The following is a 72,089-nucleotide window of genomic DNA, read 5'->3' on the forward strand; positions in this document are numbered from 1 at the left end:
TTAGACACTTCCTGGCAGACATTGGCCCCACTAATAACCAGGTAAACAAATAAACAGAACTACAAACTATGATGACAACAATTCATCTGTCCACAGATATTCACTGAATGCCCACTGTGTGCCTGGCACTGTTCCAAGTGCTGAAGAAAAATGAAGAAAACAAAAATCCGTGCCCTTGTAGAGGAGACATTGTAATGTGGCAAGATGACATAATGAAAGAGAATGAAGAACAAAACAGAGAAGTAAAATGGATTGCAGGTCCACAGTACTGATCCTTCTCTGCCACCCTTCTCCAAGACCACCTTGGTGGGAGTAAGGGGCTCTAAGGGGACAACAGACACAGGAACCAGACACAAGACACAAGACACTTTTGACTCCCAGGAGAACCTAGTGTGGGCATCCATACGCCCTTCCTGATGGTGACTTTTTACACGGACATGCAGAGTACAGTTAACCAGCTGCTCCTGCACACGTCTGGGTCTCTACTCACACATCTGTGCACATGCGTGAGTGTGTGCGTGCGCGCACACACACACACACACACACACACAGCCTCCTGGAGCACTGTGGATTCTGGGTGGCTAACTCAGCTACAGCCTCTGGTTGTACTGATCTGAGCACCCATTGCCTGCTGGGGTGGGGAGAGGGCAGGCACTTTCCCTGCGTGACCCCGTTTAACCCTCTCAGTGCCCCACTGAGGTGGTCCCTGTTGTCCCCAATGGACAGAGGAAGAACCTGAGTCAGGAACCCAGAGCGGTGTCTCCACTAAGTAGAAGCCTCTGTTTCTCTCCCAGCCTCTCCCAGAGGAGCTATTCTGAAGTGTGTGGATTTGATCAGGATAATCAAGGTAAATGATCCTTATCTTGATACATCACAAATGTTAGGGTTCAAGGCTCTGAGGGTGGAGCGTGGGTGGAGTCTCTGCTGCCTGGTATCCTAAGCTGGGTGATTGCAAGCGGACACAATGTGACCGCCTCTCGGGCCACGCAGGGGGAATGAATGTAACGAGGCCTGGCTTACAGGGTTGTTGAAGGCTCAGGGGAGACCAGGCAAAAAAAAAAAAAAAAGCTATGACCTGCGACCTCCCTATAGCAGTGTTTCTCAAACTCTGATTAACGTTACTTGAGGAACTTGTTAAAAATACGTATTCCTGGCCCTGATCAGATAAATCAGGACAAGTCAGAATATTTGACGCAGAGTCTTTAAGCTCCCCCTTGGGATTCAAATGCACACAGATTTTTGGTGCTTTGCCACCTACAGTACAAGAAAGGGCAGGACTGTCCTGTTCAGTGCACTATGACCTGGGCGCTCAGGCCCCAATAACTCCCCTACTCCCCCAGCTCCCTGCGGTGCCACCCACCTAGCTTTCATGCCTGAGGGTGGTCCTCAGACTCCTCCTAGAACAGGCCCAGAGGCTCTTAGTTATGTAAGTATCCATTCCTCCAATCACTGCAGAGCACTCACCAGGTAACAAGCACACATGCCCAGGCGAGCTCCCCATGCTCATCCCCACGTTGACGTCTCAGACTCTACAAGTCTTCAGCTGCTGCCTAGGACTCTGTAAGTCCTTGAGCCTGGGACCCCCTACCACACACAAGAGCTGGCATGCCCTACAGGCGGGGAAGTGCTGACCATATACACCCAGGAAGTCGGAATTCCAGATAATGAGTTAACTTTTTAACGGAATTCCAGATAATGAGTAACTTTTTAGCACAAGTACCCATGCCCTATGAATTGTGAGGTGTTTTTGTTTGTGAAATCGGACAATTCTACCTGTAGGGAACAGGGATGATTGAGAAGCAGCTGCTCTGATGGCCAGAAGCCAACAGCCTTCCCTGCAGAGATGCGGGAAATCCCGGGGAGAGCGGGAAAGGTCAGGCACTGCACTGGCAGTGGGAGTGGAGCTTGGGTCAGAGGAGGGTCAGTGCCATGAGGAAAGACCCTGGGAGGCTTCCTGCTACATAATGTGAGGGCCGAGAGCATAACAAAAGATTGACTTATCCATGATTGCATCAAACTGAAGCCTGAGACAGAACATTCTGTGAGGTAGCCTTGTTCACTGCAGAGGAGCTGACTCACACGGTTTTGTCCAGGAAGTTGCAAGCTGTGCCAGGAGTAGCCAACCTGGGAGTAGCAAAGAGGCTTTTCTAATGCAGGTTTTCCCAGAGCTCCTCTCCCTCCCTCCCCTGGCCAAAGATGAGCTCTGCAGGGAGAGCCGGCTCTAGGGGACTTTGCTCCTAGGCATCCCAGCTGCAGAGATTGGTGGTGCCAGTCCAGAAAGGGGGGTCTTCTGGACCAGGGGATGATGGGGTTGGGCCTCAGGGCACTGGGAGGCCAGTAGGGGTGCTTCAAACTGGCCAGTGACCTGAAGGACTCATATTCTTAAGGATATCCTGGTGGCCACGTAGAAAACAGTCTGGTGGGATGAGGGTGGAAGTGAGGACCAGCTCAGAGGTCACTAAGGGTGCAGCCAGATAGGCTGGGACCCACATGGGCAGCAGAGGTGGGGAATAGGGATGTGGAGGGGGAGACCCAGCCCCACGCTGGGGGCCTCAAGGGAAGGTGGAGGCTGAGCCAGGAGAAGAGGCACCACCCACTGACGTCCTGCTTGCTGAATAACTGTGAGGAGCAGGATGAGGAGCAAAAGAGCAAGCGAGGAAGTCAAGGGGGTTATTTGGGTGCTATGCTCCATGTGAGGGTAGCTAAGTACAGGTGCCAAGGAGGCACCTTTGTCAAAATCCCAGCTCAAAATGTTAGTTACCAGAGGCCTCTGATAAAGACAGAGCCACAGGTAAAACGCAGCATGCACAACCCCTCAACCCTAAAATCAGAAGGCTATCTGTGTCCTGGCGAGGAGAGAAGCACAATTGATCATCCACACCACCAGGATGCAAGCCCATTATTTCTGATGCAAAACCCAGGCTCCTTCCAGGGCTGGCACAGAGAACAGCCAGAGGTGTCACGAGGCCTCCACCTTCCCCAGTTGGGCAATCTCAGAGGGTATCTCCTTATCTCTGAGATCACTGTGTCTTCATGTCCAGGCTGGGCCCAGGTCACCTGGGAGTGGAGCTGTGTTTGCAGAGAAGGAACTAGGGTGGACGTCGAAGCCAACCTGCCTGGTTCAGAATCCTGGCTCAGCTTGGCACTTACCAACAGTGGCAGTGAGGGCTTGGGAATGAGCTTCACCTCTCTGCACTTCTGTTTCCTCATATCTAGAGTTGAGGGAGTGATAGGACCCGCCTCAGTGGGTGTTCATGTGGATTCCATGGGCTCTTAAGCATAAAGAACAGAGCAGCTATGATGACCATCATCTATGTCACTGGGCCACCGGGGATGAGGGAAGAAGAGGCAGATCTACTTAAGTACAAGGAAGGTGGAGGAAGGTAGTAAGGCATCAGCCATGTGGCACAGATTGTATTATGAGATTGACTGGTTTTCTTACGTCACCCTCAAATTTCCCTCCTTACCCGCTTCCCATGATTCCTGAGAGTCAAGAGGATGGGAGCTGTGGAATGTGTTAGTCATCCACTGCTGCAGAGCCAGTCGCCCATGATTATCTCACGGAGTTCCTGAGGGTCAGGAATCCAGGAGGGGCTAAGCTGGGTGGTTCCAGCTCGAGGTCTCTCTTGAGCTTGCTGTCAAGCTGTTGGCCAGGGCAATCCCAGAAGGCTCACTCATGAGGCTGTTGGTAGAAGGTCTCAGTTCCTCACCATGTGGGCTACTCACAGGGCTGCTCAAATGTGACTTAGAAAGAGAGAGAGAGAGAGGAAGAGAGAGAGAGAGAGAGAAAGAGAGAGAAAGAGACAGAGGTTTATTTGTTTGGTGTCCAGGACTGAGAGAGAGGGTATAGAGAGAAAGCACAAAAGAGAGAGAGAAAAAAAGAGAAAGGCAGAGAGAGAGATAGAGACAGAGAGACAGAGACAGAGACACAGATGATTGTTTAATGTCCAGGACCAAGAGAGAGAAAAAAGAGAGAAAGCACAAAAGAGAGGGGAAAAGAGAAAGACAGACAGAGTGAGAGACAGAGAGAGAGAACCCACAGCAGAAGCAGCAGTCTTTTTATAACCCAGTCTCAGAAATGATACCCCACCCCTTCTGCCTTAGAAGGAAGTCACTAAGTCCAGTCCAATGCAAGGGGAGGTAATTAAGCTCTATCTCTTCAAGGAAGTGGTATCAGACATTTGTGGACACATTTGTAAAATGACCAGAGCATTAGAACCTCAGAATCCAGCAGAGTAATTGCCCTAATAGGAGATGATTAATGTTTTTAAAAATGGATGGACTAGCTGAAGGAATAAATGAACGACAGAGTGAGCAGGATATTTCTGTCTCATTTCACACACAGGAAAGGCACCGAGGCTCAGAGCAATTAGGACATGTGTGAGGTTGTCTAGGCAGTAAGGGATGGGGGCTGGGCTGGTTTGCCAGAAATCTGAGATGCAGCATGCAGCGTGCAGCAGTTCTGAAATGGAAGCCAGGGATGGCAAGCTATAGCAGCCACTCTTTCCCGGAGGGAGAACAGACTCAACACCACTCAACACCGGGGAGGAAGGGATGACTCAGCAGCACTCAAAACAGAGTCAGGAGTTCTCCCTGCTCTTGCCAAACCCTCTGCAGGCGCCTCTTATCCACACAGGGACACCACCAAAGGTCTGGTTGTGCTGAAGGAAATTTTCAACTCCTGCTTCAAATCTGCAGCCAGTATCTCCCCCAGCAGCCACCAAACCAGGCCAGCACAAACCCAGCCAGAGAGCAACATGGGTGTCAGGCAAAAACAGGCTATTGACTCCATCTTTTTCTAATAGAGATCAGAGTCCTCCGGCCTTCCACAGAGAAGGTGGGGCCTTCTCAGGGTTCTCTGGATCTGCTGGTGTCAGTCAGTGTCTATTTCTTCTTCCTAAGAATTTTTTTTTTTTTTTGAGATGGAGTTTTTGCTCTGTTGCCCAGGCTGGAGTGCAATCATGCAATCTCAGCTCACTCCAACCTCTGCCTCCTGGGTTCAAGCAATTCTCCTGCCTCAGCCTCCCGAGTTGCTGGGATTATAGGCACCCACCACCACACTGGGCTAATTTTTGTATTTTTAGTAGAGACAAGCTTTCACCATGTTGGCCAGGCTGGTCTCAAACTCTTGACCTCAGGTGATCCACCTACCTCAGCCTCCCAAAGTGCTAGAATTATAGGCGTAAGCCACTGAGCCCAGCCTCCTAAGAATTCTTAAAGGAGCTATGGTTGACAAAAGAGGTTCAGAGAGGTAAAGTAATGGCCCTAAAGTCATCCAGCAAGTAGATGTGGCAAAGCCATGGTGCAAAAGAAGCCCTGGTGGGTGACACTCTTTGGATGGCCCCTGCCTCTCTGGAAGGAACCAGCATTGGTTTCTCTCTGCTTCACCTTCCCATGCAGGTGGGCATTCTTGTGCTTGGGCTCCTGCTGGTCCCTCTGGTTATGCCCCAGAAGCGCACTCTTCCCTATCTGCAGTCCCAGCCCATGTGTGGACACAACCCATTTCCTAGGGTGCTCCTTAGCCCACCGCACCAAGTCAGCATTTAGGAATCAACTGTGGCACCACAAAGGCAACAGTTGTGAAAACCACAAACAGCATCACAATGATTACGCTTGCAGAATTCCAGTGTCTGATTGACTCTGTAGACTCTGTATGTACCAAGGTGACTCCAATCTAGGGACAACGAGAGTCACTGTTCCTTGGACTGATCATCTGCTTATCCCAGGTCCCAGGCGCCTTTGATGTGAATCTTCAGTCTCTTCACTTTTGAGACAGGCACTACAGCCACACTCACATAGGTCCCAAAGGCCAGTGCCATCCACTACCTCTGCCATCTCCACTCCTGCATTCCACCAGATTCCCTGACCTTTAGAAATAGTCTCCTGGAGGCCAGGCCTGCTGGCTCAAGCCTGTAATTCCAGCTCTTTGAGAGGCTGAGGTGCGTGGATCACCTGAGGTCAAAAGTTTGAGATCAGCCTGGCCAATATGGTGAAACTCCGTCTCTACCAAAAATACAAAAATTAGCCGGGTGTGGTGACAGTCGCCTGTAATCCCAGCTACTCAGGAGGCTGAGGCAGGAGAATTGCTTGAATCAGGGAGGTAGAGATTGCAGTGAACTGAGATCATGCCAATGCACTCCAGCCTGGGCAACAGAATGAGACTCCATCTAAAAAAAAAAAAAAAAAAAAAAAAAAAAAAAAAAAAAAAAAGGAAAAGAAATAGAGCCCTGGAGCCCCTGGCCCTGACCTCCCAAAAGCCAGAGTGAACTTTCAAGCTCACCATGGGCTGACTCCCTGGGTCCATTTTAAGTCAGAGGATCGTGCCCATCCACAGTCAAAAGGAGAGAGTGGTGACCGATGTGGACAAAGTTCCCATTCAGCTGAGACCCCAATCAGTAAAGAAAATCTTTCCCTACACAGATCCACAGACAACCAAAGCCTTAAAAAGGCATCAACCCTAAAGCCTGTGAAATTGTCATTTTCTCTCCTGTGTTCAAGAATGGAAATGCCTTCCTTCATTTTTTTTTTTTTTTTTTTTTTTTTTTTGAGGCGGAGTCTCGCTCTGTCGCCCAGGCTGGAGTGCAGTGGCGCGATCTCGGCTCACTGCAAGCTCCGCCTCCCGGGTTCCCGCCATTCTCCTGCCTCAGCCTCCCGAGTAGCTGGGACTACAGGCGCCGCCACCACGCCCGGCTAATTTTTTTGTATTTTTAGTGGAGACGGGGTTTCATTGTGTTAGCCAGGATGGTCTCGATCCTTCCTTCATTTTTAAAGAAGGAGCAGGGGATAGTAGTGAGAGTCTGGATTTGGCATTGGATTGGTTTTCCAAAGCTCCAACAGCTCCAGCATTTAACAGTCTGGATTTGGCATCGGATTGGTCTTTCCTAACCTCCAACAGCTCCCGCATTTAACAGCTGGAGGTACATGGGCAAATCACATGATTAGACGTTGGAAACTTTTTTCCTCCTTCCTAACTCCGCGTCCTGGAGGTTGACACAGACCAAAACTTGGTAAGAAAACTAAGGATAAAAGAAGGGGCAGAGGCCAGGCAAGGTGGCCTATGCCTGTAGTCCCAGCACTTTGAGAGGCCAAGGTGGGTGAATCAATTGAGCCCAGGTGTTTGAGACCAGCCTGGGCAACATGGTGAAACCATGTCTCTGCAAAAAATTACAAAAATTAGCTGGGCACGGTGGTGTGCACCTGTAATCCCAACTACTTGGGAGGCTGAGGTGGGAGGATCACTTGAGCCCAGGATGTTGAAGCTGCAAATGAGGTGAGATTGCACCACTGCACTCCAGCTTGGGCTACAGAGTAAGACCTTGTCTCAAAAAAAAAAAAAAAAAAAAAAAAAGGGACAGAGATTTTTTTCCAACATCATCAGAGATGGAAGCTATACAAAGAGAAGAGACAGTCAGCCATGGCAATGTCAAGATATTCATCAGCCAGCACATGTTCTGCCTAGGGAATTTCCCATACCTACTGAGAGTTATGGGGAAAGGAGGCAGGATTTAGCAGGATCAAGAGGCCATGGGGGATGCAGAGTACAGGACAGCAATCCCCAGATGGCCTCGGCCAGCCCCACTCTCCTTCCTCCCACTCTTAGCTCTTAGAGTAACTGTACAATGTGCTAAGAATGCAGTGCCCTGAGACAAGGAGGAAATATCAGGAACAACCTGAGCTTTGTCTTCATTCCTCCTAAAACTTGTTTTCGGTCATCCAAGTGACTTCTGGGATATAAAAGCCAGGGAAGGGTGTTTTTGAGGCCCCTTTTGATGTGACACAATACTATGCAAGCCACGCAAACCAGCTTCATTACAGATATAGGCAGCGAGAATCAACAGAAGCCTAGGATCCATGATGAACCAGTCCCCCAGGCTCAGGAAAGCTGCCCCGGCAGATGGAGTCTTGTTTGCATATGCCTCACTTTGCACCTGTCGAGATGGGGTCTTGCTCTGTTACCCACCCTGGAGTACAGTGGTAGGATCTCAGTCGACTGCAACCTCTGCCTCCTGAGTTCAGGTGATTATCCTGCCTCAGCCTCCTGAGTAGCTGGGACTACAGGCATGTACCATCATGCCTGGCTAATTTTTTTGTATTTTTATTAGAGATGGGGTTTCGCCATATTGTCTAGGCTGGTCTTGAACCCCTCAACTCAGGTGATCCACCTGCCTTGACCTCCCAAAGTGCTGGGATTACAGGCATGAGCCACTGGGCCCGGCCTACGTACTATTTTAAAATCCACGGCACCTGTTCTTATTCTGGAGGAGATGCTGAACTCTGCCCTTGGACAAAGGCCCTCAGTGTGTCCTGGGAGAGCCTGACTTGAAGCCACATTATGCAGAGGCAGGGTGGATCTCAACCCAGGGAACTGGAGACAGAGGAAATCTAAAGGCAGAAACCTCCTACAGAGGTTGCTCTTCCGCTTAGCCTAAGAGGCAGTGCTTCTCAGGCTTTCTGGTGCACACTAATCACCTTGGGTTATTATTAGTATCCAAATTCTAAATTAGTATGCCTGGGCTGTGCCCCAAGAATTAGCATTTCTAACAAGTTCCTCTGTGTTGCTGCAGCTGCTGGTCCCTGAATCACACTTGCAGTACAGCAAGGATGTCAAAGCTCTCTTCCTCAAAGGGGGGAGCATCTCCTCAGACCCTAGTATCCTCCTCATTTCCTCTTTGCTTCCTTTTGTGGGGCTCCAAAATGTAGTAGGAGTGCCCTGGGTTCTGATGAGAGAATATTCTCAAAGGATTGCTGACTCAGGAGGAAAACGGGCTCCAGCGATCCTGCAGCCCACGGGCTGGTGGGGAGATGACCCACAGGACGCCCTTCCAAAAAGGAACAGCAGTGGACCTGGAAGAGTATGATTTGGCCTTAGTGTTGCTTCACTTTTCTGTTTTAATTGCCCTGTGGTTTCACCCGGCCATGGGACTCCACGATGACATGTGCCATCCTTGTATGAATGGTGCTTGCAGAACCGAAAGAAGGGCCTGTACCAATGCCTGGGGCAAAGCAGACCAATGAAGACTTGTAAGAGTCCAGAAAAGAGGCTGAGAGAAGGTCAGGAATGGGGTACATGTGGCCTTGGAGCATCCGCCTGGAGCTCCAGGTGACCAGCAGCACCCAGAGCAATTCTTTACCCTCTGCAGGTCCTCCAAAGCATCCTCAGCAGGACCTGCAGAAGGTCAAACATTTTCTGCTTTCACATGGGATGGAGGTTAAGACTAAGTCAGCTCAGCTATAAACAAAATAATGCTCTTCCCTTTGAAAAGTAGCACAAGACAAGGATGCCCTCTCTCACCACTCCTATTCAACATAGTATTGGAAGTTCTGGCCAGGGCAATGAGACAAGAGAAAGAAATAAAGGGTATTCAATGAGGAAATAAGGAAGTCAAGTCTCTATTTGCAGATGACATGATGTATATTTAGAAAACCCCATTGTCTAAGCCCCAAATCTCCTTAAGCCAATGAGCAACGTGAGCAAAGTCTCAGGATACAAAATCAATGTGCAAAAATCACAAGCATTCCTATACACCCATAACAGACAAACAGAGAGCCAAATCATGAGTGAGCTCCCATTCACAATTGCTACAAAAAGAATAAAATACCTAGGAATCCAACTTACAAGGGATGTGAAGGACCTCTTCAAGGAGAACTACAAACCACTCCTCAATGAAATAAAAGAGGACATAGACAAATGGAAGAACATTCCATGCTCATGAATAAGAAGAATCAATATCATGAAAATGGCCATACTGCCCAAAGCAGTTTATACATTCAATGCTATCTCCATCAAGCTACCAATGACTTTCTTCACAGAATTGGAAAAAACTACTTTAAATTTCATATGGAACCATAAAAGAGCCTGCATAGCCAAGACAATCCTAGGGAAAAAGAACAAAGCTGGAGGCATCACGCTACCTGACTTCAACTATACTACAAGGCTACAGTAACCAAAACAGCATGGTACTGGTACCAAAACTGTTATATAGACCAATGGAACAGAACAGAGGCCTCAGAAATAGCACCACACATCTGCAACCATCTGATCTTTGACAAACCTGACAAAAACAAGCAATGAGAAAAGGATTCCCTATTTAATAAATGGTGCTGGAACAACTGGCTAGCCATGTGCAGAAAGCTGAAGCTGGATCCCTTCCTTACATCTTTTACAAAAATTAACTCAAGATGGATTAAAGACTTAAATGTAAGACCTAAAACCATAAAAACCCTAGAAGAAAACTTAGGCAATACCATTCAGGACATAGGCATGGGCAAAGACTTCATGACTAAGGCACCAAAAGCAATGGTAACAAAAGCCAAAATAGACAAATTGGATCTAATTAAACTAAAGAGCTTCTGCACAGCAAAATAAACTATCATCAGAGTGAACATGTAACCTACAGAATGGGAGAAAATTTTTGCAATCTATCCATCTGACAAAGGGCTAATATCCAGAATCTACAAAGACCCTAAACAAGTTTACAAGAAAAAAAAACAAACAATCCCATCAAAAATTGGGCAAAGGATATGAACAGACACTTCTCAAAAGAAGACATTTATGCAGCCAACAGACATATGAAAAAAATGCTCATCATCACTGGTCTGTAGAGAAATGCAAAGCAAAACCACAATGAGATACCATCTCATGCCAGTTAGAATGGGGATCATTAAAAAGTCAGGAAACAACAGATGCCAGTGAGGATGTGGATAAATAGAAATGCTTTTACACTGTTGGTGGGAGTGTAAATTAGTTCAACCATTGTGGAAGACAGTGTGGTGATTCCTCAAGGATCTAGAACTAGAAATACAACTTGACCCAGCAATCCCATTACTGGGTATATACCCGAAGGATTATAAATCATGCTACTATAAAGACATATGTACACGTATGTTTATTGTGGCACCATTCACACTAGCAAAGACTTGGAACCAACCCAAATGTCCATCAATAATAGACTGGATAAAGAAAATATGGCACATATACACCATGGAATACTATACAGCCATAAAAAAGGATGAGTTCGTGTCATTTTCAGGGACATGGATGAAGCTGGAAACCATCATTCTCAGCAAACTATCACAAGGACAGAAAACCAAACACCACATGTTCTCACTCATAAGTGGGAGCTGAACAATGAGAACATATGGACATAGGGAGGGGAACATCACACACTGGAGCCTGTTGGGGGATTAGGGGCTGGCAGAGGGATAGCATTAGGAGAAATAATATAATGACGTTATATAACTACGTCATTACAAATGTAAATGATGAGTTGATGGGTGCAGCAAACCAACATGGCACATGTATACCTATGTAACAAACCTGCACATTGTGCATATGTACCCCAGAACTTAAAGTATAATTTAAAAAAAGAAAGAAAGAAAGAAAATGATGCTCTTCTGAGGCTGGAGAACTTGAGAATGCTCAGTTAATGCTCTGAGGAAAGACGACTAGTCATCCCTAATGTCCACTCTCTTTGCCTCTCTCATGGTAATGGAACTCTCAATTTTTAGCTGAGAGGTGACTACCTAGAATCTTGACTGCACTGCACAGCCTCCTTTGTAACTAGGTGTGGCCATGGGACACAACTCCGGCCAATGGAACACAAGTGGAAATAACAGCAATGTTTAAAGCATTCCTTTCAAAAGAAAGGTTGTGCCCTTCCCTTCCCCTGTGGCCCTTTCTATGGGCTGGAGGGTGGACATAGCAGTAAGCCATCTTAGCCCAGACAAACAGACATGGAGGGGTGGCTGAGCAACCAGACAGGAGGACGTGGTTTCTGACAACGTGGAGCCACCCTATCAACCCACTGCCTCCAACTGGACCTGCATGAGAGGGAAATGAACTTCAGTCTCACTTTAGCCACTATTTCTTTAAGATTCTGTGTAACTTAAACATATGTGTTGGCCAGGTACAGTGGTTCACACCCATAACTCCAGCACTTTGAGAGGCTGAGGTGGGAGGATCCCTGGAGGCCAGGATTTCAAGACTAGCCTGGGCAACACCATGAAACCCTGCCTCTACAAAAAATAAAAACTTAAAAATTAGCCTGGCATGGTGTTGTGCACCTGTGGTCCCAGCTGCTCAGGAGACTGAGGCGGCAGGATATCTTGAGTCCAGGAGTCAGAATCTTCAGTGAGCAACGAGCAATGATTGAACCACTACACTCCAGTCTGGGTGACAAAGCGAGACTCTCTCTCTCTCTCTCTCTATATATATATATACACACACACACACACACACACATATATATAATATATATAAAATATATAATATATACACAATATATATAAATATATATTATATATGTGTGTATATGTATATATAGATACACACACATATATATAGACAGAGATATATAAAGATACAAACACATACACACACATATAATATATAAAAAAATATATAAAATATATAATATATACATAATATATATAAATATATATTATATATGTGTGTATATGTATATATAGATACACACACACACATATATATATAGACAGAGATATATAAAGATACACACACATACACACACACACATATATCCAATTCTGAAACTGGGAGCCTGAAAGTCATTTAAGGAAGATGGACCCAGACAGTTATTGGTCATCTTAGTGCCCTACAGTCAACAAATATGTAAGTACTCTAAAGATGCAGAACTATCACAACAGACAAACAAAAAATGCTGTCCTCGTAGAGTGTACATTTAATATAATTTCATTTCATCTTGATTACCACTTTGTCAGGGAATATTACCTTGCATCTTAGACACCAGGAAATTAAGCTGTAGAGATTTCCCATGATTAGTTTGAAGTGAGTCAGTTGGTGAGTCAGACATCAGAGATTCAAGCCAGGTTGGCTGGTGCCAGAGCTAGAACCTCCCCACTGGTCCAGTGGCCTCCAAAGCATGCCCTCTAGAGAGGCCTGTCACAGCCATCGTGGATGGGGACTGTGACCATGAGGAATCAAGAGGAAGGATTTTTTTTTTTGAAACAGAGTCTCGCTGTTCACCCAGGCTGGAGTGTAGTGGCGTGATCTCAGCTCACTGCAACCTCTGCCTTCTGGGTTCAAGAGACTCTCTTGCCTCAGCCTCCCAAGTAGCTGGGATTACACGCATGCGCCATGATGCCCGGTTAATTTTTTTTTTTTTTTTTTTTGTATTTTTAGTAAAGACGGGGTTTCGCCATGTTGGCCAAGCTGGTCACGGAGTCCTGACCTCAGGTGGTCTGCCTACCTCAGTCTCCGCTGGGATTACCAGCATGAGCCACCACTCCCGGCCAAGATTTTTTTTTTTTTCTTTTTGATGAGCCAAAGAAAGACCCCAGACTAGCTAAGAGAGAGGCCCAAGGATACCTGAAGGCTGGGGAGGAGGGACAACCACTTGTTGGGGTGAACCAATAGCAGAGGCTCAGCAGGGCAGAGGCCAAGGCTGAGGACGCCCCCACAGACAGACACAGAGAGAGCCTGAGGACAAGCGGTTCCTCACAACACCTGTGCTCCCCGAAAGCTCCCCTCCTCACCCCTCTCTAGGTGCCCTACTCTCTGGGGTTGGTGAAGGGGTGCCCAAAATGCAATTGATCTACAGAAAAATAGAGTCCTGTATTTTAAAAATTTATCTAGGTTTGTATATGGACATTCACATCACACAGACAGACACACACGCAGCCACTAACACACACACACACACACACACACAGAGACACCAAAGAAAAGTGCCTTAGAAATACACCAAAATGTGACTGGGCACAGTGGCTCATGCCTGTAATTCCAGCACTTTGGGAGGCTGAGGAGGGCGGATCACGAGGTCAGGAGTTCGAGACCAGCCTGACCAACATGGTGAAACCCCGTCTCTACTAAAAATACAAAAATTAGCAGGACATGGTGATGTGTGCCTGTAGTCCCAGCTACTCAGGAGACTGAGACAGAAGAATTGCTTAAACCCGGGAGGCAGAGGTTACAGTGAGCTGAGATCACACCACTGTATTCCAGCCTGGGTGACACAGCAAGACTCCATCTCAAAATAAAAATAAAAAATAAAAAGAAGTAAAAAAGAAATACACCAAAATGTTAGTTGGGGTCCTCTCCAGGTAGCAAAGTGCTGGGGGATATTTTCCAAAGTCCTTCTTTATATTCTCTGAGTTTTTCCATGTTCTTTAATGAGTATTTAAAAAGTAGAAAAAAAATAATATGACAAAGGACTTTTTGTGTGTGTGTTTGACGTTTTAAGGAAGAGATTAGAGCTATTCCCATAACCAGGTTATTTGAGTGGGTCTAACAAGCCTGTGTTACCAGAAATTATCATCTGGTCATTTCCAGTCTGAGAACAGAACACTTGGTTGTCCTGGCATTTCTCAAGCAGGGGGAGGAGTTCGCTGCAGGAATAAATAAGCCTCAGCATTCATGAAAATCCATCACTCCAGACAGACGGCTTTGGTATCCACCAGCTACATCCAGCTCCCTGAGGCAGGTAATCCTTGGTGTTTGACATCCTGGGAGCGGAGGAATCTGTTTTTCCAGGAAAGTTTTAGGGGGCAGCCTGGAGCGTGCGGCGTGTGAGGGGTGAGCTGAGGCCAGGAGGAGGTGTGCTCAGGTGTTAGGGGCCAGGGGACTGCTCTGGGCTGCCGCTGATTCCCGTGCCTTTTTTAGAGGCATCCTCTGTGTCTGGGTTTTCACACCTGCAAAGGGCGGAGGTGCCCTGGGGCCTCTACGGTCATTTCTGTCTTGATACGTACAGATTCTGGCTCGAGTCCGCTGTGCATCTGGCCCTCAGGGAGGAGGTGCTGTCCTCTTGCCTGGAGCAGGGTGCAGCTCTCAGAACATGTGGCAGATGTGATTATTGCACTGGGTCTCTCTGAGCAGAGGCCACAGGCCTCACGGTGATTTCAGGGTCTCCATGGGGCTGCCTCGGGGGCTCCACTTCCCCAGCAGGACCCCTGGCCAAGTCGACAGATGGGCTGTGTCTCTGGCCAGCAACAGAAAAGACAAACTGCTGGGAAACAGCCAGCTCTCCAACCTGCCCAAACAGAAAAGACAAGCCTTTACCCCTGAAATAGTTCTGGAGAAAAATATTGTCTAACATTAATCCAGAGAAATGGTTGCATCAGCCTGAGAGTAAACAGTTGAAGCAAACAAGCTACCTCTGTCCCTGGGCTTGGCCAAAGGCATTTCCACTGGCCTCCCCTCCTTCCCCTCCTTCCCCTCTCTCTTGCCCTCTTCTTTTTCTCCTCCTCTCTCTACCTCTCTCCCCTCCCCTCCCTTCCACTTCCCTCTCTTCCCTGCTCTTCTCCCCAGCACCCAAGCCGCTGCTTTTCTCTTCTGAATTCTAGGACTGAGTGGGCAGAGGCTGAAGGTGAATAATCTTGTTTGCTGCAGTCACCAGCTTGGAACTCAGCCCTTCCAGGGTATCTTGTGTAGTAGCTCATGGCTCTTCTCTGGCTTGTAGTTTCAGGCATGGGGTAGTATGGGAGGTTGTGACTCCCGGTACATCTAGTACGAACCAGGTGCCTTCATCATTTATCTCACCTGAGCCACTTAACATGTTGTGCAGAGATGGAAACAGGTTCAGAGAGGTTCAGTCACCTGCTTGCCACTACGCAGCAATCAAAATTGGCCAAAATGAAATGCCAGTCCAAGTCTGGGAGAATCCAAAGCCCTCTCTGCCTTCTCCCCACTAGGAGGCCCTTCCAGGCTTATGGTGGACACAGATGCCACGTGGCAACCTGGCAGGGGCAGAAAAGAACGTTAGCCTTTCTTTGGTCTTGATGCCGACCATTATCAGGGCCATCTAGGCTCCAGACATTACACCGGGCACTTTCATTTCCCTCTCTCAGTCAACTCTCACTGCAACCCAGCATCACACCGTGGAGGCCTGCGGAGGCCACACCACGTGTCATCTAGAGGCTGGGAGAGTCACTGTGGCCTCTGACTCTGTCCAGGGCTCCTTCATCCCTGGGTTGTACTTTGGTGGCAGTTAGGGGACTCGGGGAAGGGACCCCTGCTTTCTAATCCCCTAGGATGAGGTCTGCTCACTAAGCAGGAGGAGAGGAGCAGGCATTCTGGTTGGACTGAACCTCGGACCCCCCATCAGCTTCCAGACCGAGGAGCCAGGAAAATCTGGCTGCCCACTGGACTCCTTTACCTGTTTGCTGTATGGCCTTGGGCAAGCCCCCTCACTGCTCTGTGCCCAGTTTTTCCACTGGAAAAAAATGGCAACAATTATGGCAGTTACCTCAAAGGATGAAAGGAAGCACAGTGATGTATGTCGGGGGCCCCAGAGAGCACCCACCTGAGGGAGGTTCCAAAGCTAGCAAGAGGCAGCAGAACAGGGACCAGGACGCAGGCCGGGTGGGAGTCAGTGGGAGGTGGTCAGGGCTCCATCTAGCCCTCTGAGACTTAAAGGATCTTTGCTTTGCAGAGTTGAAAATGGAGAGAATGTTACCTCTCCTGGCTCTGGGGCTCTTGGTGGCTGGGTTCTGCCCTGCTGTCCTCTGCTACCCTAACTGCCCACTTGACAAGGAGAATCCGACCCAGGAGGATCAAGACCGGGGGACGCATGTGGACCTCGGATTAGCCTCCGCCAACGTGGACTTCGCTTTCAGCCTGTACAAGCAGTTGGTCCTGAAGGCCCCTGATAAGAATGTCATCTTCTCCCCGCTGAGCATCTCCACCGCCTTGGCCTTCCTGTCTCTGGGGGCCCATAATACCACCCTGATGGAGATTCTCAGAGGCCTCAAGTTCAACCTCACGGAGACTTCTGAGGCAGAAATTCACCAGAGCTTCCAGCACCTCCTGCGCACCCTCAACCAGTCCAGCGACGGGCTACAGCTGAGTATGGGAAATGCTATGTTCATCGAAGAGCAGCTCAGTCTGCTGGACAGGTTCATGGAGGATGCCAAGAGGCTGTATGGCTCCGAAGCCTTTGCCACTGACTTTCAGGACTCAGCTGTGGCTAAGAAGTTCATCAACGACTATGTGAAGAACAGAACCAGGGGGAAAATCACAGATCTGATCGAGGACCTTGACTCGCAGACAGTGATGGTCCTGGTGAATTACATCTTCTTTAAAGGTGAGTGCCTGGCTTGGGGTTCAGAAGAGGTGGATGTTTAGTTTCGAGCCTCAGGGCTATTTCTGTTCTGACTCAACAACAGTGTTATTAGGCAAACCACTGTAGAGGAGAGTGCCCACGGCGTGGGGGCAGCATAGGCATCAAGGCCCCGCCCTGCCCATAGGCATCGCCATCTCCTGTGGGTTTTTTCCAAATTACGGTTTGTCCTTCCAAGACATAACTCAGTGGGGACCATTAACCCTTGGTCTGAGTCAGTGTGGTGCTTTTCACTCTGATTTATACTTGTCCAGCAAACAGAAAGAAGGAGCTCTCCTTTCAAACCACTCCAGGGCGCGCAGGAGCTACAGCTCCCTCCTTGCAGGGGCGCTGCTAGACTGGGCCAAGAAGCCCCTCTGTCTGGATGCACCTGGGGCTTCTACCCTGCACATGCGGGAGGCGATGGTCCAGCCAGGGGACTTGGTGTCTGGAGGCAGGCAGGTGGGGCTAGGGCCAGCTTCACAGGGGAAGATAATCATCAAGGAGCCTGGCCACTTCCAAGGTTCTACGATTCTGCTCTGCTATCATCTTTAACTATTTTTAAAAATGTGTCATTGACACATAACAAATGAGGGCAGACATGGCATTGTTCCCATCTGGGGAAGAGCCTGAAGGGTGGGCAGTATCCAAGACATGACCCTTTGCCAGACTCTAACTGGTCCAGAGCCCAATCCCATTGATAGAAACTTAACCAATGCAAACCTCAGCCTGCAAGCTCCAAAGGGGCAGAGCGCAAGCAGGTAGCTTCTGCCTCCTGGAACCCGCAGTCCAGATGGGGACAAAAAAAAAGAGATAGGGACACAAAGAGTGATCACTGAGCCAGAGGGTGGAAAGGTGCTTAGGAGACATGAGCTGCTTGGAGGCAGAGTCCTGCTTGGGGGCTGTGGGTTGATTCCTGGGCAAGCTGCTTCCTCTCCCGGGGCCTGGGTTTTCATCTGTAAATGAATGCGTGGCTCCAGATCTCCCTCTAAGACTGCTCCATGCCTCACATGACATTTGTTCTTTGAGTTTCCCGTGTTCTCCCCTCCTACCACCTAGCCCTGCGCTAGGACTCTCCCCTCCAGGACACAGTAGCCAGCCCAGCTTTCCCTCCCCACCTGCCTCTGCCAATGGGAAACAGGCAGATGGTAAACAGGTGGGCAGTGGAGCTGGCCCCATGTCTCTACCCTCCCCTGGAAGCTCCCACTCCCCTCATTGTTCAGGCTCTGGTCCTCCTGGAGTGGAGACCTGCAGGGCCCCTCCCCTTCCTCTGTTGACCTCTCCTCACTCTCCAGGTGCCAGTTTTGCTCCCTGCCTCAGCCTGGTTTACATACAGTGTATGTGATGGGGCTTGGTCACTGCTGGGGCCGCCCTGTGGAAGGTGGAGGGGGCTGAGCATGCATGAGCTTCAGGCTGAGACCGTCCCAGCTCAGAACACTGGAGTGCTTGTTCCCTCCCTTTCTGCTCTTCCTCTTCCGCTGCACCCACTGGACCCGCGAGCATGCGAGGATTGACTCACCCAATGATGCTAGAACTATGTATTCAACTGAAAGTAAGGGAGAGGGGGCATCCAACCAGGGGCAGAAGATGGGAATTCAAGAAAGGAAGGTTTCTGCTAGAAAACTGTTTTCTTCTTTTCTCTTAAATCCAGATAGAAAAAGAAGGGAAGGCCATTACAGAAGAGATAAGTCGAGTCAAGCAGAGATCGGATACTAAAGACATTAGTCTAACCAGACATTCGGGCCCTCAGTTGAATAGTTGAGGATGTCAGAAGATGTTAAGGAGGCAGAATCAGAAAACTTGGTGACTGGCAGACAGAAATGGGGGGAGATGGGGCCAGATGTGAGAAGATTTAAAGGCTTGTAGAGCCTGGGTGGTGATTTCATCCAGCAAACCTATCCCTCTCCCCATTCTGGCATACAAGGCAGCAGTCAGGGTCCCCACAGGGAGCCCATTTTCCTGGCAGGGACCCATGCTGGCGATCTGGCCAGCTGAAAGGCTCCAGAGGAGCTCGGTGCCCTGGGTAATATGAGAAGGTGCTCCATGGTATTGCCCTCACATGGAGGCCACAGAAGCACCTGAATGGCTGCTGCAATTGGTGACGGGGACACCTGTTCAACTGAAATATCTCCTACTCTGAGATGGGTCCTTGCTCCAAGGGGTCTTTACAATTAGATTTGTCCCCAGTCATTCCATGTTGGGAGGTTGCAGGGACCAGAGAAGCTGAGATGGTCTTTGGGGAGGGGGAAGGAAAGATGGACTGTTATTTTGGTCCTAAAAGTCCAAAGGTGGGGAAGTGTCAAGAAGGAAGATGAGGGCACAAGAGAATGTAAGGCCACCCAGAAGCTAGCTCTCATTGCAATTACGGAAAGGAAAACCAAAATAAAGAAAGAAAGGGAAGAAGCTCCCATTTATTGAGCACCTACTCTCACCAGCCATACACATGCAATACCTCATTTAATCCTTGCAGCAGCCCTGAAAGGTGGATGGTGGTGTTGCCATTTGTTAGGTAGGAGACATGAAGTCCAGAAAAACAAATAATTAAACATTCAAAATTGACCTGGGCCTATTTGAAAATTCCTTTTTCTGCCTCATTTTAGCCCCTAATGTAAAGCCATTTGTGACTTTATCAGCTTTTACCAAGCACCTCCCAAAACCAAGAATGGAGGTGACAGATTGTGGAGCCCACAACCTAGAGAAAGAATTGACAATTTTTTTCTATAAAGGAAAAGTAGTAAGTATTTTAGTAGCAGTAGTAGTAAGTATTTTAGTAAGTAACTATTTTAGGCTGTATGGTCCACATGAGGTCCCTTTTGCAGATTCTTCTTTTCATCTTCCTCCTCTGCTTCTTCTTCATCTTCTCTTTCCTCTTCATTTTTTTTTACAACCTTTAAAAAATATAAGCACCATTCTTAGCTTTAGGTACACACAGAAATAAGCCAAGGCTGTATTGGCTTACAGGCTATAGTTTCCTGACCCCTGTTCTAAAGGAGGAAAATAATTGTACCCAACTAAATTCATGCAAATCATGGGCCTATGTCGTAATTCCCAAAGAATGAGTTTCATGGAATTTTCAACATTTTAAATATATTACTCCATTCTTCCCTTGCTTGCATAGTTTCTGATGAGAAGTCTGCTGTCATTTTCATCCTTATTCCTTTTTAGATAAGGTGGAGTTTTCCTCCCTCTGCCCCTACCTCTACCTCTTTCAAGATTTTCTCTTTCTCTTTACTGTGGTAAATAGGCCTTTAGTGAGAGGAATTATATCAGTCTGGCTAGAAGTCAGACTGCATTTCATGTTTGTGATAGCTAGAGGTGCCAGAGGCAGTTTCATGGAATTTTACCTTTGCAACACTGAAAACCTAGGCAGCGTCAGAGTCAGAATACCCACAATTGAATCCTCGGCCAGACAGACACCAAATCCAGGGCAAGTCTTAGCTGGATGTTCATGGTCTGTAGAGGTGGACATGAGCACATGAGCTAGATATGAGCTGAGGACCATAGCCAGCTCATGGCTTTTTTGATGTCCAAAACCCCCACCCCCTAAGATGTCACAAATGTCCCTAGGCTTTTATTCCCATGGTCTCTCCTGGCTCTGAGTTCTATCTTCCACTAAGGTTCTCCCTGTTCCTCCCCTCATTCACACTGATCGGCGTCTCTTCTGTCTGCCCTCACCAACTCATATACAGAACCCAGTCTCTTTCCTCCTATTTCCGCCCAAAGCCCTCCCACAAACCACTGTTATATGTTCACATCCCTGTAATGCCAGTGAGTAACAATTGCTAATGAAACATTTTTCCTATTAAGAAACCAAGGCTGTCCCATTTCTCCTCAGGCACCAGCCTCCCAAGTGTTGTCATGCCTCTTTCCCTCACTTTCCCTAAACCTCTCTCTCTCTTGCACTCCTTATTCCCAGATTCCTATTGATTTCTCATTTAGCACAAGAAACTAGGTCTTTCTTTCATGGCTCTTTTCCGAATCCAAGCCTGCTGGGCTCTCCCTCACCCCCAATAACTTTTACTATTGCCAAGCTACTTCTCTAAACCAAAGCAGGGTCACTTCTGTGAGGAACTCTGGGCACTTCCACTGCTGGGGAAGCAGAGTCAAGGCAGGGTGACCCTTGCACTCATACGTTCTCCAACTGCTTGCTCCACCTTCAGCCAAATGGAAGATGCCCTTTGACCCCCATGATACTCATGATTCAAGGTTCTACTGGAGCAAGAGAAGGTGGGTAAAGGTGCCCATGATGAGTTTGCAGCACGTGACTACACCTTACTTCCGGGACGAGGAGCTGTCCTGCACCGTAGTGGAGCTGAAGTACATAGGCAATGCTAGTGCACTCTTCATCCTCCCTGATCAAGACAAGATGGAGGAAGTGGAAGCCATGCTGCTCCCAGAGACCCTGAAGCGGTGGAAAGACTCACTGGAGTTCAGGTGATTCTTCCTGGCCCCCCAAGACCCTACATCTCTCCAACTCAAGGTCTCACCAATGTCCAGGGACAAGGGCATGGTGGTGGGAGAACTCGTACAGGGACAGATGGAATTTACACTTACTTTGCCCTGTGCTGCCTGAGTGGCTTTGGGCTTGATTTTTTATTTTTTCTTCTTTAAGATGATGACATCAGACAGGACAAGGGGCTACGGCTTCCTCTGACTCCAGCATGTTCTAGGTCATGAGAAATCTTTTGCACAGTCCCAAACACTCATGCATGGTCTCTCCTGGTCTCAATCTCTTGAAGGGAGAGAGAAACAGAAGGAATTGTGATCAGTTGAGGGCTGTGGTGAGATGGACACTGAGAATCAGCTCTGCACTGGTGAACCACTATATTTATTCATTTGCTCAGCATTTGCTGCATGATTAATTGAGCACCTACTATGTGTCAGACACTAATTTGCACCCTGAGAGTAAATCAGTAAATAAAACACAAGATTTCCTGCCCTCTTGGAACTTACTTTGTAGTAGGAGAGGAGAGAGGCAATAAATAAATATAACAAATAAGTTGTGTGATATGTCAGAAGGTGAGAAATTGAGTAGGGGGATAGAAACTGAGTAGAGGAGGATGAAAGGATCAGGAAAACTGGAACTTGTGTTAGCTTGTGATTTTAAATAGAGTGGCCATTAGGTGATGTCTGAGCATCCATATAACAGAGGGGAGGGGTGGAGTTGTGTTGGTATATCAGGGAAAAGCATTCCTGGCAGAGGGAACAGTCAGTGCAAAGCCTCTGAGGTGAAAGTGAGCTTGATATGTTCAAGAAAGAGCGAGGCCAGAGTGGCTGGAGCAAAGCGAGTGAGAAGAGAGTTGAGAGAGGTCAGGAATCCCCAAAGGGGTGGAGCAGCTTATGTAGGGCCACGTAGACCCCTAGAAAACCTTGTCCTTCCTCTTGTCTGTGAAATGGAGAGCCATCAGGAGATTTGGAGGAGTGCGGCGAGCCGAGTGTTGTTTTAAAAGACGAATCCTGGCTGCTGAGAGGAGAATAACTATAGAGCAGGTGTGGAGTCGTTGACACCTGCAGGAACCAGACACAGACATGAGGTGGGAACTCACTGTGGCTGGGACGCAGGAGGGAGCCATGTATGTGAGAAGTGGTTGCATTCCAGATAAACCTGAGGGTGGAAGAACAGGCTGGGGCACATGGAATTGAGCTGACCGATTTCATGGGGACACAGTGAGGTGGAGCAGTAGTTCCGGGCCCAGACCCTGCAGTGGGCCCAGGGAGTGCATGTGGGCAACTGTGCGGGGTAGGGAGGGAGGAGCACCAGCCTTGGGTTCAGACCGTGGTGGCTGGTGTGACCTGAAGCAGGTCATTGCTCTTCTCTGGAGCTCAGCTCTCTCCTGAATAGAGAGAAGTGTCCTTTCCCCACCACCCTGTTTTCACTAGGTGATTATGAGAATCCAGTGAGATATTGTATGTGGAAACCGTAATAAACCACCAAGGGCGAGGAAGCTGCTTCAACACAAACTGAGGCTGCAGCCCCTGCCCCAACCACTGTCCAGAGGGCTGGAAACCTCTCGGGATTGCCTGACCCTTAGCCCCTCCTCACTCTAGATCCCAGGAGACCCCAGAACATGGGAGTCCTACCCAACCCATCCATTTACTCCCAGACTCCTTCCTCCTTTAGCACCAAATAGCCACCAGGGAGCGGGGCTCAGCAAATAGTTTTGAATGGCAAGAGTTCTCCAAACACTTTAGATTTACAAAATGCTTAGATTTACAAAATGCTCCACACACTCCTGGCCCACAGAGAATGCTCACTAGATATTTGCTGCATGAAGGATGGAATGAAGGTACAAACACATGAATGAATGAATAAAAATAGAAATAGGACACCTTCCTCCTTCGTGGGACTCAGAGTCCAATGGAAGACACAGCCTCCTGTATAATTGTAAGACCAGGCAGTCAGTGACAGGCGTCTTAAGAGGGCTATAAGCTAAGGGAGGGGGAGCTCGCAGGTGAGAGGTATGACTTGGGCCTCTAACAGCTTGTTGCCTGCTCTATGCCAGTCCACACCTGGCTTGAGGGACAGTGCCCACCGGCGAAGCAAGATGGGAACCTCCAACTGATTGTTTCAGGGTCCCCAAAGCTCTTCCAATACAATCAGACTCCTCAGAGGCCCCCAGGCCCTTTTTGACCTGCCTCTGGCTCCTGCCCCACCTCATCCCTCACTATCCCTCTCCCTGAGACACTGAGGTCACCCACCACCCTGCGGAGCAACTCCTCCTGCTCCCACCTTCTTCCAGGTTCTTCCACCTGCCTCCTGCCCACCTCTTCACCTAGCTAGCTCCTTTCCCACCTTTGGGACTCAGCCTCAACGCCACCTCCTACAGGAAGCCTTCCTGGTGCTCCCGTGAAGCAAACTGCCATGCAGCCAGTGCAGCTGACCTGGTCCAGGCTCTCAACACAATCAGGAGTCCCTGCTGGTGTGAAGGTGCTTCGACCACATTGCAAACTGCAGGGAAAGGGCAGGACCAGGCTTGAGCAGGGCCACAACTCCAGACTTGGTGCGCTGCCTGGAGCCTTTCACACTTGCAGATCTGAATGAATAATTAATGAACAAGAAGCGTAAAGACAGGGGTTAAGAAATTGAGGAACAGATTATCTATTTCCAGTCAGAAGGGGGTGACTGTAGAGGAAACCGGGGAAGACCATGCTGCGAGATGGGAGGCAGGTAGGCACTGATCAGCAGAGGTTCAGATACTTTTTTTTTCTCATCTTCTAGACATATAGATGAGCTCTACCTGCCAAAGTTTTCCCTCTCGAGGGACTATGACCTGGAAGACGTACTTCGCCAGCTGGGCATTGAGGAAGTCTTCACCAGCGAGGCTGACTTGTCAGGGATCACAGGGGCCAGGAACCTAGCAGTCTCCCAGGTGAGTCTTCAGACTTGGGTCAATTCATCCTTTGTATACGAACTTGAATGGTGAAAGCCAAATGGACTTTTGGGTACTCTTGAACTTGGGTTAATGCAAGTGCATTTCTCATTATGCACTCACCCTGCTTGGGACAGCCCCAAGCCAAGAAGAGCTAAGTTATAGCCCAACTCCTGTTGCTGTGTTAGGGGCTGGTCCTCTACAACATAATGTCACCCAGGCTTGGAATCAGAAAGCCATGGACACCATTCCACACCACACCATTTACTACCCATGGAGGCAAACAATGGAAGTCCTCCACCCCCAGTTTTTCATGTGTAAAATGGTAGTGATAGTTCTTGGCCAGTATCCAGTGCCTGGGTACTTACTGTGGAAGCCACAATAAACCACCAAGGGCGAGGGAGTTGCTTCAACACTAACCTGAGGCTGCAGCCCCTGCCCCAACCACTGTCCAGAGGGCCAGACGCCTCTTGGGATTGCCTGGGCGGGTAATGCCAATAGGTAATAACAATGACTATCTAGCAATTGTGATGAAAATAAGCTCAGAGTATGAGAGAAGATTACTTGGGACACTCAGCTTGTGTTACTCAAAGCAGAGGTGCCAAGGCAGGGTGGCCGTGCAGCCCTTTGCTCTTGTCTGCCCTCTGTGCTCACACAGCACTGGGTTGAGAGCTGCACTCCACCTTTCAAACAGCAAAGTAACAGAACGGCGTGTGTAGAGGAGCAGACCCATATGGTTTAGGAATTCAAGGCCATGAAAAGTACTTGAAAACCCCAAAGATGTTTAAGCTAGAGCAGGAGAGATGCTGAAAGCCATGCTGGCCTGGCCGAGGAGGTTTCTGCAGCAGCTTCTTGTGGTCAAGAGCTGCCAGGATGTTGCTTGGAAGAAAAATACTTTACATTGCTCTTGCTCTTCCTCCCAACAGTAGTGGCTGTTTTGGGGGCAACAGACTCTCAACTCGGACAGAAAGGGATGCATATGAGTTGCTCCATCCTTTACCTCGATGGCTCTGGGCAAATCACACACAGCATCTGGGTCTCCATGTGCATATCTAGGCATCGGTACTGTGCAAAACTAGTTGGCAGGGGAGTTGAGAGGAGCAAACATTCAACAGCGCAAAGACAGGCCAGTGCTCGGTGCTCAATGCACATTCGTCCCCTTAGCGGCACACAGGCAGGTTGCTGACTTCCTGCCCATCTGCGTCTCCCATGAGTAATGTTCTGCTCTCCCCACAGGTGGTCCACAAGGCTGTGCTTGATGTGTCCGAGGAGGGCACAGAAGCATCTGCTGCCACAGGAGTCAAAATCACCCTCCTTTCTGCATTCGTGGACCCAAAGATCACTGTGCGTTTCAACAGGCCCTTCCTGATGATCATCGTCCCTATGGACACCCAGAACATCTTCTTCATAAGCAAAGTTATCAATCCCAAGCAAGCCTAGAGCTTGCCATCAAGCAGTGGGGCTCTCAGTAGGGAGCCTGGAATGGAAGCTGGATGCTCGGGTCTCTGGGCACAGCCTGACCCCTGTGCACCGAGTGGCCAGGGCATGTCTGGCCCTGTCTGCTCATCCTTGGAAGGTGACAGCAACTGCCTGTGTAGCTCCCACATGCACAGGGGCCCGTGGACTCTTCACTCCGGAGGGTCCTGGGTCTTCCGAGAGCAATAAACAGTTTCTTTGGACACGTTGCTTGTGCCTTTCCATGCTGACTGCCAGACTCTGTACCTCTGAGGCTACTTGTGCCCCAAAGCCAAGCCCTCTGACCACCCATGCAGGCTCAGCTCCACCCCAGAATCTGGGCTCCTTCTGCCTTCAGCTGCAGCAGCCTGCCCAGGACCACCTAAGCTTGTGACTGAGCTCACCCAGACCTCAGGCCCAGGGCTGGGAGGGGAACCTGCTGCTCTAAGGCTAATTCCTGCCTCCCGGGCTTCTGGGTGCCCACTTTCAGTTTCCCTCTTTCCACCCGCAGGGCCGAGGCTCCACCTGGCTCTTTCAAGAGCTCCTAGCCCTGACCACATCTAGCACAGCCCCCGGACCCCTCGCTCCTACAGCTGGGCAGGGCTTTATCATGGGACGTCCCTCTTCTGCCCTTTAGCACCCCTAATTTGGGGGAAGTAGCTACTTTCTGGGTTTCCAGACTGAGCCCCTCAACTGCTTCACCAGTTCCTAGCCCTGGCTGTGTGAATGATCTCCCTCAACAACCAGAGTGCAGAGTTGAGGACAAAGGAACCATCAGCACACAACTGCAATAAAAGCAATCATGTAGCCAGGCATTTAACCGAGGCTCTCAGGCACCTTTCAATCTCTATCACAAAGTCTATAATGATAATGTCGACAGCAGCTGATTACTTGAGGTTTTGATGCCAGACAATCTGCTAAGGTGTCTCCCTGAAATAACCAATTGAATCCTCCTGATGTCCCTATAAGATAAATGTTCTCAGCAGTCCCATTCTATGGATGAGGAAACTGAGGCACAGAGAGGCTTAGTAATTTTCCCAAGGCCATGTAGCTAGTAATTATCGCCTGTAGAATGTTAGCCTATCATTCCTGACACCAGAGGCGCCCTCTTAACCACAAAGTGATTTCCGTAGGGATTGCCTTCATGGAATGTACAACCTGATGGCAAAGAGATGGTGAAACAAGTCTGTGGAAGCTGGGGGAGAGCACCAAATTCAGTTTGGGAAGTCAAGAGAAGGCTTCTTGGAGGAGGCAACTTCTGTGCTGAGGTCAGGGAAAGAGAAGGTGGTCAAGTGAACAGAGGGGACAACACTTCAGGTGGGAAAAAGAGCAATGGTAGCATTCAAGAAACCAAAAGAAATTGGGTGGCTCTGGGGCAAAGAGCAGAGAGGCTGAGGGGCTACAGAGAGGAAGGGACCATGACAGAGCCGCTGGGCTGCAGAGGGGCTGGCCACTGGCAAGGATTCCCAAGTGTTTCCTTAGAGCCACAGGGAGCTTTAAGGGAGTTTAAACTCAGATGTGATGGAAGCAGCTTTGCACACTAGAAAAGTACTCTGGCTGCTGAGTAGAAAAATGATTCATAACCCAGGACAAGGATGTGGGTTGGACATCGAGGGGTCTCTGTGGGAACTGGGGCAAAATAGGTGAGAGCTGGGGAGGGAGAGCAGGGATGATTCTGTTGAAAGACTTTGAGGAGAATGGGTGTGAATTTCTGATTGCAGGTGGGGTGGAAGGGGGAATCACTGTATTTGGGTTTGGGCACCTGGGTGACCCCCAGTTCTCTGAATAGGAAACCCAGCAGGGGCTTGCTGGCAAGGGAAGTCGATACATTCAGATTTGGACCTCCCATGTCTGAGGTTCCTGGGAGACACCCCAGGAGCTTGTTCAGGAAGCAGCAAGGCTGAAGTCAGGAGAGAAATCTGGGCTGGAGGGAAGCATTCAGGATCCTCCCCTGGGATGGGCAAGTGAGTATTGAGGGTGTCCCCTCAAATGAGTGCCATGGAGTGAAAAGAAAAGGGGAACCTCAAGGACTGGCTAAGAAAGGACAGCCCACCAAGGAGAGTCACCAGCGTGGGGCAGGAGACAAGAGGACAGGGAGAAAGCTGTTGCCACAGGACCAAGAGGAGAGACTTATCCAGGGGAGAGGGGAGAAAACCTAGAGACAAATGATGAATGAATGGAATGAAAGGGTCCATGGGATTTAGTGATCTAAAACCACTCAGGATCACAAATGCAACGTTAGCAGAATTAAGGGAGGACCACAGTGGGCTGGAGAGTGAGCAGGAGAGGGAGAGAGGGAAGGCAAGACAGCGTGCAAATGCCTGTTTAGACTGGCCTTTAGGGAAGGAGAGAGAGAGGGTGGTGGGTAGTGAGTGCTAGGCTGAAGTTAGCTGCAGTGCTTGACAGATGTGAGAGCCTTGAGCAAGCTTGCATAACCGTAGAAAGGATTCAGGAGGCAGGGTGACAAGCAACCAGGGTTGCAGAGTGGCACAACTCCTCAGGTTACAATTCACAGGTGGTTTGGCACCATCCTAAGGTTACGGTTCACAGGTGGTTTGACATTGCCTTCAACTCGGAGTTGCAGAATGAGCAGTCGGCCAGGCTGCGTGAAGCATTCCTGGGGAGGGCACAGGTGGAGGGCAAGGATCAAGGGTCAAGGCTTCCACTGTCATGGGAACGCAGGGAGGGCCTGGCGAGGGGGCTGGTGAGGGTGTGTGTTTATTGGGAGGATCAGGTGACCTCCTCTCCTCCAATGACTCTGATATTTCTAGTATAGGAGGCAAAGTCACCTGCTTAGTGATATTTGCCAGAGGTAGGGGCAGAAAAAGGAACAAAATGGGACAGAGAGTGGACCAGGGTGTCACGGCAGGTCAGCCAGGCTCACTGATAAGCGCCTTGGAGGTCCAGCTCCAGGAATTCTTGGTGGTTCCAGGCTTTACAGACAGTTGTGGAATCCCCCATCTGGTGGAATATTTCTCCATTCTTACCAGTCCCCTTGTGGGCTTCAAGAAGGCCAAGTGCTGATCAGAAGGACAGGAGTCAAGGGGGCTGGAGGTACAGACTAGAGAAGGGTTGACGTCATGGACTTGAGATCAGCACTGGGTGGTACAGATGAGGGCAGAGGGAGTTGATCACTGGTGAAGACTGAGGATGGGGAGATGGGGTGCCTAGGAGGCCCAAGAATGACCTGTGAGAAGTGCCATATGAACTATAAAAGCTACTTTTTCCCCTGAAGAGGATGTTTTCGCATTGACTCTCAGTTTTCTCACCTGTAAGGTGAAAACCATGATAGAGTGTGTATGTCTGTGTGCATCCGTGTGTAAGAAGTCAGCAAGTCACTGAAATGCTTGCTCCGGAGTCTGAACGTTCCTTTGACAGCAATTTAAAAACTCCTGAGATGATCTTTTCCATGTGAACTAACTCCTCATCCAGGCTGGCATGGCTTCTCGTCCCTTGACTGGAGCCAGATGACATAGCATTAGACAAGGCTCTGACATGCCCAACTCCTGTCCCCAGTCCCTCCTGGCCTCAGTCCAGGTGTCTAAGGAGCCTTACCACAGCCCAGGGTTCATTCCCTTCTGTGACTTCGGTCTGGAAATTGCTGGCTGACAACTGAGTTCCTCCCTTAAGGGAGCATCTGGGCCCCAGATCTGTGAGTGTGGGGCTTAGTTTCATTCTTCTCCCTCCCCTGGGAGCTGAGGGCACATCCACCTGCTGATCACTAACTATTGCCCTTAAATGGCTTCCTGACACTAGCTGCAGGGACAAGCCAGCCCCTGTCCTGGCTTATTACCTCCCTCACTACCCAGAAGTGAAGTCCAAGCCTGAGAGGCACTGACATCAATAAAAGACACCTACTTACTCTCTCATTCAGCCCACGCGAATTGCCAACCCTCCAAGTGCAGGCCCTGAGCTGCCCCTGGGGATTCCGAGGTAAAGAAAGTGGACCTGAAATTTGCCCTCATAGAATGTTCAATTTATCGAACAAGACAGAAAACTGAACATGGGCGTGACAGCAGCCCTGAGGAGTGGGGTACAGGATGTCCGGAGAGGGCAGGAACTAACTCCAGACTAGAAGAGTCAAGTTTGGTCTCCTAGAAGAACTGTCCTCAAATGCAAAATCCTGTACAGTGAAGAGGAGACACCAGGGAGACGTGCCAGCAGAAAAGGAGAGGGAGTGCGGTGTGGCCATGGAGCTAGAAGAAGATCCTATGGTCTGGATGACCGATGTTTGAGGGAACCATGGTCATCTGTGGAGCTAAAGAGAAAAACATGAACAAGAACATGCCTTGGAAACCATGTTAAGGATCTCAGAGTTTATTGAAAGAGTGGTAAGCCACAGTGAATATTATACACAGGGAGGCGTTATGATTAGATTTCACTAGAAAGACCTCCCTGGCTGAGCAGGGAAGAATGGATAGGGTATTGAGTGTGGACTTGGTGAAAAGAAGAGAACACAATGACCAAGAGTTTCAGCTTCGCTAGGAACTGGGAGAGGACAGAGAGGAAAGGAGACTAATTGGAGAGATATTTATGAGACAGAATTGAGGAGACTTCATGGTTGATTGTGTGGGGGACAGAAAGGAAGCAAAGACGGTACCCAAGTTGCTGGGTTGGAAACTTGGGGAACTGAAATCCACATGCCGTTCTATGAGCTAAGGATTATGAATAACGTTTTGTGCAGGAAGAAGATAAATCCTGATGTGGACATGTGGAGTTGGAGATGCCTGAATGCCATCTAAGAAGAGAAGTCCAATAGAGAATGGGCTCTATGGATCTGAAGTTCAGTTGGAAAATTTGGGCAGGAGGGATGGAATTCAGGATTTCTTCTCATCAAAAATGTGAGGACACTCCTGCCAAATGACTTCTAATTTTCCCTGTGCCATAGAAAGAGATGTTATCTGCTGAGTCCATCATGGGGAAGCAAAAAACCCAGAAGTCTGGAGGAGGGGAGATGAGGACACATCAGGAAACCTCGATGTTCTAGCAGGCACTAATAAGGGTCCCGTGGGGTCTGGAGACACCTGTGTCACTAACCTGTACAGGTGTGTGATTCCAGGTATACTCGGCAGTTCAGACATAGACAAAAAGGGGACAGACTGCAAGTGGCTACTGGAGCCAAAATTTCCCCCGGCTACAGGACAGAGGGACCATGAGTGGCTGACATAAGGAAAAATGAGTATATCTGAAAATATTGACCAGAGAGTCATTCAAATGATGGGATTTTCATATTCCAGGCCGGGGACATCAAGGAGCCATAATAGGAGGAGCTGATGGGTGATAAAGGTGTCTGGAAACAAGATGGTACTTTGAAGTTGAATAGGGGATGGTGCATTGAGGTTGAAGACACGGGATGATTCATATATTGCTAAAAGGGTTCCTTCCACTTGCTCAACATCCATTTTACATAGATCTACCAGCTGGGAAATGGGGAAACAATGTCCACAAATTCCATGCAGCTGATTCTCCTGTCTACTCCTCCTTTCTTCTCTGAGCCCTTCCTCTCGCCACACAGCTCCCCATGGTGACTTTCAAGTCGGCAAACCTTCAAAGTCCAGTTCAGATCTTGGTCACATGACTTTGGCCAAATTACCTGGCATCACTGTTACTGCCTCTGCTCTTGAATGATGGGAGAACATCTACTCTAGAGGACCATCAGGTGGATTACAAAGAATCATAATAACAACACATGTCGAAGACCTGGCTGGGTTCCACAACCCTGCTCCACTGCCTACAGCCTCTGCCACACCAAAAACACGCATGACACCCTCTTGGGCCCACAGGTGCTGCTAAGGGCTGTGATTGATGTGGCCAAGAAGGGCACAGAGGAATTAAGCTTCAATTCTCTACAAAGAAAACCCCACTGACCATTGTGCATTTCAACAGCCCTTTCCTGATGCCCATCCTCTCCCCAGATACCCAGAGCATCCTCTCTGGGCAAAATTATTGACCACAATAAAAAAAAATGAAACAAAAATCACAATTTGTAAAGCAAACTGAACCAGTATATGCAAAACAGGTAAACTATACCCAACCATGACTTGTTACATGTACTGCCTACATCCAGAATGTATTGATAGCAGCATGTTCAGACCTATGTGCTCGAAGGCAAAGCCACAGAAAATGCTTCTAAGAGTGACTCCACACAGACTCAAAATGAGTTTTATAGATAAGAACACTGACTACTCACTTAGTTTACAAATCCTGGCCATGCTTTAGAAGTATCACTCAGAAACCACCATAGAGTAACTCCAGCCCATGAGACGCTGTATTTCCCTTAACTACCCTCTTTCAAGATTTTGCTGCACTGCCAGGATGGTGTTCTCCCTTGCTCAGAGAGTTTAATAAACCCAGCTTTGTTTGAGAGGAGTGAAGCACTGGCAAATGCTACAATGTGGATAAACCTTGAAAACATTATGCTAAGTGAAAGAAGCCAGGCACAAAGGCCACGTATTATATGATTCCATTTATGTAAAACATCCAGAACAGGTAAATTCACAGACGCAGAAAGCAGATTAGCGGTTGGCAGGGGTTAAAGGAGAGAAAGAATGGGGATGACTACTCAATGGGTAAGGAATCTCCTTTAGGGGTGATTATAATAGTTTGAAACCAAACGGAGGTAATGGTTACACAACATGTGAATGTACTAAATGTCACCAAATTGAACACTTTACAATGGTTAATTTTAGGTAATGTGAATTTTACCTCAATTAGAGAGAGAGAGAGAGATTAAATGTCATGTATAGAACTTATTTGGATCCTAATTGAAACAAACCAACTATTAAAAAAAAAAAACAATTAGGGTCATGGTCACACACCTCTTCTGGCATGGGGAGGACACTGAGGATCAGGGTCTCTCTGCTGCAGGCCACTTGCAGTGCCATGGGATGTAGTGTGGGGCACCATGATCTGGTTCATGCCCATCAGCCCAGTTTTTCCACCATCGCAGGGAGATCTCTGCTCCTTGGGGCTGAGAAACCCCAACCTTTCCCCAAGATGAAGTTGCAGGGTATTGAGGTACCAGCCAGATGTCTTCTCACAAAGGGTCTGTGGTGGCACAGGAATGGGGCTCCTGCCAGTAACAAGGAAACTGACACGATGGAACTGGTTGAACTCTGAACTGTGACCCCTGCTACAAGAGAAGGGCAAATGGGTAATCGCCAACCCAACCAAAGCTGAAGAAGAGCAAACATGCCCAGTGCCCAGGGAAGAAGAGGAGGAGGTGTGGGTACTGACACTTCCCCTGCAAGCCCACCACACCCTTGGCGAGCCAGGCGCAGAGCAGCAATGGGTGTGTGAGTGAGTGAGCGCAGGGTCTGGCCATTGCACACAGCCAGGCATACTGGCTGCTGTGGCGGGGTGGGCCGCTCTAAGCACTGGTACAGGTGCTGGCTCCATGCAAGGCTGTGGCTGGACCAGATGTACCACACGTGGCTTCCGTTATGGGGCACCCACATCTGAACAAGGGGAACCTGGTGGCACCCAAAAGCTTGGAGACACGAGGAACCAAAGAGCCCCAAAGAGGGTGTCACAGCCCTGGCTTGGGGAGCCCCTAGGTCTGGGCTCCCCAGAACGTATCAGTTCTCCTCTCCTTCTTGTTGCAGTGGGTAGCTGCTTTCCACAGGCAGGTTGTCCTGACATCTTTTGGAGTCTGGCTGAGCCCAGGAATTTCATGGGTTCAGAAGGGAGGAAGTGCATGTTAATTGGTCCTTGGGTGGTCATGGGCAGGCCCAGAAAAAGCACCGTAAGTTCTCATTCTGCACCACAGAACCCCACCCAGAACTGGCAGCCCAGTCCCCAGGCTTCAGGCTGTCCCTGGCTTGAAGGTGGGGCTTCACTGGGGATCCACCCCTTTCAGCCCAGGAAACTGTCTGCCTCCTGCCATTAACATGCTGTCCACAGCATTCAGGCTGTTTGTGCTGAGAGGTGCCTGCAGGCCCACCTCGAGCCACCCTCAGCATCCCCTTGGCCTCCCTCCTGTGCCTGTCGGAACACAAAGTCCGGAGGGTGCTGAGGTGGCAGGGGGCTGGCATGTCAGTACTGCCCTGATTGTGCACACATCCAGCTGGCTTGTGACAGCACCTGGGCTTGGCCACAACTTTGCTCCACACTGGAGCGGACACCGGGAGTGGGAGCAGGCACTTTAAAACCTGCGGGAACAAGGGACTTCCTGGGTCCCCAAGAGCACAGAGATACCTGGGTCTGGAGTTGAGGATGGGAGGCTGCAGCTGCACCTGAACGCATGGGGGGTCCCACCCCACCAATTCAGTAGGGGACGGGGCTCCCTACTGTTACCAGCCCCAACTGGCTCCACAGAGCATGCAACCCTGGCCGTGCATTCCCCGTCCCCTGCCCAGTGCTGCTGGCATCCCCGCAGTGGCAGCTGCAGACAAGCTGCTGCCACCATCAATATGATGGGCTCCCTGACTGGCTGAAGGACAATGACTGTCTGCTATATGGCCATAGACAACCCATGTCCTCCTTCTGGGCTTGCTCCAGGAGCATCTTCTATATCCATACAGAAACTGGCAACATCTGGACCCATCTGCTTGGTTTCGTGCTGTTTCTCTTTTTGGAAATATTGACCGTACTCAGACCAAATATGTACTTCACGGCCCCTCTACAGGAGAAGGTGGTTTGGGGGATATTCTTTGTGGGTGCAGTGCTCTGCCTCAGCTTCTCCTGGCTCGTCCACACTGTCTACTGTCATTCAGAGAAAGTCTCTCGGACCTTTTCCAAACTGTACTATTCGGGGATTGCTCCACTGCTTACAAGGAGCTTCGTCCCCTGCCTCTGTTACTCCTTTTACTGCTTCCCACAGCCACAGCTCATCTACCCCTCTATCGTCTGTGTCCTGAGCATCTTTGCCATCATTGTGACAACAGGACCGGTTTGTCACTCCTAAGCACCGGCAGACAAGGGCAGGGGTGTTCCTGGGATTTGGCTTGAGTGGCATTGTGCCCACCATGCACTCTACTATTGCTGAGGGCTTTGTCAAGGCCACCACGGTGGGCCCGATGGGCTGGTTCTGCCTCATGGCTGTGATGTACATCACCAGAGCTGGCCTTTATGCTGCTCAAATTCCTGAGCGCGTCTTTCCGGGAAAATTTGACATATGGTTCCAGTCTCAGCAGATTTTCCATGTCCTCATGGTGACAGTGGCCTTTGTCCACTTCTGTGGGGTCTCCAACCTTCAGGAATTCCATTACAGCTGAGAAGGTGACTGTACTGATGACTCCCTTCTCTGAGCCTTCCCATCTGAGGGGTGGAGGAGGAACTTCCCAAGTGCTTTTATTTTATTTTTATATTTATATTTTTTGAGACAGTCTCTCTCTGTCACCCAGGCTGGAGTGAGGTGGTGCCATCTCGGCTCACTGCAACCTCTGCCTCCTGGGTTCAAGCAATTCTCCTGCCTCAGCATCCTGAGTAGCTGAGACCACAGGTGTGCACCACCACACTCAGCTAATTTTTGTATTTTTACTAGAGATGGGGTTTCACCATGTTGGCCAGGGTGGTCTCAAATTCCTGACCTCAAGTGATCTACCCACCTTGGCCTCCCAAAGTGCTGGGATTATAGGCATGAGCCACTGTGCCCAGACCAGGTGCTTTTTAAAAATAACTTCTTCACTAAAGTAAGAGGAGGAGTCTGAGTTGTCTGTTTCTAGAAAAAACTCTTAGAGATTTTAGTACCAACCAACTTCAGCCCACTTTCACACCCGCTGGACAATAAAGTTTCTATTTCCATTCTCCTAGATGAGGATGGGGCACGGTAAAACTTAGCCATCCCCTCCTCAGCAGTCACCCTCCTTGGCAAAGCAACTACCGAACCCCACAGAGATGGTACTTTGAACCTCATGTTGAGGTTTTACCCCAACCATTTTGGGAAAATTATGAAGTGGAACTCTTGAGAAATTTGCTTTTTTTCTTGAAGAAAATGTACCTCCCTTACCCCCATCCTTACTTTGTATCCTGGCTTATAACAGGCCATCCATTTTTGTAGCACACTTTTCAAAACAATTGTATAACCTGGTCCCATCTTTCTAGGGCCTGAATCTGCTTACATAGCAGAAAGAATGAAGCCAACTCTTAAGCAGCCCGGCTAATCATAGAAGTGTGTCCACGCTTGAAGTAACTTGAGTTTTAGTGTGTTTTTTCTTGTCAGAGTAATGTAAAATTTAAATGGGGAAAGATATTTACTATTTAATACTAAGCTTTAAAAAGAAATCTGCTATCATTGCTATGTATCTTGATGCAAAGACTGTGATGTTAATAAAAGAAAGTACAGAAGACACTTGACATTCAAAGAAAAAATGATTAGGAATCAGTTAGGGAAACAATGGCTTGATAACATTAAGAAATTATTGTTTTTAAAAGTGTGACATGCTATTACAATTAAGATTTTTTTCCCAATTTTTGTACATAAAATGAAATATTTTATAGGATTTGCTTTGAAATATTCCACAGGGAGAAAGAGATTGGAAGGTGTCAAAAAATGATATTGGTCTTATATTGAAAAGAACTGAAGCTGCTGATGGGCATACAGGGGCGCATTGTACCATTCTCTCTATTTTTTTATAGGTTTGCATTTTTCCATAACAAAAAAAAATCCTCCAGAAATCCCACTCTCGGGTATCTACCCAGAGGAAAAGATGTCATTATACAAAAAAGATACCTGCACACACGTTTATAGCAGGACAATTAGCAACTGCAAAAATATGGAACTAGCCAAAATGCCCATCAGTCAAGGAGTGGATAAAGAAACTGTGGTCTATATATACCATGGAATACTACTCAACCATGAAAGGAACAAAATAGTGGCATTCACAGCAACTGGGAGGGAACTGGAGGCCATTGCTCTAAGTGCAGTAACTGAGGAATGGAAACCCAAACATTGTATGCTCTCACTTATAAGTGGGAGCTAAGCTGTGAGGACGCAAAGACACAAGAATGATACAGTGGACTCTGGGGACTCTGGGGACTCTGGAGAAAGGGTGGGAGGGGTGTGAGGGGTAAAAGACTATGAATAAGGCACAGTGTACACTGCTTGGATGATGGGTGCACCCAACTCTCAGAAATCACCACTAAAGAACTTATTCATGTAACCAAATACCACCTGTTCCACCAAAACGTATTGAAATATAAATAAATAAATAAATAAAATTTGATTGTGGTGATGGCCATATAATTCTGTCAATATACTAAACATATTGAATGACACACTTTGAGTGGGTGAAATGTATAATATATAAATTATATCTCAATAAAGCCATTAAAAAAAATCCTTGAGGGCAGGATTTGCCTTATTCCCCAGTACTTAATGCATCATCCTCACATGCAGTAAGCATTCCATGATGAATGAATGAATGAGTGAATGAATGAATACAATGAATCTCATAATAGACCCCTGTGGTGCCATCCGTGATGTGAACATCAAGAATTGAAGGTTTTAGGAAGTCAACAAGAGGTGACCGTGTGGCTATTGATGTCAAGACAGTGGATAAGCAGAGCAAAAATATAGTAATAACAAGCAAAGCTGGAAGAAAATTAATTCTGGCTCAGACCCATTATCTCCTGGGAATCTTATCTGCACTCAATCTGCAGGTCCTCTTGTGCCATCCCTGCCTCCAAGCCAGCTCAGGAAAGACAAAGCATTTGATTCGCTAAGGCTTTGCAAACACTCTTTCTGTTGAGTACATATTAACTTTTCTGTTCACATTGCATGAAAGGGGAAAGTTCTATCGACTTTCCCAAAGAAGCAATCATTACATTGTAACTAGCCATTACAACTTAAAAGGTATTAGAGCCCGAATGAAAAAGCAATTATGACATTTAAAAATACCGTAACTCAAGCTCCTTGGAGGCAAGAACTCTGACTTGGGCGTCTCTGTTTTCTTGTGATGAGCACAGTGTCTGACACAACAGTTAAGTGTCCATAATGTGTGTTGGGCAAAAGCATGTGACCAGGGGAGGGCGGAGCATCGCTCCGATTTGCTCAGCCTTTTGCTAGAACCTCTATGTATATCACTAGGCTTAACTTTCCTGTCAACCTTGAGCAGTAAGGAGGGCGGGGGAGGAAACTGAGGCCTGGGAGTGTCAGGCACAACAAAAGTGGTGGAACCTGCACCCAGGACACCCGCCCCAATTCCAGGACACCCGCCCCGATTCCAGGACACCCGCCCCGATTCCAGGACACCCGCCACAATTCCAGGACACCGGCCCCAATTCCAGGACACCCGCCACAATTCCAGGACACCCGTCACAATTCCAGGGCACAACCCACGTTCTTCTCCACACACGGATTTCCACATAACCCTAATGGAGGGCAGATTGTTTTCCTCTGCTGGTTTTTGCCAAGGGTGGACACTGAGCCAAGGGCAGCCTTATTCAGTCTGAGTTATTCCCAGAAATCCAGCCCATCACAACCCTCCCTGAGGAACGCAGTTTTTCAAGGGCCGTTAAACCTGCCGAATCTCCCCCAGCTCCTCCAAAAGCTCACGGAAAGCATTCACTTTCAGGTGAGTTGGGGGCTGTGGGTGGGGCTAGATCCCCAGTTCCCCAGCTGACTTGTTGAACTTGCCACAAGTTAGATCATCATGCTACACACACCTACACACACACACACACACACACTCACGTGCCCACTGTGCAACAGGAGCTGTGCATATAGGCAACAGTCTGGAGTGGTGCCGACTCACCCTGCCTCCATGGCCTCAAGCATGCTCCTGCCTCTGCTGAAACCCCCAAATCCCTTTCCTGCCTCTCTCTTGCTCCATCTTCCAGTTTCAGTTCAGGTGCCACCTCCTCCAGGAAGCCTTCCAGGAACTTCTACCTTCCATGCCTCCTATAGGCTCCTCATTCACCCTTTGTGGTTCGCCTCTAAATGCTATCGTCCTTTCCTCACTGAGCTGTAATCAGCTCCCCGCATTTCCCTGCAATCACTGGCATGTTCTTTCCAGGCAGGGCCCAGGCTGCCAGTCCCTGTTGCCCTGACTGCTGAATATTCATTCAGTGAGTGAGTCAGCAAGTACATGAATGAGCGTCTTTCGGGGCCTCAGTGTTCCTGTCTGTCCAAGGCCCAGGTTAGACCAGGGCATCCTTTCTGCTCAAAAGCTCCATGGTTGTGGGCCCTCAGAGGAAGCCTCTGCTGCTGCTAGGTTCCAACTACACCCTCACCAGCAGGGCACAATGGAACCCCACCTAGAGAATGCGAACATGGACAGAACACTGGACCCGAGACAGCTTGTCACCAGCCTGGCCATGCAGCACACACCACCCTGCGCAGATCTCTGCCTGTCTGTCCCACAGGACCCGAGCCTCCCCAAGGGAACCACTGTGTCTCTTTCATATTGTGTCCCCAGCGTACAATTCAAGTCCTGACATGCAGCAGACGTTTTGTCTATGTTTGTTCAATGAATGAATGAGTGAATGAATGAAAGTTAAAGACAAGACAATGAAAGTACAAACTTCAGCAAAACCAAGATATTCACCACAGCAGATTACCAGGCAAATGGGTAAATGGAGATAGTTGGTTCTCTGTCAATAAGTAAATCGCAGGGAACAGAGGCTTTCCTGGAGGCTGAGGCTGAGGCTGAGCTGATTGTTTCTTACGCAGATGAGGAAGCTCAAGTTCAGAAAGGCCCAGGGCTGCCCAAGGTCCCATGGAAAATCAGAGGCAGGACAAGGGGTTGTGATGATGGTCGATTCTGTCAGTTATTAACCCAAGCCTAGAGCGGACATGTGAGGCCAAGCACTTGTGGCAGAGAAAGCTAGGAATGGTCCAGTGTTAGGTCCCAGAGAGGCAGGAAAACGCCTGTGCTCTAGGTAAGGCAGAAGCCCTAGAAGGAGGCCCCCCAAAGGTTAGCCCATGAACGATTTTTTTTCCAACAAATATTGCTGAGAGAGCACTCTGCGCTGAGCGCTAGGAATGAACCATGCATGAGACAGAGTATCTGCTCTCATGGAGCTTGTCTTCTAGTGGAGAAACCAGACAAACATGTCCTATCATGCCAGATGGGCATCAGAAAAACCAGGCAGGGTGAGGGTGGCAAGGGCAGAGGTGGGGTCTCTCTGGGGAGGTGACCTTTGAGCCAACAACTGAGTGAAGGAAGGAAGTGAGCTGTGGAAAGGGTCAGAGCAAGGCTGCTCCGGGCAGCCAACAGCAAGAACACAGGTCCTGAGCAGGAAGAAGAAGCTTGGTAAGCTCTAGACTAGCAAGAAGGCCAGGATGGTTGGAGCAGAGGGAGGGAGGGAAAGGATGATCAGAAGGAGGTCAGAGGCCAGGCATGGTATCTCATCCCTGTAATCCCAACATTTTGGGAGGCCGAGGTGGGCAGATCTCCTGAGGTCAGGAGTTCGACCAGCCTGGACAATATGGTGAAACCGTGTCCCTACTAGGAAATTACTTGAATCTGGGAGGTGGAGGTTGCAGTGAGCCTAGATCACGCCACTGCACTCCAGCCTGGGTGACAGAGCAAGACTCTGTCTCAAAAAAAAAAAAAAAAGAGGATGCGAGAAAGGCTAGCAGGGCCCTGTCATGTAGGGCCTCCTAAGGTGTGGTGAGAAACACAGGATTTCTCTTGGTTGCTATAGGGCCATTGGAAGTCTCTAGCAGGGAGTGAACGCATCTGATTTTCCTGTTAAAAGTATCACAGTGGTTCCCTAAGTGGGGCCCAGGACCAGCTCAGATCCTTGCCAAAATGGATTCCATACTCCACGGAGGCCTGCTGAGTCAGACCACTGGAAGGGAGGCCCCAAGTCTGCTGCCACTCCTGGGGCTCTCTGTGCCGGCTCCTGGGCTGAGTGTGCTCTGTGCACACTTTGAATTTCTGTAGCCTTGTGATGTGGGGATTCTTAGCAGCATCCCACAGAGTGGAAGCCAAGGTCCTGAGAGGCAAGGCCACTTGCCTAAGGTTGCTGGGCTTATGCGAGCAGAGCCCTGGACTCCTTGCTGTACCATGAGGCACCTCCTAGCCCTCCTCTCCTTACAAGCTTCCTGCAAGTCTAAGGTCAGGGATAAGAAGTGGGGCTCAGATGGGCTAAGTGGATCACCCAAGGTCGTAGATCTGGGATGTGGCGCAGCCAGGATTCATAGAAGGGTCCTCTGGACGAGGGGCTCTGACTTTGTCCAGAGATCCCCCATGTCTGTCTGTGAGCAGGAAGCTGTGGAGTGGGGAGGAGGGGATGGGAAGGGAGCCCCCAGGAGAGGCAAGGAGAGCCTTGAAGTATTTGCTGGGTGCCTGGCACAGGGCAGACACTTTGTGAATATCACACATTATCGTTATCATTACCATTGACATTGTTGTCCTCTCTGCCACGCTGCTTTCAGACCAAGGACCCCAGAGGATGGAAGCCCCTTGGTGGTGGCCGCTGGTCACTGTGCTCATGGCTGGGGCTCATTGTGTGGCTCTGGTTGACCAAGAAGCTTCGGATCTCATCCATTCTGGCCCCCAGGACAGCAGCCCTGGGCCTGCCCTGCCCTGCCACAAAATCTCTGTGAGCAACATAGACTTTGCCTTCAAACTCTACAGACAGTTGGCTGTGAACGCCCCTGGAGAGAACATTCTCTTCTCCCCGGTGAGCCTCTCCCTGGCCTTGGCCATGCTTTCTCGGGGGGCCCCAGGGGCCAGCAGGACCAAACTCCTGGAGGGCCTGGGGTTCAACCTCACTGTGGTGCCTGAGGCGGAGATCCAGGAGGGCTTCTGGGATCTGATGCTCAGGCTCCCTGGGCAGGGTCCCCGGCTCCTCTTGACCATGGCCCAGCACAGGTTCAGTGGCCTGGGCACAAGGGCCAACCAGAGCCTAGAGGAGGCCCAAAAACACATTGACGAATACATAGAGAAGCAGACCCAGGGGAAGCTTGGGGCCTGGGAGAAGGACCTCAGCAGTGAAACCACAGCAGTTCTGGTGAATCACATGCTCCTCAGAGGTAAGAGCGTGTGTGCCCAATGCAAACCTCCTTCCCAGAATCCCAGAACCCAGGTTCCAACCACACCCGAGCCCCACCCCTCTCAGCAGCTGGAAAGTGTCCCCTCCTGACTTAGATATAGGTGACACTCAGTGAGTGTCTGCCCCTGAGTTCTTGATGTCTCTACTTGAATGCCTCCAGTAACACGGAACTCATCTCCTTCTCCATGTTAATGACACTGGAAGAGTTTGTGTTTAAAGAAGAGTTTTTCAAACTTAATGTGCATATGAACTTTCTAGAGAGTTTGTTTAATGCAGGTATCTCGTACCTATCCTAAGTGATTCTGATTTCAGTGGGGTAAGTCCAAGACCCATGACCTTGCGTTTGAAGAAGCTCACCTCCCTTCCTCACACAGGTGATTCTGCTAATGGAAGACTATGAGCTCCCCTTTGAGTAACTCTAGAAGCCACCACTGTATTAAGGAACCTGAATTTCCTTCCTCTGGCAGGCCTTAGGAGGCATGGATTAGAGCAGGAAGAGTCCTAAATTTTTTTTTAAGTCCTTAATTTTTTCCAAGACAGTGAACAGGCTGCATGTCCCCACCATTGTGTGTGTTTAAACAATACAGTCATGACATTCAATCCACCGCTGTTAATGCCTGACTTAGTTTAATAGACCACATGATGCCATGGTGGCCATTTGGGGGCGGGCAGGGGACGCTTGTTGTTATCCCCTTGTTCTCATTCAGGACTCAGGAGGTGAACTCAGTCCTCACATTCGTACAGTGCTCTGTAGATCTCAAAGTGTGTGTACCCCACAATCTCTCTTGACTCTCACCTGGGTGAAACAGACCAGTCTTATCTTAGCAGATATGCCTAAGATCAATGTTCCCATTTTACAGATGAGAAAACAGATTTTTTAAAAAGAAAAAAGCTTATTTGCCTGAGCCAGTGAGGCGTCACTCAAATATGCATCTATGACTGTTGATGGTGTTTATTTGTAGGCATGGTTACACATACACACACATATATTGACTACAAAGTTCTTATTAACATGCCGGCTCTGCGCATATTTAATTTTAATTCTCATCACAACCCAACAAGATAGATATCGTGTCCACTTGATAGATGAGAAACTGACGCAAAGTGGGGTAACTTGCCCTAGATTTCAAAGCCAGGCAGAACCCAGCCTTCAAATCCACACCTACATTCAAGAAGCTTGTGCCACAGTGATAACATTTTTTCTTTTTCTTTTTTTTTTTTTTTTTGAGACAGAGTCTCGCTCTGTCTCCCAGGCTGGAGTGCAGTGGCCGGATCTCAGCTCACTGCAAGCTCCGTCTCCCGGGTATACACCATTCTTCTGCCTCAGCCTCCCGAGTAGCTGGGACTACAGGCACCCGCCACCTCACCCGGCTAGTTTTTGTATTTTTTTTTTAGTAGAGATGGGGTTTCACCGCATTAGCCAGGATGGTCTCGGTCTCCTGACCTCGTGATCCACCCGTCTCGGCCTCCCAAAGTGCTGGGATTACAGGCTTGAGCCACCGCACCTGGCTACATTTTTTCTTAAAAATTAACCACCTCCAGGAGAGATTAAGGAGATGAGAGAGCATTTGTGTTTATGTGATTATAATCTTATTATACTATTGTAATAGTTTCTAATAGTATTGATCATTTTCAAATGAGGACAGAAGCTCAGGGAGGCTCCGGGCTCAGCCCCAGGGCCACACAGGTACTAAGGGACCTCTCAGGAGTGAGTTATTGAGTGGGACTTGGCTTCCTGAGTGTGGACTCCAAGATTCCAGCATCCAAGGTGCTTTCCCCACTCCCACAAGCTGCCAGAAGGGTGACCCCAAGCCCGTTCTCGGTTCTCTGTGAGGATGACATTTGTGTTGCTCTTCCCCTCAGCTGAGTGGATGAAACCCTTTGACTCACGTGCCACCAGCCCAAAGGAGTTCTTTGTAGATGAGCACAGGGCTGTGTGGGTGCCCATGATGAAGGAGAAGGCCAGCCACCGCTTCCTGCACGACCCTGAGTTGCAATGCTCTGTGCTGCAGATGGACCATGCTGGGAACACCACCACCTTCTTCATCTTCCCCAACAGGGGCAAGATGAGGCAGCTGGAAGATGCCTTGCTGCCTGAAACACTGATTAAGTGGGACAGTCTGCTCAGGACCAGGTAGCCCGCACACAGCAGAGCCCCAGGAAGGCCGGGCCCCACCTTCTCCCTCAGCCACTGTAAAGTGTCCCCAGGGCACAGTCACCTCAAGGGCGTTATCACCCCAGGACACTGTCACCTCCAGGGCACGGTCACCCCAGGACACTGTCCCTGCTCAGAGCACTGTTATCCACCACGATGCTGTCACATCACCCAGGACATCTCACCTCCAGGACACTGTCATCCCTCAGGATATTGTCACCTTCCCAGAATACTGTCACACCCCAGAACACTGTCGTTCCCCAGTCACTGTTATTTCTAGGACACTGTCACCCAACAGGTATTGTCACCCCTCCAAGACACTATTGCCCTCAGGACACTATCACCTTCCACCCATAGCATCATCACCCCCAGAATACGTTGTCATGGCACTGTCACCACAGGGACACAGTTACCCCCTGGGATGCTGTCACCTCCATGGTATTATTCCCCCTCAGGGCTCTGTCACTCTCCAGGGCACTGTTATTGCATCCTTGAAGATATCAGTTTGGGTTCTGGGGAGGAAGGACTGGAGAGAGCACTGGCCCAGAAGTCTGGAGGCTGGTCCCAAGTCCCACCTCTGCTGCAGACACAATGACAAATGGGCTCCCTTGGCCCCTTACGCTGTTGAAGAGCCTGGTGCTCTGGCCTCTCCCAGTCTCAGCCTTCTCCCTCCTCGGCCTTTTTTTCTGTGTTCCCAACTCCCCCATGCTTATTCCTGGAACCTACTGAGCTCCCTGCAGTTTCCTGAACTTGCCAGGCTGTTCCTCAGCCCTGGGCTTTTGTGTGTGCAAATTCCTCGTCCTGACGTGCCCTTTCTTGACCCAGCCCTCTCTGGGATTCTTATTCTTTATTCATGGCATAGCAGAGCTATCACTTGCTCTGTGAAGGCTTGACAGATCCCCAGAACAGGCAAGGTGTGCCCGCTCTGGGTTCCTGGGAACATCATTGTATCACCTGCTATTATCACATGAGAATGACACTGTCATTGTAGGGCTTCCATGTCAGTGTAGTTACAACCCCCTTCCCACACTGACGTGAATTGGTGATGGTATGCCTTTTAGAAAGCTCACACCCAAGTCTTTGCTATTGTGAATAGTGCTGCAATAAACATACGTGTGCATGTGTCCTTATAGCAGCATAATTTATAATCCTTTGGGTATATCCCCAGTAATGGGATGGCTGGGTCATATGGTACATCTAGTTCTAGATCCTTGAGGAATCGCCATATTGTTTTCCATAATGGTTGAACTAGTTTACAATCCCACCAACAGTGTAAAAGTGTTCCCATTTCTCCACATCCTCTCCAGCACCTGTTGTTTCCTGACTTTTTAATGATCGCCATTCTAACTGGTGTGAGATGGTATCTCATTGTGGTTTTGATTTGCATTTCTCTGATGGCCAGTGATGATGAGCATTTTTTCATGTGTCTGTTGGCTGTATGAATGTCTTCTTTTGAGAAATGTCTGCTCATATCCTTTGCCCACTTTTTGATGGGGTTGTTTGTTTTTTTCTTGTAAATTTGTTTGAGTTCTTTGTAGGTTCTGGATATTAGCCCTTTGTCAGATGAGTAGACTGCAAAAATTTTCTCCCATTCTGTAGGTTGCCTGTTGACTCTGATGGTAGTTTCTTTAGCTGTGCAGAAGCTCTTTAGTTTAATTAGATCCCATTTGTCAATTTTGGCTTTTGCTGCCGTTGCTTTTGGTGTTTTAGACATGAAGTCTTTGCCCATGCCTATGTCCTGAATGGTACTACCTAGGTTTTCCTCTAGGATTTTTATGGTATTAGGTCTAACATTTAAGTCTCTAATCCATCTTGAATTAATTTTCGTATAAGGAGTAAGGAAAGGATCCAGTTTCAGCTTTCTACTTATGGCTAGCCAATTTTCCCAGCACCATTTATTAAATAGGGAATCCTTTCCCCATTTCTTGTTTCTCTCAGGTTTGTCAAAGATCAGATGGCTGTAGATGTGTGGTATTATTTCTGAGGACTCTGTTCTGTTCCATTGGTCTATATCTCTGTTTTGGTACCAGTACCATGCTGTTTTGGTTACTGTAGCCTTGTAGTATAGTTTGAAGTCAGGTAGCGTGATGCCTCCAGCTTTGTTCTTTTGACTTAGGATTGTCTTGGAGATGCGGGCTCTTTTTTGGTTCCATATGAACTTTAAAGCAGTTTTTTCCAATTCTGTGAAGAAAGTCATTGGTAGCTTGATGGGGGTGGCATTGAATCTATAAATAACCTTGGGCAGTATGGCCATTTTCACGATATTGATTCTTCCTATCCATGAGCATGGTATGTCAACCCAAATGTCCATCAGTGACAGATTGGATTAAGAAAATGTGGCACATATACACCATGGAATACTATGCAGCCATAAAAAAGGATGAGTTTGTGTCCTTTGTAGGGACATGGATGCAGCTGGAAACCATCATTCTTAGCAAACTATCACAAGAACAGAAAACCAAACACCGCATGTTCTCACTCATAGGTGGGAACTGAACAATGAGATCACTTGGACTCAGGAAGGGGAACATCACACACCGGGGCCTATCATGGGGAGGGGGGAGGGGGGAGGGATTGCATTGGGAGTTATACCTGATGTAAATGACGAGTTGATGGGTGCAGCACACCAACATGGCACAAGTATACATATGTAACAAACCTGCACGTTATGCACATGTACCCTACAACTTAAAGTATAATAATAATAAATAAATTTAAAAAAAAATAAAAATAAATAAATAAACTACCTAAAAAAAAAAAAAAAAAAAAAGAAAGCTCACACCCACTGCCCCTCCGAGAATGGGATGGAGCGGGTGTGTGGGTCAGAGGGACCCCAAGCAGGGAAGAAGGTGAGAGGCTGTTTCAGGATCTTTACTGCAACCCAATTTCTGTCTCTCCACAGAGAACTCGATTTCCACTTCCCCAAATTTTCCATTTCTAGAACCTACAGACTGGAGATGCTCCTCCCACAAGTGACTGTGGGTGGAGGCTTCCCTGGGCAGCCTGGACTGAACATCTCTAAAGTAGGTTGGGGTCGGTGTGTTCAGAAGGCGTCTCAGTGTCTTTTGATGAACACTGGAGGGAGATGTCCAGGACCTCTTTAAAGACAGGAGACGCTATTTCTTTTAACTTTGCAAGTTGCTATTTGCTTCCTTGCGTTGATTCTGCGACTGCCACCTGCTTTGTCAAGACACTGGGGATCTCAAAGGAAATAAGGAAAGGGAAGGCAGATATGCAAATTGTGTCCCCAGGTTGGAAGTGCAGAGGACGCTTCCTGGAGAGATCATTCCTGCTTTTAGACCTAAAGTACAAGTTATGTAAAAAAAAAAAAAAAAAAAAAAAGGTGGGGGAACTGACAGGGAACATGGGGAACAGCTTGGTCCTCAGGGAACTGAAGATTTCCCAGTCTTCCATGATCTAGTCATCACCCTCCTGTCCAGACTATGTTTCCTACTATTCACAGCATCCTGCTCAACTGAACTTCACGGTATCCTACATGCCCCCACAGTTTTCACCTTCTGACTTTGGCTCAGACTTTTTTTTTTTTTTTCCGAGACAGAGTCTCGCTCTGTCGCCCAGGCTGGAGTGCAGTGGCGCGATCTCGGCTCACTGCAAGCTCCGCCCCCCGGGTTCCTGCCATTCTCCTGCCTCAGCCTCCCGAGTAGCTGGGACTACAGGCGCCCGCCACCTCGCCTGGCTAATTTTTTTTTTTTTTTTTTTTGGATTTTTAGTAGAGATGGGGTTTCACCGTGTTAGCCAGGATGGTCTCAATCTCCTGACCTCATGATCCGCCCGTCTCGGCCTCCCAAAGTGATGGGATTACAGGCGTGAGCCACCACGCCCAGCCCAGACTTTTTAATTTCAAACCACCCAAAATGTTCTCCCCCATCTCTGAATATTCAAGTTATATCAATTCTTCAAGGCCTTGCACAAATGTTACCTCCTCCATGAAGGTTTCTCTGTTGTTATCCTTCACCCCCACACTCAAAGCAGAAAGAAATCTCTCCTGATAACTTTCCACTCTTGCTTTCTTTACCTGTCTTATCTTCCCGATCAAATGATGAGCTTTTTTAAAGTCAGTCAAATCCATGTTTCTATCCCTACCATCCCCGGCACAGTGGAGTACACAGCATCGGTACTCAATAAATGCACACAGAATAAACTCATGAATAAACGAGTGATTGAATGAGTGAGGATAAATTAGCAAAATGAAGTGAATGAAAGATTAAGTCAATAATGATTGGGTGAAAGAGTGGTTGGATGAATACATGAATGAATGGATGGAGAAATGGGTGAATAGACAGATAGATGCTGGTGTGATATTCAAAATATACTGCAACCAGTAAAGTGCAGATGCCAGCCATAAAAATGGATATAGATGGGGAGACTGGTGATTGGATGAATGAATAGGTGAATAGTGAATAGCTGGAATCACGGATAGAAAGATGCATGGGTAGCAGGGTGCATGGATGATGCGTGGATGGGTGGGTAAGTGAGTGGTGCATGGACAGGTATATGAATACATAAGTGGTGCATGCAGAGGTAAGTAGATGGTTGAGAGGTGTGGAGTATGGTTGGCTGGCTGGCTGGTTGAATGGATCAATGATGGATGGACAACAGTCAGGCAGAAGTATGTAAGAGTAGTAGATGGATAGTGAATTTTTTAAAGAGTAGATAGAAGAATCACTGACTGGGTAAGTGAGTAGATAGATACATATGGGGTTAAGTAACAGAACAGAAAAAAATTGGTCCCAACATAAAGGCCTGGTTTGTCCTTCCTATGGGGTGGCTTGATGATTCTAGAATTTTCCTTGCAGGTCACTCATAAGGCCATGATGACTCTGGATGAGAAGGGCTCTGAAGCTGCTGCAGCCACCAGCATTCAGCTCACCCCCAGGCCTCACCCAGACCTTGACCTCTCACCCACTCCAGGCACTGAGTTCAGTCGGCCCTTCCTGGTGATGACTTTCCACATGGAAACGGGAAGCATGCTTTTTCTGGGGAAGATTGTAAATCCACTGGGATAACACCCCCTCAGACATGCTGGGTGACTCAGAGGGAACAGAATGGCCTACACAGCAGGGACCTTCTATTATAGACTCCAGTTAAATGAAAAGTTGCATATACCTGGGTTTTTTTGCTTGGTTTTCACAGGAACCCATGGGGGTAAGGTGATTAAGGCTATTCTCCCTGCACACAGGCAGTAATTACCATTGAGCAAACACCCACTATGTACCAAATGCTTTCTATCTTTTATCTCATTTTTAAATGAATTATCACAACAATCCAACAAAATGAGTATTTTGTTGAACCATATGAAATTGCTTATATTTGGATTGTACCTATATTTTGTAAATATTTTTAAAAAAGGCAACTTCTAATGATTCAATCCTTCTCATAGCTGAGGATCAGAGAATTTCAGAGACGTGCTCCAGCTCACTGAGCTAGAAAGCAGGTGAGCTGCTTTCCAGTCTTATCCATTTTGCTAAATTAATGAATCTCAAACTTTACTGTATGCACAAATTCCCTGTGTGTCTTTTTAGAAAGCAAATTTTGATTCAACAGGTCTGGGATGGGGCCTGAGGTCCCATATTTCTCACAAGGTCCCAGTGATGCTGAGGTTACCGGCAGGGTGGCTACATGTTGAGCAGCAGGTTGCTAAACACACTTGCCCCCATGATCCCAAAAGAGGTTAAGCTGGTGTGACCAGCAGGGCAGGGGAGTGGCATTGGTCCCTTAATTCATGTGTGGGGCTGAGAAAAATATGAGCAACACCTTTTTGCAGCCTACAGACAAAGCCTGCTTTAGGGCCACCTATTAATGAGTAGAATGGGAAAAATGAGTGTCCTAAAGATTTTTTTTGCCCAGTCTAGACACACAGCGGGTATTTGTAACTGTCTGTACCCACTGTATTAGTCTGTTCTTATGCTGCTAATAAAGACATACCCAAGACCAGGTGGTTTTTTTAAATAAAAGGTTTAATGGACTCACAGTTCCACATGACTGGGGAAGCCTCACGATCATGGTGGAAGGTGAAAGAGGAGAAAGGCATGTCTTACATAGCGGCAGGCAAGAGTGCATGTGCAGGGGAACTGCCCATTATGACGCTGTCAGATCTCATGAGACTTATTCACTATCATGAGAACAGCATGAGAAAAACCCACCCCCATGATTCAATTACCTCTCACCAGGTCCCTCCCATGACTCATGGGGATTATTACAATTCAAGGTGAGATTTGGGTGGGGACACAGAGCCAAACCATATCATCCTCCATGTAAGTTTCCAACATCCTCCAACTGTGACTTTGGCTGTCAGGTGGCTCATGTTCCTGGATTTCCAACTGCACAAAAGAAAGGACCCACACAGGCTTTAGGGCCAGGCACATCTGAGACCAAATCTTACATCTGGTGCAAAGCAGGTTCACTGTGCACTGGTGACCAACTTGCCTGAGTCCAGTGAGACCCACACACGAGTTACATGAAGTGGGCTTATTACTGACAGATGGGCAGCAAAGGATAACAGAAGCCTAGGATTCCTTGCAAGCTGGGTCCCCAAGGCTCAGGAAAGCTGCCTGGGATACACGGGGTCTCATCTGTGTGTGCTCCATTTGCAGAGCAGCTGAGGAACCCCAGAAGGCAGCCTTCCCTGGGTGTCTTAGTCTGTTTGTGTTGCTATACGGGAATACCTGAGGCTGGGTAATTTATAAAGAAAATAAGTTTATTTGACTGAAAATTCTGTAGGCTGTACAAGAAGTATGGCGTCGGCATCCACTTCTGGTTGGGGCATCAGGCTGCTTCCACTCATGGTGGAAGACAAGGGAAGCCATCATGTGCAGAGATCTCATGGTGGGAGAGCAGAAGCAAGTGAGAGGGGAGGGAGGCACCAGGCTCTTTTTTTCTTTTTTTCGATAGAGTATCACTCTGTTGCCCAGGTTGGAGTGCAGTACTGTGATCACAGTTCACTGCAGACTCAATCTCCTAGGCTTAAACAATCCTCACACCTCAGCCTCCTGGGTAGCTGGGACTACAGGCACATACCACCATGCCTGGCTAATTTTTTATGGCATTTTGCCATGTTGGCCAGGCTACACCAGGCTCTTTTTAACATCAGTGCTCTCAGCAAATGAGTGAGAACTCACTTATTTCCACAAAAATGGCACCAAGCCATTCATGACGGATCCGCCCCCATGGTCCAAACAGGATCCCAGCAGGCCCTACCTCCAGCACTGGGAATCGAATCTCGACATGCGACAAGGCGGGGCCAAACAAACCATATCCAATCCGTAGCACTGGGTTTTATACCCAGGGTCAACATGACTTGTTGGACTGAAGTGTTGAAGGATACCATGTTTCTGGGGAGGGTGGGAACTGAGCCTGGGCTGTTCTGGCCAGTCCTTCCCTATCTCAGGATATTGCATTCCCAGCCCATGCTACAGTTATTCTTGAGAGCTGCAAATGAGAAAGAAGTGGGGGCAAACTGGATCATCCAAGGCCACCTGGAGAACTGCCCTGCACCTGGCCCTCACTAGATGCCCGTCCTAGAGCCGTACCAAGGACAGCAGGTGGGCACAAGGAGCCGTGCTGAGTGCTGGTCAAGGAGCCAGGCCTGCATGAGCCCGCCTAACCTTCATTTTCCATTCTACATTTTTGCAAGAAATAAAAATTGTTTTTTTTTTCTCTTCTCCAGTGAGCAGGTGCCCACAAAGCACCAATGAGTCAATAAAATTAGCCTCCCCCAGAAGGGGGCAGCCCTGGAGTCATGGGAGCTAATACCCCTGAGAAGGTGGAGTGAGCAGCCCTAATGTACAAGAAAACAGGTGCCTTACTTTTTGTTTTATGAGGGTTTCCAATGAAAGGATCCCAAACTCAAATGCCTATTGGGCCAGGTGGGCAGTAGGCAGTGATTAGAAACAGAAAACCACAGCACAAGTTCAGTCATGACCTGGGCCTCTGTGAGGGAACGAAGTGCTGGTAACTCAATCCCTCTCCTCCTCCCTTCCTCACCTAAGGGACCCTGTCCCCTCTGTCTCTCCGATCTGGCCAACCCCACAGTCCCCATTCAGACTGAATGATGATCTGGTTCCGTGCCCTGGCATGAGCCCAGGTGCCCACAGTACCAAAGCCAGGAGGGGGTTGTTAGCTGTCTGACAATGTGACTTTCAGTCCTGTGATTCCAAATTCCTGAAACGAGGAAGCTCAAAGGCTGGCCCACTTCCTGAGACAAGCAAGCACACCGGCAGCACAGGCAACGTCGGAACAGGAGATGCTGCCGCACACGGGAGCGCCAACGCCATCCCCGTCCTCAAGGAGCCCGTGGCAGACAGGGGAGGATTGTGCTATGCACAACCAGCCAGAGTGCTATGCACAACCAGCCAGAATGCAAGGCAATTACAGCTGTGACAGAGGGGCCCAGAGGACAGATTTCGGTTCACAAAGGATGAAGAAGCAGGGTAGCACGCCAGAAAGACCCCAGCAGTGGGGGTGGGGTACCAGGTGCAACTGGATGCCGCTACGAGCCATGTGAATGTGAGGAGGTTACTTTCTCTTTCTGAGCCGCAGTCCCCCATCTGTGAAATGGAAGCCATCATAAGGCTGCCACCTGCCAGATGCTGTTACAGAAGGTGACACGTACTCATGCAGCCCTCATGGCAACTCGACGTGGCGGCTCCTTGCATTCGACAATTGAGGAAACAGGGACTGAGAGGCTAAGAAATTTCCTCTTCCAAGTCCCCTGCATGGAAGTGATGTCTCCCTCCCAAATCTCATAGGACCGTCCACACCCTCTACTGAGCCCTGAGCCCTCTCTGTCATGCATTTTGGTTTTAATGTCTGCCTTTCATGCTTGCAGCAGATCGAACCATGTCTGAGCCAACTCTGGATCTTTTAGGCTCCCGGGCCTGGCTGGCTGGAACACCATCAGACCTGGGTTGTTCTAATAATAGAGCAGAGAAGAGAGATGGGTGGAGAAAAGGAAAGGAACGATAAGACACACAGAGACACACACACACAGACACAGACACACACAGACATACACACAGACAGACATACACACAGACACACAGACACACACAGACATACACACAGACACACACACACAGACACAGACACACACAGACACACACACAGACAGACATACACAGAGACACACAGACACACACAGACACAGACACACACAGACAGACACACAGACAGACATACACAGAGACAGAGACACACACACACAGAGACAGACACACACAGACACAGACACACACAGACAGACATACACAGAGACACACAGACACACACAGACATACACACAGACAGAGACACACACAGACATACACACAGACAGACATACACACAGACACACACAGACATACACACAGACATACACAGACATACACACAGACACACACAGACATACACACAGACACACACAGACATACACACAGACAGAGACACAGACATACACACAGACAGACATACACACAGACACACACAGACATACACACAGACAGACATACACACAGACACACACAGACATACACACAGACAGACACAGACATACACACAGACAGACATACACACAGACACACACAGACATACACACAGACAGACACAGACATACACACAGACAGACATACACACAGACACACACAGACATACACACAGACAGAGACACACACAGACATACACACAGACAGACATACACACAGACACACACAGACATACACACAGACAGACATACACACAGACACACACAGACATACACACAGACAGACACAGACATACACACAGACAGACATACACACAGACACACACAGACATACACACAGACAGACACAGACATACACACAGACAGACATACACACAGACACACACAGACATACACACAGACAGAGACACACACAGACATACACACAGACAGACACACACACAGACAGACACACAGACACACACACAGACAGACACACACACAGAGGCATACAGGCACACACAGACATACACACACAGAGGCACACACAGACACAGACATACACATAGACACAAACACACACACAGAGACATAGATACAGACACACACACACAGAGAGACACAGACACACACACAGACACACAGACACAGACACACACAGAGACACACACACAGACACAGACACACACAGACACACACAGAGGCACACACAGACACAGACGTACACATAGACACAGACACACACACAGAGACAGACACACACAGACACACAGACACACACACACAGAGACACAGACACACACACAGGCGCACACAGAGGCACACACAGATACGGACACAGAGACACACACACAGAGACACAGACACACACACACAGACACACAAACACAGAGACACAGACATACACATAGACAGACACACACACACAGACACACACACACAGACACACACAGAGACATGGACACACGCTCACAGAAACACAGACATACACATAGATACACAGACACACACAGAGGCACAGACACACACACACAGACATACAGACATACACAAAGACACACACACACAGACACAAACAGACATAAAACCACAGAGACACAGACATACACACAGATACACACACAGAGACACACATACATAGATACACAGACACAGACACACACAGACACACATGCAGAGACCACACACACACAGACACACACATACAGACAGATGTACACAGAGACAGACACACACAGAGACACAGACATACACACAGATACACAGACACACACAGAGACACACACACAGAGACACACACACACAGACACATAGAGACACACAGACACACACACACACAGACACATAGAGACACACAGACACACACACACACAGACACATAGAGACACACAGACACACACACACAGACACATAGAGACACACAGAGACACACACACAGACACATAGAGACACACAGAGACACACACACACAGACACATAGAGACACACAGACACACACACAGACACATAGAGACACACAGAGACACACACACAGACACATAGAGACACACAGACACACACACAGACACATAGAGACACACAGACACACACACACACAGACACATAGAGACACACAGAGACACACACACACAGACACATAGAGACACACAGACACACACACACACAGACACATAGAGACACACAGAGACACACACACACAGACACATAGAGACACACAGAGACACACACACAGACACACAGAGACACACAGACACACACACACACAGACACATAGAGACACACAGAGACACACACACAGACACACAGAGACACACAGACACACACACACACAGACACATAGAGACACACAGACACACACACACACAGACACATAGAGACACACAGAGACACACACACAGACACACAGAGACACACAGACACACACACAGAGACACACACACAGAGACACAGACATACACATAGACACACAGACTGACACACACAGAGACACACACACACAGACACACACACAGATACACAGACACACAGAGACACACAGACACAGACACACACAGGCACAGGCACACACAGACACACACACACAGACACAGATACATGAACACACGCACAGACACAGACACACACACAGATACACAGACACATACACACACAGAGACACACACACAGAGGCACAGATACAGACACAGACACACACTGAGACACACACACATAGACACACACACACAGACACACACAGACACACACACACACACACACACAGAGCAGGCTGGGAAAAGAGGCAAAGCAGAGCCCCGGGGACGTGGCCGAGAAAGGCAGCAGGGAGACAGGAGAGAAAATTTCACAGAACCCCAAAGCAGAGCAGAAGAAATTGTTTCCAGAGGCCATTTAGAGCTGCCCCCGGCCTCTACAGCCCTGTCACTTCGCAGGTCTAGAGGTCCCCTTGCAGCTGCCAGGACTGGGAGGAGGGAGGGCAAGCAGGGCAGGGCAGACAGGCCTGCTGGAGAAAATCTCACCAAACCAGGCTTGGCATCCGTGTCGCCCGTGGCCCTGTGCCTGGGTGGGGGATGGGGGGTTGGTAGAGAAAAGTGGTCCAATATGGCTGGTCTGCCCATGCCACAGATGTCCACAGGCTCATTAAGAGAGGCCAGGTGGGTAACCTGAGAGCCCCGAAAGCGTGGCCTTTAGCACTGCCAACTCTATGCTCTCCAAAAGGGGGCTCTGCCTGCTGGATCCCAGGTTGGTCAAAGTAAAACACAAAAAGCTTGCATCTGCTCCGGAGGAAATACATTGTGAAGCAAAGCAATTCCCCCACATTTCTCTCTGATTTTTCTTTTATTGTAGTAAAAGCATTTAACACAGATCTACCCTTTAACAATATTTTTTTTTCCACGGACAGGGTCTTGCTCTGTCATCCAGGCTGGAGTGCAGTGGTGGGATCATAGCTTGCTTCAGCCTCGAACTCCTGGGTTCAAACGATCTTCTCACCTCAGCCTTCCAAGCAGCTGAGACTACAGGCATGCACCAACACACCTGGCCAGTTAAAAAAAAAAAAAAAAAAAAAAAAAAGTAGAGATGGGATCTTACTATGTTGCTCAGGTTCCCTTTTACGAATTTTTAAATGCATGATACAGGATTGTTTTCACGCACAAGGTTGTACAGCATATTTCTAAAACTTCTCCATCCTGTATAACTAGAAGTTTTATCTGTTGAATAACGCTGCCTCAGTTCCCCCTCCCTCCAGCACCTGGCAACCAGCATTCTGTTCTGCTTCTATGAGTTCAGCTGTCTTAGAATCTCAGGTAAGTGGAATCATGCAGTCCTTGTCCTTCTGTGATTGGCTTATTTCTGTCATCATAATGTCCCCCGAGTTCATCCACATTGTCATATATTTCAGAATTTCCTTTTTTTAAAGGCCCAATAATAATTGATCATATGTATATAGTGAAGAGGCCGTCTACAGAATGGGAGAAAATATTTGCAAAATATACATCTGATAAGGAATTAATATAAAAAATACATAAGGAACTCCTACCATCAATAGCAAAAACCAAAACAAATAGCCCTATTAAAAAACGGGTAAAGAACTTGAATAGAGACCAGGCACAGCAGCTCATGCCTGTAATTCTAACACTTTAGGAGGCTGAGGTGGGAGAATCACCTGAGCTCAGGAGTTTGAGACAAGCCTGGGCAACATAGCAAGACCCCATCTCTACTAACAATGAAAAAATTTGGCTAGGCGCAGTGGCTCACGCCTGTAATCCCAACACTTTGGGAGGCTGAGGCAGGCAGATCACCTGAGATCAGGAGTTCGAGACCAGCCTCAAAATGGATAAACCCCGTCTCTACTAAAAATACAAAATTAGCCGGACGTGGTGGTACGTACCTGTAATCCCAGCTACTCAGGAAGCTGAGGCAGGAGAATTGCTTGAACCTGGGAGACGGAGGTTGCGGTGAGCCGAGATCGTGCCATTGCACTCCAGCTTGGGCAACAAGAACAAAATTCTGTCTCAAAAAGAAAAGGAAAGAAAAGAAAAGAAAAGAAAAGAAAAGAAAAAAGAAAAGATTAGTCAGGTGTGGTGATGCATGCCTGCAGTGCCAGCTACTTGGGAGGCTGAGGTAGAAGGATCACTGGAGCCCAGGAGTTCAGGGATGCAGTGAGCAATGGTCACGCCACTGCACCCCAGCCTGGGTGACAAAGTGAGACCCTGTCTCAAAGCAAAAAAAAAAAACGAAAAACTTGAAGAGACATTTCTCCAAAGAAGACATACAAATGGCCAACAGGTATGTGAAAAGATGCTCAACATCACTCATTGTCAGGGAAACGCAGATCAAACCACAAAGAGGTATCACCTTGTTAGGGACCATTATTTTAAAAAATATTGGTGAGGTGGTGAAGAAATTGGAATGCTTGTATGCCATCGGTGGGAAGGTAAAATGATGCAGCTGCTAGAAAAACCAGTATGGCGGTCCTTCCTAATATTAAAAATAGAACTACCGCATGATCCAGCGTCCCCACTTCTGGGGATTGGTCCAGAAGAATTCACAGCAGGATCTGGGAGAAACATTTGCTCTCCGTGTTTATTGCAGCGATATTCACAAGAGCCAAGACTGGGAACCACCTAGAAGCCCATCAGCAGATGAATGGATGACGAATTCTTCTCGTTCCTTTTCTCCTTCAGTCTTCACCACCCAGTGTTAGAGAGGAGAAAGATTCCAAGAGTATCTGTCCCTGGGCTTTTCAAACAATGCTTGCAGGGAAGACCATGGAGGATGATGGGACAGAGAGGGTCTGCTGGGGTATCAAAGTCCTTATCCTGCTCCAAACCAGGCAAATCTGTTGTTGATGATTTTATTTTGTTGACTATTTATGTATTTACTTATTTGTTTTTGAGATAGGGTCTCACTCTGTCACCCAGGTTGGAGTGCAGTAGCACCATCACGGCTCACTGTAATCCCTGCGTCCGGGGCTCAAGTAATCCTCCCACCTCAGCCTCCTGGGGAACTGGGACTACAGGGTGCACCACCACATCCAGCTAATTTTTCTATTTTTTTTTTTTTTAGAGACGGGGTTTCACCATGTTGCCCATGCTGGTCTCGAATTCCTGAGCTCACACGATCTGCCCGCCTCGGCCTCCCAAAGTGCTGAGATTACTGGCTTGAGCCACCAACTCTGGCCAAAGATTTTAACTGAGCTGCTAAAAATATTTTACATTTAAAACATCCTATGATCATATTATATAACTCACTATTTCCCAGGGAGGAGAAAGTGGCTGTTAATGTCCCCAGGCCTCATGACAAAGTGGATAAGAACCTGGCTTGGGAACGTGGGCCTCTGAGCTAGGGGGCCTTGGGTTCTTGCCTGAATGCTGCCCTTGTCTAGCTGTGTAACCTTGGGCACGCTGCTGAAATGGCTTCCTCCCTCCCTTGTGGACTGGGATAATATAGCCTGCTTCATGGGGTTGTTGATATAGTAAAACGAGTCACTAACCCCAAAGCTCTTAGCAGCATGTGGGGCACAGGCTGCCTGGGGAGGCACCAGCTGCTGTGACCTTCACAGAGGACCCTGGAGATGTCGTGCTGCTTAGCTGCAGGACCACAGACAGCTCACTTCTCTCGCTCATCCATGATCTTGTCATGTGTTCGGCGAGGACATGGGTCTAAAGCAGTGGGTCCCCACCTGGGCTCCACAGCGCAGTCATCTGGGAGGTGTTGCAGTGAGACTGACCCCAGCCCTCACTCCCACAGTCTCTGACATCATTGGTCTGGAGGGGGCCAGGGCATCCGTGTTTTGTATAAGTTCTCTGGCAATTCTCTTGCACAACTGCAATTGAGAACCACTGCTCTGGCTCATGATAAACCCCTTCCCAGTTCTGAAACTCTGAGGCTGGACTGAGCTTGATTCCAAAAGTCTCTGAGAAGCACCTCATGTGTTTGGAGCACTGGGTTAGGTCCCCGGCCTAGTGACGTCTCATTGCCTGGGAAAGGCTTGATGTGGCTGCAGCTGGCAGTTTTCAAATGAGATGTCTTTCTTTTCTTAATATTAAACTGCTTGTCTCCATCTTGCCAACTTTTCAAATATACTAATGTTGTAAACAGTAGCCATACAGCTGAAATTTATTGTCCCACAATCTCTATAGGTTAAATATGAGAACGAAATTGTCTTTGGGCAACTCTAACTTACCCTTATGTTGACACTGGGTCATGCCCATTCTACTCTATCTTTGCCTTCAGTTTAATACTTTTTAAAAAAGTTTGGAGAAATTAATATCTTTCACATATGCAAAAAACGAAATAGGAGGGAAGGAGAAGAAGGAAAAGAAGAAGAGGGACAAGAAAAGGAAGAAAGAGGAGGAGGAACAGGAGAAAAAATAAAGAAGAAAAAAAGGAAGGACTGCTTTTTGTACAATAGCAATGATGATGGCAAATAAAATACTAAGTACAAACTTGAGAATTATGCAAGCTCTAGGCAGAGGAAAAATGTTAAAAGCTGCAAAAGAACAAAAGGAATGCTTGAACAAATAAAAAGGCACATCGTGGCCTTGGATAGGAATATTCCACATCATAAAGACGTCAGTTCTTCCTAAGTTAGGATATAAATTTAACAGAAACTTAATAGAAACACCAATAACTATTCTTGGTCTTACACACACACACACACACACACAAACACACTGGGGGTGGGAGGTGGACAGGCTGGAGCAAGAGAGAAACAAAATGATTTTAACTAGACAAAATGATTCTAACATGCATATGAAAACAAAATAAGCAAGAATAGTAAAATTCTGAAAAAAAATAAAGACTATTGGAAGAGGGCTAGATTTATAAGATATCAAAACATTCTGAAACCTCTAATAAATTATAAATAATGAAATAATAATTTATTAATTATATAACAGATAATTAAAATTATGGTCCGTGAATAAAAAGACTGATCAATGGAACAAAGTAAGAAATCTGTAAATGGTCCCAGATACATACTAGAATTTAGAATATTATACAAAAAGGTATTTCAAATCAGTGGAGAAAAAGTGGATTTGCCACTAACTAGAACTGAGACAATAAAGTTGTCATCTGGAAATAAAATATTGGATCCATGGTTTTTGTTACTAATCACTGGAACTGTTCACAAGGATTCCAGTGTTCCTCTCCTGACCAGGTGATCTTCTTTAATTAATGAAATATGGGGGGAGCACGTCACTTCTAGAAGGAAGCCTTTAGGAGCCGGGGCATGATTCACCATCTCTCTATGCCTCTCCTACAGTGACCAGCAATGTTCCCAGTGATATGTTCTGTCAGTCTGGGTCCCTAAGCCCCCTGTTGATAAAAAATGAACAGAGAACATGAGTAAGAAATTAGCTTTTGTTTATTTCAAATATTATGATGTGGAGATTCTTTGTTACTGCAGCACAAAACATCTTATCCTAACTGATGCAGTCACAACATCACATTTCATGGACGTCAAAAATTTAAATAAAAAACAACATAACCTAAAAGTACTAGAAGTCACCAGAGAACCATTTAAAACTTTGGAGTAAGAAATACCTAACAAATAAAACCCAAAGGCCATTTTTTCAAAGATTTTTAAGTATGTACAATTTTTTTAAGATTCTACATGACAAATACTATGGTAAGCAGAATGGAAATAAAAGGAAAAACTGAAGGAAATACAGTTTAGAAAGAGGATTAATTCCATATATTTGATTGTATATATATTGCATATATCTATATATAGTATAATCAAATATATGGAATTAATCATCATATGTATATATAATTTATGAGCAAAAATATTAATTGATTGTTCATAATAAATGAAACAAGTTGCCTCTCAAACATATAAAAATACACTCAACCTTAGGTTAGGAGAAAAGCAAATTAAACTACAAATGAAATCTTGTTTTACCTGTCAGATCGGTGAAGATTTAAAAAAGGGCATGCTGTACGGATAAGAGTGTGGGAAACATGGATTTTCATATATTCCTTGGGGAAATACAAATTGGATATTCCTCTGTGGAGGGATACCTGATAATATCTCTCAAAATAAGTGCATATGCCCTTTGACTCATAAATTCGATTTCCAAAACTTTATTCCACAGGTAAATCTATACAGGTGAGAAATAATATATATACAAAATATTCATTGCAGCATCATTTGAAATTGCAGTGAAAAAAAGGTAAGAAATAATTTTAAAAAAAGAAAGAGTAAAAAGAAAGCAAACAACTCAAATACTCATTAATAAACAGCTGTTTATATAAGAAAGGTCATGTATATGATGAAATATGATGCAGACAAAAGGAATGAGCAAACTCTTTGTGATCTTATATAGGAAGATCACCATAAAATATTAAACCCATAAAAAGAGCAAAGCGAAGAACAGAGTGAATATTATGCTACCTTTTATATGTGAATAAAATAATTCTGGAAAAAAGTTCAAGCTGCTTATAACACTTTTGTCTTGGGGAGGTGACCTGGGTGCCTGGCAGAGGTTTGGAGGGAGACTTTATTGTATTCCTTTAATTTTGAATTTGGAACCATATTAATTACATTACCTATTTAAAGAACAACTTTAAATAAGAGAGAGAACGAAAAATGTCTCTGAATATAACTAACTCTTCTAGAGTTTCCCAGCACAAAACCACAGCTAGGACCCATCAAACAATGAAATTAAGTGTTTATGTGTTTCTGAGTATTGGAAACAATTATGTAACCCTAGATACAACTGAAATCTCATACCAAGAAGGTTCAAGGCAATTGGCCATAATTTCCCGCTGCATTGAGTTTTGTATATTTCAGAATTGAAAGACATTTCTTTAGAAAAATCTAAGACCAAAATTTTTTCAAGAGGTCAACTCTAATTCCATTTCAGCCAAGAGGTTTCCCTGCCTTGATTAAAGCCATCAAATTGCTCCACAATGGCAATCCTGTTTTGTGTCCTCTTATCTTAGAAGATCCCATAAAGATTTCACTCACAGCTTCCTTCTCAACAGAGAAAGCTTAAAAAGGTCTTTGTCCAAGTGAGTTTTCTATTCTTCTAAACTGCTCATTTCGAGTCGTGGTGGCTCGTGCCTGTAATCTCAACATTTTGGGAGGCCAAGACAGGAGGATCACTTGAGTCCAGGAGTTCAAGACCAGCCTGGTCAACATAGTGAGACCCCCATCTCTACAAAAAAATAAAATTTACTGGGCATGGTGGTGCATGCCTGTATTCCTGGCTGCTTGGGAGGCTGAGGTGGGAGAATTGCTTGAGCCCAGGAGGACAAGGCTGTAGTGAGCTGAGACTGAGACACTGCGTTCCAGCCTTGGAGACAGAGTGAGACCATCTCAAAAACAGAAACTCAGTCATTTCATGGTAAGAATTACCAACCCGGGATCATTTGGGAAGGGTGATGATGACACATCAGCTACCTATGACGCTCCAGTGGTGGGTGGGGGACAAAATTGGGCCTCCCTCTCAGAAGGAGCCCAGCCCTACATTGCACATTCTGGGAAAGTTGTACATTGGGTCAGCCTGAGAAGAAGCTTTAAATCAGGAAGATCTAGATTTGAATCCATGCTTCATTTGGGGATTTACGCAGAAAGAATCCCAGGATTTCTGTCTTCCCACACAGAACTCTTTCCCTCTCTAAGTGCCTGCCTGTCTGTGGATGACATGGTGAAGCTTGAATCATGCAGTTGATCTTTTTGGAAACCCATCATGCAGCAGCCTGCATACACTTTCCACTGGCACCTCGTCCACCGCCCTACACGAAGCACCTCGTCTCATTCATTTCTCGCCTTCTCAAACTGCCTCCAGCTTCCAAGATACATGCCAGAATGAATTCATCATATTCAAAATGTCATTACATTGTCTTTCTCTTGGAAGGCGTGTCTCATTAGTTGCCCTGGCCAGGTAATCTTGCTCTCTGGCAGGCTCCCATCAGCCCTTGCTGGGAAATTCCCAGTCCCTTTGCCGGAAAACTTGGATCTGGAACAAATCTAGATCCTCCCACGTTGCCCCTAAAGAGGCTGCCTCCAACTCAGGCCCACTCCTTGCTGAGCTGACAAGCATAAGCCAAGAAAGGGCCATTGCCACTGAATCTCACATTGCTGGAGAGAGAAACTAGTCACCTCAAAGGATTTCTTGATCTGTGAGCCTCAAGAGAACCTCGAACTGTGGCAGTTTCCTATGGAAACACTGGTTCATTGGCAGCAGCATGAGTCCTACAGAGGCAAGAATAAGGCCCTAGGAATGCTTCTTCTGGTGGAGAGAGGATGATCTGGGTAGGAGAAGTCTTTCTCCAGACTATCTGTCATGAGAAAGAAGGACCTGATTGGTTTCAAGGGGACTTGTAGGAAGATGCAGGACCTGGAAGCAGAAGAGTTTTATAATGGTCCAACTGCCACTCAAAGGAAGGGGTAGTTTGGGGCTACAGTAAACACCTTCTCCCTGAATGATTTCAATCCAGGACTCAAGAAACATGTGTTGAAGATATACTAGAGATGGCTTGAGATGAGGTGGGGGAGCTCATGGTCAAAACCAAGCTTCCTGGATACACTCTCAGCACCCACTTCCTAAGAGCTAGTGTGAGAGTTAAAGCAGGTAGCGCTCGAAGCCACAGCTGTAACCACAGTTAGAGTGGCAGGGTGATTTCTTGACATACAAACAGGTTTTGCCACCTTCACATTTCCCCTAACCTTTCCCAAGAAGTAACCTGGTCTAAGTTTGTTTTATTTTATTCTTTGGCAGTAGGGAGAGGGGTGAGGAGTATTTGCATTTTAAGGTTGAATGCAGAAAGTCATGTTCTTGGAGAAATGAGGTGGGAGAAGGAAGAGCAGGAAGAAAGGTAGATTTCCCAAGGCTGGGGAGGAGGTGGTGCTCTGTGGCTCCACTGGGAGTGAAGACCTATTTCCTGCTTGGTGGTCACTCAGAGGCTGTCAGATGGCCTGGGTCCCCTTATCTCAGAAAAATCACCCATTTCCAAGCTTGGCACAACAGTAGTAGAGCCACCTGCTATTACAGAACCCACAGCACCCAGTTGGGGTGCTTTGGGCTGCAAGTAATAGAAAACCCAAAAACAAACTGGTTTAACAATAGAAAGATATGTTTTCTCACATAACGGTTTGGTGAATCATTTCATCTCATAACTGCCTGCCTCTTGATGCTAGGCTGCTTCCCCTTGTGGAGGCCAGATGGCTGTAGCAGCTCCAGCAGTCACACACAGACACAACCATATCCGGGAGCAGAGGACCCTCTCTTTTGGATGTCTCTGTTCTCGAGCTCCTGGCCTCTCGAAGTGCTAAGATGACAGGCAGGAGCCACTGCACTCAGCTGCAAAGAAACCTTTCCCAGAGACTTCTTATTCCCCTCTAACGAGGCACAGCAGGGTGACACCCAGATTTTAAAATCACCCCTGGCAAGAGGCTGAGATGACAACAAGGGATTCTTGTTAAAATGGACACTGGAGAATCAGGCACCATAGCTCTGACAATAAAGCTATGGACAAGCAACATCCCAGAAGCATCATAAGACAGAAGAATTGGTCAAAAGCAAAAAATTTAATAAACCTCAAATAAGCCTCCTGTATTCTTAAACTATGTAGGAGAAAGTGATACCCACCCATACCCAGTTTCTGATAATGACTCTGAATTTCCAGCTAATTGGATGGGGACTCAGAGTCAGATTAATTTAAATTCAAAAACATAACAAAATGTAACATTTCTTGTACACCTGAGTTGGTGGAGTAAAATAAGTATCTACATTGATGATGATGATGTTGATGATGATGGTGATACAAAGCAGAAGATGCTGCTTTTCTGATGTCTAAACCTGTTGATTCACATAATGTTACCTCTTCCACCCATAGGACTCTCTCAAGTTGTTTCATCTACCAGGCTGAACCTACTTGCTCTGAGCTGGTGTTTCTGCCACTCCATTACTCAGCCTCTGCCTTCTGCTATCTGCCTAGGTCCTCTGGGTCAATGCTGCTTTTAACATATGTGTTTGGTTATGGATGCAGTATTTCCCCCATTCCCTTAGCTCCATCCCCTATGTTGGTTCCACTCACTCCCATCTGTGGACATTTTTGACCTAGTATGGTGTCCAGAAGGATAACACAAACTCTGATTTGCTCACTTTGAGCACCAAAATCTCAACTGAACTAACCATGTAAGGTGGATACTTAACTACTCCTGCATACCAAGGTGTTCCTGTAGCACAGATACACCTCATAACCTCCCCAGTGGTCACCAGTTTTGCAAGAAAGTCTGAGGCATGACCAGCTGCACATATTTTACCCTAAAAACTTGCTACATAAAGGGCATTTTATGGAGGGCAGGTGTGGATCCACTATTTCATAGCCATTTCAGACATGGCTTCTGTTCATAAGTCCTTATTAAATGTTCCTTTCTGACAAACTGGGTTTCTCAGTAGCTTTCTTCAACCTCTCAGCTCCCTCGGCCTTTGGAGGTAGGTTTGCATAGACCTACTCACTACAGAACAACGGGCATCTACAGGACAAGGAGAAAGCCCTCAGAAGAAACCAATGCTGCTGACACCTTGATCTTGAACTTCCAGCCTCTGGAACTGTGAGAAAATAAAGGTCTGCTGTGTAAGCCACCCAGTCCGTGGGGCTTTTTACGGCAGCCCTAGTGCGCTAGTATACTGCTGTCATTCATCAACTCAGATTACAGGCGCCTGCCACCACGCCTGGCTAATTTTGCATTTTTTTTTTTTTTTTTTTTTTTAGTAGATACAGGGTTTCTCCATGTTGGTCAGGCTGGTGTCAAACTCCCAACCTCAGGTGATCCACCTGTCTTGGCCTGCCAAAGTGCTGGGATTACAGGCATGAGCCACTGCGCCCAGCCCTCCTTGTCTCTTTTTAAACTTTGCAGCAGCTGGGTGGGGTGGCTCACGCCTGTAATCCCAGCACTTTGGGAGGCCGAGGCAGGCGGATCACAAGGTCAGGAGATCGAGACCATCCTGGTCAACACAGTGAAACCCCATCTCTACTAAAAATACAAAAATTAGCCAGGCGTGGTGGCACGCACCTGTAATCTCAGCTACTCGGGAGCCTGAGGCAGGAGAATCACTTGAACCCGGGAGTTGGAGGTTGCAGTGAGTCAAGATCGCCACTGCACTCCAGCTTGGCAACAGAACTAGACTCCGTCTCAAAAAAACACACAAAAAAAACAAAAAAACCAAAACAACAAAAAAAAAAACTTTGGAGATGGCTTTGTCTGATTTGTTAGTCTCTCTGATGTGTGTCTGGTTTGTTCTAGCTTGCTTGCTTTCATCTTTCTTTTTTCATTTTGTTTCCTTTTTTCTTTTCTCTCTCTTCCTTTCTTTCTTTTCTCCTTCCTCCATCTCCCTCTCTCTCTCTCTCTTTCTCTTATGCAGCACCAATAAGGAGTGCTACAGACTAGACCATATTTGGCAACAAACAAACAAACAAACAATCAAACAAAAACTTCACTTCCTAAAAGGAACTAAAATATATTGCTACCGGGTAACTTCATTGACACTTTCTGTGTAACACATTGAACCTTCTCATGGCACTACTAGCTCGGAACCAAGGCTATTTAACCACTTCAAACCACTATTATAAATTTATTCATGGCAAGTAATGGAATGATATATTCTCAAAGATCCTCCTGTCTTCTGAGTCCATGACTCAAGGGGTTTTGTGGGTGCCAAATGAGATCCAACAGAATGTCTCACGCAGAACCTAGCACATAGCAGGCTCCATAAAATGTAACTATTATTATCATTATTATTATTACCTCATGTTTGTGCCATCCCCTCAGACTTAGCACACAGGAGTTGCCTCAGGAAATGTATTTCTATTATTTCCAAGAAAATTAAAAAAAAAATAAGAACACGTTCTCTTTCAGCTCCTCCAAAGTAAAGTAAACATGCCAAATGACTTCCAATGACATGACGTTTTTATCCCATGCGGTGTTGGAAAGCCACCTGCCACATTGATGCAATGCCTTCATGTGCATACCAAGTTTGTTTTCAAATCTTTCTTTAACGTTGAGTCTTGACAAAGAAATTGAACAGGAAGTAGAACAATAAGTAAAAAGCTGCCAAACCAAGAAGAAACATCCTGTACTGATGGTAACCCTATCATAATGACGTTCTCTCGCACAGCGGAGGAGCAGCCTCACTAACAAGTCCTCAGGGGCTCAGAATGGGTTGCCCAAGAAGCCATCACCCTGGAGAATTGGCTGCCCGGCCTATGCTCAAGGCGTCTGCAACGGCTCAGCTCCTCCGGCTCCCCAGGCCCCACTGCCACTGCCACTCTGGGGCTTCCTCCTGCCCTTCGGAACTCAGGGTTCCCCGGCACCTTGGCATAGCTGTGGTCCACACCCAGGCCTTTGGGGCCAGCCCTGAGGCTGACCAACATCTGGACAGAGATGCTCACTCATGGGCTGGCAGAAATCAACATTACTTCTGTTCAGTGCACAGGCTGAAATCAAACCGGAAGTTTCCCACATGCTACAAATAAAATAAGAGGGAGGAAGCAGGTGAAATGTTCCTCCCCTGTTTTATTTTGAAAAACTATCAAATACATAGAAAAATGAAAAGGATAGTACAATTAACAACTGTATACTCTTCTCCTAGATTTACCAGTCATTAACACTTTGTCACATCTGCTCTGTCTCCTTTCTTTTCTTTCTCACACACGTGTACGCACCCGGTGTATATGTGTATGTGTATACTTTTTTTGCTAACCCATATGAAAATAAATTACAGACATCAAAACACACTACATATAAAAACACATGCACATATATACATATAGGTATTTATATGCCTACACACACACACACATATACACATATCTGTGATTATACGTAGACACACACACACACACAAATGTAATACAGAACACAGAGGCAGGCACCTCTGTCTCTGTAGGTTGGGTGCTCAGGGCTTCCCAGTCAACCCTAAACATGGCCTCTAACTAACATCGTTCAGGCCCCGTGAAAACAGAAACGTTCCTCCACAGGTCTTGCCCATGTCATCAAAACAAAAGATAAGTGTGTCCAGATGCTGGGAAGGATTGTGGGTTGTGTCTCTGTTGATTTTGGAGGCAGACAAAATCTGAGTATGAGGAGGCCTGAGTGTTTGAGCAAGACGAAACACAAATACTTTGACTTCCCAAGTCCTTCCTCTCGGATAGCAAGAATGCAATAGATTCTTACAGAATGATGTGTCATTTTCCAGAAGCACACACATTCATTTTCCTGCCTCTTTTTATGCTACAATTTGTGCTTCTGGAGGTACTCACAAACTAGCGTGATATTCCCAAACAGTTGTTCATGACAGCTGAGGAATATTTTTTCACATTAAAGAATGCATATCACCAAATTTGTATAAATATGGATCTAAACAAACCACACATCAAGTGTGAGATGGACTACTCACCTTGGCAATGACCATAAAATTGCACATGGTTTTATAGTTATTAAAATATTTAATAAGATTTAATTAAATTTGTAAGTAAATATTGCTTTATTTGAATAACACTGATTTTACATGTTATTTTTATTATATATTAATATAATCTATATTTTTCACTTAATAAAAGATTATTTAAAACATTTTGGGAAAATCATAGTTTGAATGTTTTTTAATTTTAACTTTCTGTATTTTTTTATTTTTTCATTTACATTTTCATGAAAATATATTCACATTTTGTATAATTTGATTTCAATTATTTTATTTTCTAATCTTTTAGCTCATTACTGTCAATAGAAAATAATATGTGGTAATACTGATTATGTCAATATAATTGGTGATTTCACTAAAATGAAGGAGTAAAATATTTCTGAACTAAATATATGCTAATTTAAGAATTTTGTGTTTATACGCTACATTCCTCATCCAAACTTTGACAGTCCATCATCACAACAGCCAGATATGAACTATAACTATTAGATTCAGTTTTTCTTAAATATTTTGCCAACTTTTAGTCATATGAAAATCATAGCTTTATAGATGATTTGTTCTGTCATTGTACAAGTATATTTGAGAAGGTAGGATAAAACACATGTTATTTAATGGTTCCTTAGTTTTGTATACAACTTTTTTGGTTTTGTTTTTTAAATAATTTTTAAAAATACAAATAGAGATGGGATCTTGCTATGTTGACCAGGCTGGTCTTGACCTCCTGGCTTCGAGCGATTCTCCCATCTCAGCCTCCCAAAGTGCTGGGATTACAGGTGCGAGCCACCATGCCTGGTCAGTATACAACTTTTAAATGTTTACACATATGGTTTGTGACTTTCATTTATACTTTTATCCGAGGGCCTCTATTCATAGTCTCATAGGTCCCAAAATGTTAGGACAGACCTGCACACAAAGAACTTTGGACACACACAAACCCACATGCACTTATCTCATTTATATAAAATATAAATGTAAAAACAAATGAGGGCCGGGCAAGGTAGTTCATGCCTGTAATCTAAATACTTTGGGAGACTGAGATGGGAAGATTGTTTGAGGCCAGGAGTTTGAGATCAGCCTGGGAAACATGGCAAGACCTTGTCTCTATAAAACATTTTGTTTTAAAAATAGACATGTGTGGTACGTGCTTGTAGTCCCAGCTACTCCATAGGCTAAGGCAGGAGGATCATTAGAGCCCAGGAATTCAAGGCTGCAGTAAGCTATGGTCACGTCACTTCCCTCCAGCTTGGGTAATAGAGCAAGACCCTGTCTCAAAAAAAGAAAGCAAAGCAAAGCAAAGAAGAAAAAGAAAAACAAGTAAGTATTGGCAAGCCAAAAAAAACCCCAAATTCATTTATAGCAATATTGTCCAGAACCAAATAGAGAAATCTGAAAGGTAAGTGGTTTAATGGTAGAGAAATTATTAATATAATAAAATTCATTTTAAAAAAATGATCCTGACAAATGACACAAAAACACATGATAAAATTTAATATTCATTCTCCATTTAAATTTCCAAAATATTTTTTAAAATTGGGAAAAGTAGAACATCAAACTTAGTGTCACATTCCATAGTGACATATTTCAGATATTGTGCTTAAGTCTGGGAAAGAGAAGGATGCCAGGGAGTATTTTCATTTGTTAACATTGTCCTTGAATTCCCATCGGAGGCGCTTCTGCATAAAGTAGAAATAAGATATATAATTGTGGGAGAAAGAGACACATCCACGTTATTTGCAGCTGGTATACGTCAGGAAAACCCAAGACAGCCATCTGAAAAGCTATTAAAAATAATGAAGTTTCAATAATATGGCCAGATACATAATAAATATGCCAAAGTCAATAGTTTTTTAATATACTAGTAATAACAGATGAGAAGACATAAGAGAAAAAGAGATTCCTTCCATAATAACAATAAAAAATAAAATACCTAGCAATGGCTCTAAAAAGATAATGGAAGAATCCACATGAAGAGAAATATAAAGGTTTAGTGTGGGCTATAAAAGATTTGAGTCAATGGAGAGAACATGATCCTGGATAGGAAGACTCAATAAGGAAAAGATGTCAATTCATCCCAAACTAAATGAAGATCTAATGCAATCGCAACCAAACCAACAGAAGTTTTTTATAACTTGACATAAGTGATTATAAAGTTACTCTTCTAAAAAGTTAAAATAGCAAACAGTTTTTCAAAAAGGGTAAAATATAGTCATTTAAGCTTCCATTAAGCTATAAAACATTATACACCAATATCAATTAAAAGAGTGTAGTACTTGAGTGATTCAAGAAAAAGAGAAAGTCTATTTGTCTGCAGCTCTTTAATGAGCTTGCCCTTGTCTTCCTCCCTATCTCAAGTTCTGCAAATCTCCTCAATAATCCTCAGCACCAATTCAACAAAAGCACAATCTACACGTGTCCCCAAGAGATCGCTTGGTTTTTTAAATTGGTTTCTGATTATAAAATTTTATATATTTGGATGGCCGGGCGCAGTGGCTCATGCCTCTAATCCCAGCACTTTGGGAGGCAAAGGCGGGCATATCACTTGAGGTCAGGAGTTTGAGACCATCCTGGCTAACATGGGAAAACCTCATCTCATCTTTATTAAACACACAAAAATTATCCAGGCATGGTGGTGGGAGCCTGTCATTCCAGCTACTTGGGAGGTTGAGGAAGGAGAATCACTTGAACCTGGAAGGCAGAGGTTGCAGTGATCTTGCCACTGCACTCCAGCCTGGGTGACAGAGCAAGAGTTCATCTCAAAAAAATGAAAATAAAAATAAAATGTATATATTTGGAAAAATTCAAAAATTAGAGTGATGAAATATTCATCCCTAGTATCACTACATGGAAACAAAACCTGTTATGTTTTTATGGATGTTTTTCATGTTTGTTTCCAAGTAAAAATTAAAACACAAATGATATAGCTATTAGCAATAATTAGGATTATAGTGTTTATACAATTTTGGCTTTTTTATGAAATAATCGTTTTACAGTACTCAAAATGGTCTATCATATGGGTATCATATAATATCAAGCAATAGTGTGCTGAAAAATGTTTGACAACAGGCTCTTTGGGTGGTGGGCTGGGGAGCCCTATTTGTAGCATTTGCCAGACTCTTTGGTGTAAATGCTTCCATCACTGTCAATTTCAAGATACTGATGTAACCTCACTGAACCTCTATACCATTGGAAAGAAACGCC

At 46.8% G+C, this 72,089-nt stretch overlaps 2 protein-coding genes and 1 pseudogene across 4 annotated transcripts; all 3 read left to right on the forward strand.

The window, feature by feature from the left end:
- The first annotated feature begins 14,405 nt into the window (after window positions 1-14,405).
- On the forward strand, window positions 14,406-26,124 carry SERPINA3 (serpin family A member 3). Of its 2 annotated transcripts, none has more exons than XM_015144282.3 (5): window positions 14,406-14,458; window positions 16,410-17,060; window positions 21,236-21,509; window positions 24,295-24,445; window positions 25,682-26,124. In XM_015144282.3, the coding sequence occupies exons 2-5, from the start codon at window positions 16,418-16,420 to the stop codon at window positions 25,883-25,885; spliced, it is 1,272 nt and encodes a 423-aa protein (XP_014999768.3). In that variant the 5' UTR covers window positions 14,406-14,458; window positions 16,410-16,417; the 3' UTR covers window positions 25,886-26,124.
- Window positions 26,125-32,784: 6,660 nt separating this feature from the next.
- On the forward strand, window positions 32,785-35,279 carry LOC702190 (adiponectin receptor protein 1-like; annotated as a pseudogene).
- A 2,445-nt stretch (window positions 35,280-37,724) lies between these two features.
- On the forward strand, window positions 37,725-49,950 carry LOC720619 (putative serpin A13). 2 transcript variants are annotated; one of them, XM_015144427.3, is made up of 5 exons: window positions 37,725-38,415; window positions 41,226-41,825; window positions 43,709-43,979; window positions 46,903-47,023; window positions 48,818-49,950. In XM_015144427.3, exons 2-5 carry the CDS (start codon window positions 41,243-41,245, stop codon window positions 49,025-49,027), a joined length of 1,185 nt encoding a protein of 394 aa, XP_014999913.2. In that variant the 5' UTR covers window positions 37,725-38,415; window positions 41,226-41,242; the 3' UTR covers window positions 49,028-49,950. The 2 variants fall into 2 exon arrangements, with proteins under 2 accessions (XP_014999913.2, XP_028707626.2); XM_028851793.2 differs by lacking the exon at window positions 37,725-38,415 and adding an exon at window positions 39,970-40,095.
- Window positions 49,951-72,089: the final 22,139 nt, after the last annotated feature.

This window comes from Macaca mulatta, chromosome 7 (assembly GCF_049350105.2).
Source record: "Macaca mulatta isolate MMU2019108-1 chromosome 7, T2T-MMU8v2.0, whole genome shotgun sequence".
Classification (NCBI taxonomy): Eukaryota; Metazoa; Chordata; class Mammalia; order Primates; family Cercopithecidae; genus Macaca; species Macaca mulatta.

Coding starts and splice junctions, on each gene's coding strand:
- LOC720619 (XM_015144427.3), top strand. CDS start 41,243: ATGGAAGCCCCTTGGTGGTGGCCGCTGGTCACTGTGCTCATGGCTGGG. Junction 41,826..43,708: donor GAATCACATGCTCCTCAGAG/GTAAGAGCGTGT, acceptor TCTTCCCCTCAG/CTGAGTGGATGAAACCCTTT. Junction 47,024..48,817: donor CTGGACTGAACATCTCTAAA/GTAGGTTGGGGT, acceptor TTTTCCTTGCAG/GTCACTCATAAGGCCATGAT.
- SERPINA3 (XM_015144282.3), top strand. CDS start 16,418: ATGGAGAGAATGTTACCTCTCCTGGCTCTGGGGCTCTTGGTGGCTGGG. Junction 17,061..21,235: donor GAATTACATCTTCTTTAAAG/GTGAGTGCCTGG, acceptor CTCCACCTTCAG/CCAAATGGAAGATGCCCTTT. Junction 21,510..24,294: donor AAAGACTCACTGGAGTTCAG/GTGATTCTTCCT, acceptor CTCATCTTCTAG/ACATATAGATGAGCTCTACC.